The sequence below is a fragment of the Coptis chinensis genome, chromosome 2 (assembly GCF_015680905.1).
Source record: "Coptis chinensis isolate HL-2020 chromosome 2, ASM1568090v1, whole genome shotgun sequence".
Lineage (NCBI taxonomy): Eukaryota > Viridiplantae > Streptophyta > Magnoliopsida > Ranunculales > Ranunculaceae > Coptis > Coptis chinensis.
In genome coordinates, this window is record NC_141457.1 from 53,621,964 (window position 1) to 53,694,052 (window position 72,089).

General features: G+C 36.2%; 1 long non-coding RNA gene across 1 annotated transcript; it reads right to left on the reverse strand.

Annotated features, from left to right (window-relative positions):
• Window positions 1-14,842: 14,842 nt before the first annotated feature.
• On the reverse strand, window positions 14,843-30,337 carry LOC147516583 (uncharacterized). The gene is made up of 2 exons (XR_015211096.1): window positions 30,222-30,337; window positions 14,843-15,061 (listed from the first exon to the last, which is right to left on the reverse strand). It is a non-coding gene; the product is annotated as an uncharacterized LOC147516583 (long non-coding RNA).
• Window positions 30,338-72,089: the final 41,752 nt, after the last annotated feature.

Below are 72,089 nucleotides of genomic sequence, written 5' to 3' on the forward strand. Positions count from 1 at the left end.
TTTACCCAAGCATGCCAAGTTTTTGAAGGACATGTGCACCACCAAACGACGTACGAATGTTCCTCAACAAGCGTTCCTCACTGAGCAGTTTCCCTCAATTACCACTACCAATGGTGTGGTAAAGTATAAGGACCCAAGTTGACCAACTGTACCATGCACGTTGGGCGACAAGTATACCGCTACCGCACTTTTAGACCTAGGTGCCAGTGTTAACCTACTTCCCTACCACTTATTTAAGCAGTTAGGTCTTCATGAATTAAAACGTACCAATATGACTCTGCAACTCGCGGATCACTCCATCAAGTACCCAAAGGGCATAGTAGAAAACGTCATAGTCAAGGTCCAAGATTTTTACTACCCAGTTGATTTTGTCATTCTAGATACTAAAGTGGCCTGTGACTCCATTCCTATCATCTTGGGACGTCCTTTTCTTGCAACTGCTAACGCTCTCATAAATTGTCGGGACGGTTTAATGACATTGTCTTTTGGGAACCTTTCTGTCGAACTCAACGTATTCAAATTAAAGAAATAATTTCTCGATCCTATAATGGAGGGCGAGATTAGTTTGGTTGATAGTCTGGAACATGATTATTTCATAAACTCTTTTCCCCCAGACGAGATACACCAATTTCTTTCTTTTGATAATCCTGAGTTTGACGATGACTCGTACATAAAGGATGTCCACGCATTATTAGAGTCGGTACCACTATTTGATCCTACTGCTGCGTTGCAAACTGATTTAGAAGAACCGGATTCGCTCTTTTCCATTGAAGAGATGATCCCTCACGAATCCTTGATCCCCAATCCTCCAACTCCGGATTTAAAACCTCTACCCTCTGATTTGAAGTAAGTGCATCTCGATCTCGATGGTAGTCACCCAATAATAATTTCTGCTCACTTGACTACCGACGAAGAGGCACGTTTGATTCATGTCATTCGTGAACACCGCTCCGCTATCGGATGGTCCTTAGATGATATCAAGGGAATAGACCCTAGCATATGCACACATCCCATACATCTCCATGATGGCACAAAGACATCGCGAGACCCACAACGCCGCCTTAATCCCGCCATGAAGGAAGTGGTGAGAAAGGAAGTTTTACGTTGACTTGATGAGGGTATCATATACCCTATCTCTGATAGTGATTGGGTTAGTCCTGTCCACGTTGTTCCCAAAAAGTCCGGCATTCAAGTTGTACAAAATGAAAATGGTGAGTGCATCTCCACTCACATTCCATTAAAATGGAGAATTTGCATTGACTATCGCAAACTTAATGCCAGAACACGTAAATATCACTTCCCTCTCCCATTCATTGACCATATGTTAGAGCGTTTAGCCGGTCATGCTTACTACTATTTTCTTGATGGCTATTCCGGATACTTCCAAATTGTCATCGATCCCGCTGATCAAGAAAAGACAACTTTCATGTGTCCCTTTGGAACCTTTGCATATAGACGAATACCTTTTGGTCTTTGTAATGCCCCAGGCACCTTCCAACGCTGCATGCTTCATATTTTCAGTGATATGGTGGAACTTTATATGGAAGTCTTCATGGACGATTTTTCCATCTACGGAAATTCCTTTGACGACTGCCTATCCAACCTTTCCAAAGTATTAACGCGTTGCGAAGAGAAAAATCTGGTACTCAATTGGGAGAAGTGTTATTTCATGGTTACCAAAGGACTTGTTCTAGGTCATATTATTTCGAAAGACGGGATAGAGGTTGACAAAGCTAAAATTGTTAAAATTGCTTTGCTACCTTTCCCACGTACAGTTCGTGATATCCATGCCTTTTTAGGCCACGCTGGGTTTTACAGGAGATTCATTCATGATTTTTCTAAAGTTGCTCGACCTTTAACCAATCTCCTGCTTAAGGATGCAGTATTCGACTTCAATTTCAATTTCAAACAAGCTTTTGATACTCTAAAAACCACTCTGACTACCGGTCCTATCATTCAACCCCCTGATTGGTCTCAACCATTCGAACTAATGTGTGACGCTAGCAACTTTGCTATTGGCGCTGTACTAGGCCAACGACGTGAGGACAAACCCATTGTCATTTACTACGCTAGTAAAACTCTTAATGACGCTCAACGTAATTACACAACAACTGAGAAAGAGTTCCTAGCTGTTGTCTATGCCTTGGATAAGTTTCGCCCTTACCTAGTTGGAACATCCACCATCGTATATATTGACCATGCCACACTTCGGTACTTACTCGCGAAAAAGGACGCAAAACAACGATTGTTCCGCTGGATCCTTCTCTTGCAAGAATTCACCATGGAAATCAAAGACAAGAAAGGAACTGAAAATGTCGTGGCCAACCATTTATCAAGGCTAGTTGGTGACATTGATAGTGATTCTAAAGCCATCTCTGATTCCTTCCCAGATGAATATTTGTACTCTATTTTCTCATCTCCATGGTATGCGGATATCGTTAACTACCTAGTTACTGAGGAAGTTCCTTCCTTTTTTTTTGCAGGCAAACCTTCCTCTTGGTCACGTCCTGATCATAAAAAGTTCTTATCCACTGTAAAATATTATTTTTGGGATGACCCCTACCTCTTTAAGTATTGTTCCGACCAACTCATTCGTCGCTGCATTCGCGGCTGGGAGCACACCGACGTATTATCCTTTTGCCATGAACAATCTTGCGGAGGTAATTTCAGTGGAAAGAAAACTGCGGCCAAGGTCTTACAATGTGGTTTTTACTGGCCTACCCTTTTTTGCGATGCACATGAACATTGCATAGCTTGCATTCATTGTCAGCACCTAGGTCGAATTACCAAACGAAATATGATGCCCCTAAATCCTATCTTGATTGTGGAAATTTTTGATTTTTGGGGCATTGATTTTATGGGACCTTTCCCTATTTCTCAAGGTTTTCTATACATTTTAGTCGCTGTAGACTACGTGTCCAAATGGATTGAGGCACTCGCATGTCGCTCAAATGACCATAAGACTGTCGTGAAATTTGTTAAAGAAAACATTTTCTCTCGTTTTGGTGTCCCCAAAGCTATCATCAGGGATGGACACATTTTTGTATTAAATTTTTTGGGTTTTTAATGAAGAAATATGGAGTTACTCACAAGGTTGCTACTCCATATCACCCACAAACGAGTGGCCAAGTGGAAGTCTCCAACAGAGAGATAAAGTCTATTATGGAGAAAACTGTTAACCCATCAAGAAAGGACTGGTCTCTCCGCTTATCGGATGCCTTGTGGGCATACCGAATAGCATTTAAGACACCTATAGGGATGTCTCCTTACCGCATTGTTTTTGGAAAACCTTGTCATCTGCCAGTTGAACTTGAGCATCGTGCCCTTTGGGCCATCAAAAGCCTCAATTACAATATCATCGAGGCAGGTGAGAAGCGAAAACTGCAATTAAATGAGCTTGAGGAGATTCGGAGTGATGCTTATGATCTCTCGAAATCCTACAAAGCTAATATGAAAAGAGTGCACGACAAGCACATTTTGCGTAAGGATTTCAAAATTGGCCAAAAAGTTTTACTGTACAACTCCAGATTACACATTTTTCCTGGTAAATTGAAAACACGATGGTCTGGTCCTTTCATTGTGTCAGCTGTGAAACATTATGGGGCAATCTCTTTGCTTAATCCACAAGATAACAACGAATTTCAAGTCAATGGACAACGCCTAAAATATTACCACGAATTACGCTCACCAGATGTTGAACAGACTCTTCTTCAGGATCCGGTCTACACAGACTAGATGTTTCATTTGGCGTACTCAATCTTGTTTCTATAGAGGGTATGCCATTTTGGTAGCCGTGCCATCTTCTATCTTATGATCTCCAAAGTTCTTTGAAGTGTGTGGCTGCAAGCGCCGAAACTTTAGTCCACGAAAACTCTATTTCAGAACTGAGTATAAATGTCTTCTGCAACACGAGCAAACGTGCTTTTTGGTAAATGATGGGTACCTAAAATTTCACCTCCTTCCTTCTCTTCCCTTTTCTACTCTCTACCTCGCAAACTTCAGCTAATCATTTGGTGTAAGTCTCACTCATCACGAATAGGGAATGGTCGTAGTACTTTTGCTCGTAAACGACGTGCGCGAAGGATGGGCTGGTGTATGCATTGTCAAACGCCCTTCTGTCTAGGTCTTGACTTCCTATCCGATACTAGCCAGGTTTAAGGTATACTTTTGTCCGACACTAGCTGCTAGGGATAATCTTCGCCGCCCGTTTCTCCCACAGGGTTGGGATTCGCCTTGAGAATCGGCGTTAAAAGACTCACCTTGTAGATATGTTTATATTGTTGCCTTTTCCCTTTGCATTAAGTTTTGCACATGAGATTCGTGTCCAACCTCAGATGTCACATACTTGGAACACAAACGGGCAATGGATTCCACCAGACCAACCCTAGAATTGGTTACTTTGAGTTCTCCTTGGGGCGGTCTGAGGATAGCCGTATGTAATAAGGGCAATTTTATTAGACCGAAGGCGCCGACGGGTCCAGATGGTACCGTCCTGCCCCTAACCCCATAATACATAGAGGTAAAGCCACAGTCTGGCTGGATTGGGTTCGCTCCAGAGCTGACATGACAATTGTCTATGAATTTTGATGGTGACTCTTCTGGACATCCATTTTTCTTCACGTATATCTCCTTTGTATATAAATAAAATCTTTGTTTATAAATAAAACACCCTCCTTCTTTTCAAAAATTCTTGTGACCTTCGAGAATGACTCATATAATTGGATAGCATTTTTCGTTCCGATCATTTCGATATCTCATTCATCCAATTCGGAGTCCAAATGAGTCGTGGGTAAGCGTTTAGATTTTTTTAGGCTTAAATCGGGCTTTAGGCTTGATTTGGGCTTGGGAAATTTTTTGGCCCAACCAAAATATCGAAATCTCGGGCCCTTTAAACCTGACAAACCCGACCACATGTGTCACCATCACTCATTTCTTCTTCCCTAAATTCCGGATCTTGCCCCCTCTCGTTTAAGTCTCGCACGAGACAGGCCCACGCTAAATCCAAGTCTCGCGCGAGACTCTTACAACTCCGACCACAATTCCCTTCCATCAGCAAGTCCCATTTCTCCCCCTCATCATTAATCAATAGCCAGCCTCTCCCTAAGACCAGTGATGGCCGGTAACAGGCGTATTTGTGTGGAGAATTTTTTTGGAAATTTATTTGAAAACGGGATGTTTGCTCCATTCTTTGATAATGAAATTCACTCTAGAGGATGGGAGTACTTGTTATATGCTAATGGAGGGCTTTATTCCAAGGATTTGGTGATAAAATTCTACGACAATGGGAGCTTTAATGGCGACCATTTTTGGGTTACCGTCGAGGGTGTGCGCCACGAAGTCACACCTATTTTGCTCTCCGGGATCACGGGCATTCCTTTGGTCGACCACGTGCTGACTCAGCAGTAGTCCGTGTACCCACGGACTTACTACCTAATGCTCGACACGCTAATCGAGAGAGAGTACAACATAGACGGAAAATGTGTATCGGTATTTCGGTGCAACGGAATCGGTTAGGTCTGTGACTCAATGGTCGACTGAACGCGTCATTGGCACCTCAAAGCCCTCAGACATCAACAAGACCTTCCTCCACCTTCTCTGGATCCTCCAGGAGCGAAAGGGTAACTTCTGCATCGTTACCTTTCTTTTTGATATTATTACACATGCCACTCTTAGATCAGCCCCTCTTGCTGTTCTGGTAACGCAAGTTATGATTACCTTGGGTTTCTATCCGCCACCCCGGTACTCCCTATACCACAATATGAGAATATGCTTGTCTTCAAGAAATGCATACTGGACCTTTGGGAACCCACAGCACCTAGGGCTGCCGAGCACTCTAGCGTAGGCTCATCTCACCCACCCTACTTTGATGAGACTGCCATGAGTAAGATGACCCAACCCATAGATGCCTTTACGTCTTTGTGAAACGGTGGTTTGAGAGACATGTACACTTTCGCCGGTATCGATGAAACGTACCTTTGAGCGAGTTAAGGACGATATGACCACTTTCGCCACGAAGTCGATGATAGACAAAGATGGGCTTATTCCAAAGAAATGAGAGCTTCCATGACTACATTTCAGGACCATATGCTTACTTGCCAGAACTAGTTCCAGCGAATGTTCATGGCGAGCCAAAGATCGATTCAGCTCGGTGATGGATACTGGGTGATATCCAGGAGCAGCTTAGCCTCCACGGAGCTCAGATTGCCGCGACGTCGCAGGTTTCATGGTTCTTCTTCTGCAACCCCCGAGGATTCTTCTGCAGCTCCTGAGGATCATCAGTATCTAGTTTATTTTTCCAGTCTTGTATAATATTTATGTTAGATATTTGATTTACATGTTTGCATTTCCAGCTTAATAGTAGGTTATTTCCTAAAAATTTCTGCCTGGATATATTAGTTATATCTAATATTATATTATATAGGTAGGAACATATATAATAATATTAGTAATAATAATTTATATAGATATATATAAATATATATACATATATATTTTAAATGTCACACTTAATAGCAAACTTTACCGTAAACTAACGTTTTATTAAACGGTCAGAAAACGGTCATGAAAACGCACAAAAAACGGTCATGAAATCGCATCTAAAAACGGTCAGAAAACGGCAATTTTCTTTCTATAAATAAGTTCAACACTTCCTCCACATTTACTCATTTCATATTCTTCCCTCTACACTTCTTATTCTAAAAAATAGTTTTTAGTCCGCTCCAAATTTCAAGCTTCATGGATGCACTAGAAAAATTTGAGCAGCGGCAAATTGAATATGCTACTCAAGTCTTCATGCTTGTTTGTTTCATTATAGTAATGTTGTTAATGTGGCATATAGTTCTATCTAATATTTAGGTTTGTATTTCATTCCCCGTATCATTATGTTGTGTTTCCATACTGTTGTACGTTCTTACATCTTATTGTGATAGTATATCTACATTTTCCTTGTCCTTCTACTTACGCTATTTACGTGAAAAAAATAAAAAAAAAAAGAAGAAAAAAAAGAAGAGGGGGCACTCCTTGTCACATGCCTCATTCTTCTCATCTACACTACATCCACTTTTGCGTATATCTTAGAAGATACACGTGGTCTAACAACCCTGTGACACCTCGATCCGTATCTTTTACATTTTCGGATTGATGCCTATTTATAACAAGGATAGACACCTCAAAAATCTAACTTCCCTTTTTCCAATTTTTTTTTTCTTCACCACTCCATCTTTAATGGCCCTCACTCGAAGTTTCGTGCTCGAACAAAATTTTATGGAAAATTTCCAAAATGGTCTTTTTCATCCCTTTTTTGACACAGAAATATTACGTCGAAGATGGTACCCTCTTTTACATCATAAGCAGGCATTTTATTCTAGAGAATTGGTCTTGTTGTTCTATAAAAGCGGTTATTTCCAAAACGGGCAATTCTTTGTCCGTGCTAACGGATGCGAGCGTGAATTGACTATGGAAATCATCTCTTAGGTACTTCAAATTCCTATTACAAACCAAGGAGTACACTTTCAGGATTCACCTTTCGAAAATATCAGACATCTGATGTTTGCAACTATCCTTCATGGCGAATACAACCGGAAAAACCGTATTGTTTATCAGCGATCTTTGCAAAAGAACCAATTATCTGTGATCCAATGGGTAGCTCATAATGTGCTCGGCACGTCTAAGACTTCTGAAATAACCAAACCCCTCCTCCATCTACTCTGGGTCTTACAGAGTCACTGCAATGATTTTTGCATTATTAAATTTCTCTGGAATGCGATCGCACGTGCCAGGAAAAAGGCAGCTCCTTTACTAACTATTGTGACACTTATCATGATACGTTGGGGTTTTTCTAGTACTTCTCCTCATACACCTCTTCGAACATCTAACATTCTTACCATTCACTCAGTATGTAGGAACGGATTCTAGAACCCCAACATTGCAAAGAACCATGTCGGTGCAGAAACCGACGAAGATTGTTCCGCTGACAACATCTTCACTGAAAATGCATTATGCAACGTATTTAATCCCATGGAAGGCCTTCGTTTAATTCAACAAGGACTGATGACATTATTCAAACGTCAGAACATTATCATCACCAGTCTTCTTGAATTTCAGGACCTGCGGACAATTAACGAAGAGGAACAGGCACAATTCTTGCACAGCCACAACCAGTTCTTGGCAAATCACACTCTCATAATGGAGAACCACGCCGAGATTTACTAGACAGAAAACAAAATGTTGCAACTGGCTGTTGCACGGATTGACGACATAGAAAATCTTATAAATGGATCCCTCCCATAAAAGGATCCTCGCCGTTACTTGGGCCCATGACACCATTTAAATTTTGCAATTTTATGTTCTTTGTCATTTTATTTTTAGTTTTTAATTATAGTGAAATTTCCCTATGGTAATTTGTTTTTACTTAATTATTCTCATCATACTCTAATATTTGTTTATCCTTGTCTAAATAGGTCACATTTTTTATTTTCACACATCTTCTACAATGGAAGCTCCAAAGATGATTCCAGAACAATCTTTCCATTCGTTGCTGAATTCTCCTGCATATGGACATATTTTCAGAGACTACATCACTCAAGTTGGTTGGAACTCTCTTATTCTACACCCGGAGCAGACATACTCCCCAGGTTTGGCAACTTATTTTTATGATCACATGGAAGATCTACCAGCTGTACAGGGTTTCCCTTTGAACGGATTTACAATCCGTATTGGTAACAACCGACACCCTTTTTATGAGCCAACAGTTGCTATGGCTCTAGACCTTCCTCCTTTTCAGCCAGACATCCCCGTCCAATACATGATAGAAAATAACTTTAACGACTATTCTTGGGAAAAATTTGCCGCCCATTATGGCGATGGCCTTGCCCAGGTCGGTGAACGTGCCGAAGCTGGCCGATGGCCAGACTTCACTATTCCACTAGCCAGTATGACCATGAATATTGGAACTACCATGTTATTTATTCTTCTGAACATCATGGGGGATTGACATTTTTCCACTGCTTCAAAGTCAGCTTGTTAAAGTTTTGTTTTTTAAATATCATTTCAGCTCCTGCCTCGATTCCACATCAGCTGGACAAATTGGAGAGTTGTCTGACACCATAGAGTCGCGCACGAGACTGTTCAGGAGCATCAGCACTCCAAAATTGTACAGTCTCAGTCATTTTGGGACCGGATGTCTAATCTATGCCTAATTCCTAAACAGTGATTCTAGAATATTAAAGAGTCAATCCAGATTCTCACACGAAGCAAAGATAACCCTCCCCACGGGGATTAGCTCATGGTAGTACCTGTTTTAAATTTTAACATCAGGGGGAGGGTTATGCTGCTCGTGTGAGAATCTGGATTGACTCTTTAATATTCTAGAATCACTGTTTAGGAATTAGGCATAGATTAGACATCCGGTCCCAAAATGACTGAGACTGTACAATTTTGGAGTGCTGATGCTCCTGAACAGTCTCGTGCGCGACTCTATGGTGTCAGACAACTCTCCAATTTGTCCAGCTGATGTGGAATCGAGCCAGGAGCTGAAATGATATTCCAGAGATGAAATATTAGTTCAATTCCTTATGCTAGTGCGATGCGGCTCAGAGATGTGGGCATGCGCTAGGGATCAATACTCGACGTCGTCTCCGAACATGAGACGAATTAGCGATGTAGTGATATGTTAATATAAACTGTTGAAAAATGATTCTTGCATGAGTATGATTAACCCTCTTCCTGTTTCTCTATCTTTGTTTACCTACATATAAATCACCGTAGTAATTTACATTATTTGCATTACCGTTAATTTAATTAAAACCAACTAAAAAAAACCTAAAATCTTACCCACCAAAAGTTGTAATTCCAGTTGTGAACCTTTTTCGAGCCCTAAGGTTTGGACGATCCCTTACTCGATCTATCCTACCAAACCCACGTGAGTAAGGTAACTTGACTAAAACGTACGACTATACGGACTTTGGTCTTTGGACTTCGGACTTCGGACTATGGACCTCGGACTTAATTAATCAAGAAAACCAATAAACGTACAATTAAGTGTTTTTAATCATGTCATCACTAAGATATTTCACTCTTATGAGGCTTTTAGGCTAAATGCTCACACGATATGTATTAAGTACTCTAACTTAGGTCTCAGAAAAATACTGCCAAGTACAATCATAAATGCTCATGCAAGATGTTCATGAAAAGATGCAATGACTATTACCTACATATTAATCTAAGTTTCAAAAATTAAATTATAATTCAAGTACTACGTGAGATTTCTAGACTAATATCATTATGGAGAAGGGAACAATACCATTATCACTAAGTGCATAATATAAACTATATTTATAATTTGTATACTTTTCTAATTTTTATACGACAAATAATACATAATATATAACCTAATATGTGCTTAAACATTTACAGCGTGTTTCTATCCCACCCCCAAACAGAATCATGCTTTGTTCCCAAAGTATGGAATGGAAATAAATGATAGAGAGTGCCATAGAAACGTGCTTGTAAATGAGAGCACCTGAAAAAAAAGGTTAATCTATACTAATATAAAGAAATAAAAACATACGTAACTCCTATATGAAATAATAAAAAGCTTTTGGGACATAAGCGGACTCTAACATAAATAAAATAATAATACCATACGTTCACAATTCAAGCATGCGCATATCGTGGCTCCTATAAGATTAGCTTCCGAAATTTTGTGAAATAGGGAAATTTTACGAAATTAAGGTACCGAATTACATTATGCTTCCCAATTAAATCAACAAGGGTCATGGGTTATATATTTCGATATTTATACATGCAATTTTAATACGTAAAAGTACAATGTGCTAAAATTAAATATACCACCCCCAAACAATTTGGGAGAAGGGGGTTCATGAAATAATTCAATAGCATAATTAAATTATATAACTAGCTAACCTAGACTCTATTGGAGTAAACATGACAGGAAAAAGGGTGGCAAAAGGTTTTGAGTTGAAAGACCAAAATACGTCACCCCCAAACAAAATTTGAAAACTCTTTTTTAAGTTTGAATTTTTTTGAGGCCTATACTCTATTAAGGTGATATGTTACAAAAAATTATATGGATATTTTAAAGTCAGATTCCCTTGACTTAATGTAGGGTCGTTTTAAGTCATATTCCCCAAAACTTTGCACACTCCCAAACAAGTAAGAAACTGGGGTGACACAAGATAGATGATGCGTGGTCAACTATAAACTAATAGTCGAAAGAGTTGGTGGTCTAGCCATAAAAACATGATACTAAATGCACCCCCAAACAGAATGAAGTGGTATAATTGGAAGTAATCATGTAGAAGAATGAATGAAAACTTATGCAACCTATCAAAGAACATATGCAAACCATCATGTTGTAGCTGTTTTAAAGAGTTAGAATGACCCAAGAGATGAACTAGTGATACTTTAGGTGAGAAAGGAATGAAGTATGGATCCTGATGTCTTTCATGAGGTTCAGATGATGAAAAATAAGACAAACTATGTTTCTCACTACACTCAGTCAAAGGTTGGCTCTCAACTACAGGAATGATGTACTCATGAGATTGTATGCTAGGCAAAAACTCTTCACCGTGAGGGTTGAAAAAATGATAGAGGATCTCCAAGGCAAAAGGTTCAAGTGCAAATTTGAGGTTCCTTTGAAATGGTAGAGGAATGGATGACATAGTTATGGTAGATGGTTGGATTTCAAGAGGTTGTAACTCAGGTGGATGGTGGTTGGTTGGTTGGTGGATCCTCACACGTTCTTGAGTACTCTACATTTAGCTTGGTTGAATCCACAAGGTTGTGGTCATTGGCTTCATCCTTAAGAAATTCATTTATTATTTCCTCATCTGCCAAACTAAATTGAGATTCACACTACGCTAAAGAAGTTACTTCCTTTAATTCTTGCACATTAATTTGTTCATGCCTTAGATTAGAATTGTTGATTTCTACTACCTCACCCTCGTCCTCTAAAACAATATAAGGTTCTTCAATGGCATCGTTCGAATTTATTAAGTGGTCATCCAAAACAAGTCCTAAAAAGTCATCTTCAAGAATTTCCTCTTCCACGTAGGGTGTGAAGTTAATACAACGGTTAATGGGAGGGTCATGGGAAGGTAATGGCTTATGAAATTCAGAGTAAGGCTCAACTAGGTCAAATGGTTTGGTTATGGGAATAAGTTGTTCTACTTGTGTGTCGATCTCTGGAAAAGTTGAAAATTCTGTGTTAGGTGAGGGGATCATGGAAATCATCTGGGCTAGATTCTGAAGCATAGTTTGGGTGATGGCATTTTGTTTCATAATTGAGTCAGCTATTTGTTCATGAAATGTTTGTTCTGAGTTAGTCTTTTGTTCCCTAAATATTTTTGTTGAGTCGGCTACTAGTTAGGAAATTAGGTCTGGGAAGGGTGGTGAACTAGATAGGTGGTTGATTTCTGGCATGGTGGAAAGGTCTGGCGTTGATGAGGTTAGCATCAATCTTGTCCGTTCTAGGTTCTGAAGTATTGTTTCGTTTAGGGCCATTATTTCCTCAAATATTTTTTGTGGAGGGGGAGCTTGGTTGTGTTGTTCTGGTTGGTATGATGTTTGATAGTCATAGTTATTGGTGAATGGATACGATATGAGTCCCTCTTGGGATATGGAGTTTGAGTGACTTTGGGTGATTTCGTACTGTGATGGGTTAGGTTGAGGTTGAATGGCTGGTTGATTGTTATTGGTGGAACTCCATGAATAGTTTGGATGGCTAGAAAACTCTTGATTGTATGGGTTACTATGAAAGTTTGACAATTAAGGCTCATAATTATAATTACACTCAATGGTCATAATGTACAATGTACTTTACATCTTTTTGCAATTTAGATACTTTACTTTTTTTTTTGCACTGCAGTACTTTGTACAATGGTTTTTCTTTCAGGTAACGACCATGGGCCAAATTCTGGTAAAAAAATGCTGACATGTTTTTTTTTTTGCTACTGTGGCGTCATATCACTATTTGGTACGCCACAACAGCTGAAAACAGCACATGAAAAGCACGTGACCCATTTTACTCTCCTTCCCTATTTTTTTCGCTCCCATTTAACCTTGTTTGAAAATTAAAAATGGGTATGGTTGAAAAGACATCAACTAACAAGTGTCAACACCTAATAAACCATGTATAAATATTGTCTTGTAAATTGAAATTATTTGAAATTTGAGTATGTGTGAGGATTGAGAAATGGATTAATCAGTTGGATGTATTTATTGGCTTAAATTGCTATAAAAACTCAAACATATATTTTTTTTGTTGGGTAAGAACTTAAACAGACTATAGTTAGATTTATTTAGTGAAAACAAATAATGGTGAAGGGAAATGCATTTGAAATTCAGGGAGATAGTAAACAATTTGAGAAATCAGTTGAAGCAGTTCGAAAAATGATACAAACAAAGAATGGTAGGAGGATATTTATAGAGATTGCGATGGAAAATGATGAGATATGTTTGAAAGTTTGTACTGACTGTGGCAGAATTTGTTGTATTGAAATGATGGAGGAGAATGGAGAAGGAAGTGAAGCTCGACGAGAATGAGAATCAAGTCTAGAAGTTCCACCAGGATTTGAGAGTCGCCTTAGAAGATCACCCAGGCTAGCAGTATCACCATCAACACAATCATCAACACCAACACCAATAGTAGCAGAGCCATCTAGACACCAAATTAAAGAGGTTGTGTTGGCTCTACATGCTACTGGTGTATGCATGACGAGCACGACGAAGAAGAGTTTGTGTTGATTGAAGTGTTGTTGTGGTGTTTGCTGGTGTTCTAGGTTTAGTTTTTGTGTGTTAAGTTTGTTTTAATTTCATAGTCAAGTGTGCAAGTGTCATGTTTAGTTTTTGTGTTTTCATTTGTGCAAGTGTCATGTTTGTTTCGTTTATGCAATAGGGTTTATGTGAACTATTTTCGTGGAGAAGAAGAAGTTGTGAATTTGGTAGTTAATTTCTTTTTTCAGTTTTAAAAAAAAAAAAAAAAACATGTTTCTTACGTGCTTTATTAATGCCACCTAATGAAATGAACGGACATGTTGTGTATTTTGGAGGCCACATCAGCATTGACCTATTAGAATTGAGTCATAGTCTAAAAGTGCAAAAAAACTAATTGTACAGAGTACTGCATTGCAAAAAAAAAAAAAAAAAAAAAAGTAAATTATCTAAATTTCAAAAACATGTATAGTACATTGTACATTATACCCGTTAAGTGTTATAATTATATTCTATAGTAGGCCCAAACTCTTGATATGATGGGCACTGAAAAGCCCAATGGTAAGGACTACCACAACATGAACATGACGAAGGGTTTTCATAATAACCACATGATTGTTGGTCTACATATTGATAAGCCATATTGGTTTTAAAGATATATTCTATGTTAATTAATATACTAAAACTCTAACTATAAATTTCTAGATAGGTGATAAACATAAAAACACAATTAGATCTCTCTAACTTATTCTTACGTTATCACTACAAGAAAAAAGGCTTTTATATCACTGTTAATAGCAGTGACAAAAAGTCTTTTGTCAATGTTTTTTTTTTCCCAAAACTGTGACGGAGTGAGTCATTTATTTTTTTTCCTAAAACCGCCACAAATATTTGTTTCGGACTAGCCTCTCTTAACCATAAAAAACGGTAACAACTGCTCAAAAACTGTCACAAAAAAATATATCTTTTGTGACAGTTCTGACAAAACCGTGATAAATATTATAATTTTTTTCAAAAAAAAAAAACTTGTATATATTTGAAAACAAACATTTCACATTGAATTGGACCTACAACAAATATACACCTAAAATATAATCCATTAAAATTCAAATAGCAAAAATAAACATAAGACTTAGGTAATCAATAGGTACTTAATAATATACAAATGAATGGATTAAGAAAGAATTGTGACCAAATCACATTCACGTCAAACACTCGTGATTAGTCTTCATCATAGTTCGAAAAACATTCTTAGAAACACCGAACAAACTACGAACTTTGACATCTATTTGAGGTGGAAGTCTTCTTGCTGGCCAAAAAATTTCTTGATCTGCAAAAGTTAAAAATATAATAAATAAAAAATAAAAACTAAGGAACTAAAAGATCAAATAAGGTTTGGGCAGCTACCACACTACAGTACTAGGCCATCTTCATCGAATACCTAGTGACCATTGTTGATCCTACCAAATCTTATAAATTCTAAAGATAAAGTGAATCACAAAAAAATCATTTACCTGGTTTTAATGATTATTCTAGTAAAGAGAACTGCAAAACAAATAAAATCCATATAACAAGTGCTTCCAAGCTTTAGTGAATAAGAAAATAGGGTTGTACAAAGTCAGATAGCAACATTTGTAAAAGTTGGACATGGGGGGATGTAACGCCCTAAAACTCAAACCTATGACACGTGGCTTATCTGGAAAATTTTCGGCAGAGTCTTCTCTGTATTTTTGACATTTCATAAATATAAAACATGTCCTAACCTGAAAATTTAATAAGAATACATCCAAACTAAATATAAAACCTCATACCTTAGTCGTAAACCCAACTACTAAAAGATATATTGGTTCGTAGAACCAGCTACTTAACCATCTCGACCAATGCCAGGTAAGTCAAGTAACTAATCCTCGAATAATAAGAAAACTATAAATATACAAACAACATCCAAAAAACCCTAATATTGAAGGTACCGTTCGTGCTCCTCACCCGGGAGCACTCACTCTCTTTCAATTGTTTCTTCAAGCAATGATGCTTTAAGCAAGCCGAAAAGCCGCTGCTTGTTAGGTCGATGTCTTGATGGAAAAGGGAATGGCTAGCGAGAGCACCTGAGGCTTTGAAGCCTACGTTTTCAAGGCCGGAGAAGTAGAGACCGGGCGACCGAGATTGCTTCTTTTTTGAGCCTCCCGTTAGTGTAGTTCCGTTACTGAATGGGACTATGCCTAGGTTTCTTCCACCCTTTGCATGGGCTAGTACGACAAAGATCTTCCAATTTTCTTTCTTCATATAGATTGGCTTGGTCTTCCTCCGCAGTGGAGGTGGGCCAGTGTTGAATGGAGTGTTCCTTCACCGCTCCCTGGAAAGCTCGAAGAAAGCAAAGAGGAAGGCTCTCCGGGGTGACTTAATAAGGGCAGGCTAAGGCTCGCACCCATGTCTCTTCCGTCATGTTCTGTTTTGCAAGTTCTGTTCCTAAATGCTTGTTCGAGTAGAGGCAGAGGGCAGCTATAAGGAAAGGATGCTACTTCAAATGGGGAGTGAATCCCTGGCTAGCTACTAGCCCTTTCGTTTGGAAGCCGCGTAGATGCCATTTTTCTTTAGGCCGAATGCCTGTTGATAAGGTGCCATAAGGTAACGTGACGAGAGGCTCCCCCACGGGCCTTAAATTGCCCCATTTTCCTGACCAGATCTCCGATATGCCCACAAGCCTTAGTAGACTTCTTCATGATAGCAGCTCGACTGCTAATCCCTAACTTCAGTGGAATTTCTATCCTTAAACTACCCCACTACGTGCCCCGTCTCTCATAAGGCTGTTGTTCCCACCGGTGACCATTAACGTAGTTCACTTTTCGTGTCCCCCTATGCCGGCACTTGGCTTGAGTGATTGATGTCACAAGGGCGAGGGCAGGTCTGCCAGCTTCACCACCCCTATACTACAAGAGTGAAGGTCTTTTTCCCATGGTAGTTCCCTTGATGCGATACTAGAATAAGGCCTACGCTTGGTTAGCTCCTATTTGAAGTGATATGATCTCTTCTATGGCCTATTTGATCTCAAAATAATCCCTTGAAATCCTTCTCTAATAGAGATCTCAACAGGCGCAAAACAATTCACTTCAGTCTCTGGCCCAAGGGAAGGGTCGCTATCGCTACGGCAAACACGAGGGAGATGCGCATTAAAAAAAGAAAATGATATCAATAATCTCACGAACAGACAACCTTTTTGCATCGGTTTCTAGATATCTACTTGCTAACCTGAAAGGTGCTTTTACGAAAGGCTGGTCCCCGATAGCCTAATATCCTTTCTGACTTGGACAGGAGATGCAACATCGATTTCCAAGCAAGGGATGGGAGTTAGCAGTGAAAGAGAGCCAAGTGAAGCAAAGAGGCATCCTGATTGTCGAAATGGCTAGTTTGGCCCTTCTATTTTCTTCCGTGTCGTTTGATGGTCAGCCGTTCTTGGTTTAAAAAGAGTGAAATCTTATATTATCTCAGAAGAGGAAGTTTTATGTTTTCACTAGGAAGCTTTATTATGTTTGTTTGAACAATATGGAAGGGAAATTACTTATAAAAATTTCCCCGCCGTGGTTGAATTAGCTTTTTTCGGGTCTTAAGCATCTCTTTGATTGGGTCATTCAGTCACTACCTATATGGGAGAATTATGTATTGATTAAGGCTCCCTTTTGAGCATCCGTTCTTTATTTATCATGACCATATTCGGTGCCTCGCCTTTGAGACTTCCTCTTTGGCTTTGATGGTAACTCGTTACCTTACCATCTATCCTTTTACAGAGGCTTTGCTAAAGTAACATTATTGTTCTTGCATCTCTTCATTGGCATCTTCTTTCCTTCACTAGCTTTCAGTCCTTGGCCTGACCTGATAGTAGCTAGAGAAGATAGCTTGTGAAGTGCGTGTTCCGCCTTAAGTTTGTTTAATGGGTCACTCGAAATGATGACACACTTGGGAGACAGGGACAAGGCAACTGGTTTCACTAACGATGTAGATGAAACAGATTTGCATCTACTATGCTCTTTTCCTTTTATGTGTTATTTTCCGTTGTCTGTGTTCAAGAGCGAAAAGAAATCCGATACAAAAGTGATTAACCGGCGGCTCAATCCTCTGCGAGAATCTTCATTTCTCGCACCCCATGGTCGACTTATTTGGCTCTCAAGTATCTTATGAGAATGGGTGAAGCGCTCTTTTTCCTTCTTCTAAGAATCTCCATTTAGTAGCAGTCAAACCCCATTTTAATCACCCATTGAATTAGCCATTGGCATCCACTTTGAGATGGAGTCCGGACTTATTTATGTGCTCTAGTGGTGAATCAGTTCAGGCAAGGAGTGATAACCCAAAGAAAAGACAAGAATCCCTACATTCTCGCTTAACTAATCCTCTAATAAAAGAGTAGAGGCAACTACATCAAAAACTCCTTGTCAAGAGGTAGATCTTTCTTTGCCATCCCTACGCATAAAGAATAGTTAGTGTGTCTAGTGGCACCGGCCCGGTTGATATCTTGTAGGGTTGTCGAGTCAGCTTTGGGTCATGCCCTTATTCTATAATATAATTAGAATAGTTAGGCAAAGGAATGTACCAAAAGAACTGCTTTTAGGTCACGCAGACCTACCCGTGAATAGTACCAAGTGTCACATCCTAGTCACTTCGACTTAACATGTCCAAGTCTACCCCCACATAGCACCAAAATCTTAGTGAGCTCTGTCTCCGGTAAGGCTATAGGCAAAGGTACCCCCTCATTCCTCAAATCCCTGAACTTGGGAAGTTCAGCCTAAACATTCCTGAACTTAAGAAGTACATGTCTTGGGAAAGAGACTAAAACTTCATGTACATACCTACTTCTATGCCGGTCCTTTATTCTTTTATGCAATAATGATCAAACATCAGAAATAAAGAACTCTACGGGGTGGGTATCTACCTATGAAAGCGGTTGTGTCAGGTGGCTGCCTACGTACCCTTTCGGGGATCAAGCCATACGTAGTTCTTCCTTTAGAGCTCGATAGTTCAATAGTATGTAGAACTCGACAGTTCATCACTTCATCACTAGAACTCGAAAGTTCAATACTAGAACACGACAGTTCAACACTAGAACTCAACAATTCAATAGTACTAGTCACATATAGTGGGTTGTACGTGTGTGTGATAAGTGCTCAAAAGTAATGATTTATAACCCCAATTATGTGTATGTTAGTCTCCATTTTATATTTAAATATTCTAATATGATGCAATTTGAGTTTTTGCAGGTCAAAGAACCTAAATGTGAAATATGGAGGGAAAAGAAGTCAAACAAGTCAAAAAAGGAGTCACTGAATTACAAACTAAAAGGCCTAGGGCAAAATGTCATATTTGTCTCCATAAGTGCTAAGCCTAATGGGACTCTAAAAGAGGATAATAATTGAGTTAGAAGAGTCTTCAATCTGATCTCAAAGCCTTAATTTCGACTTCATAGGAAGATGAGATTAACATGGAAAAGAAGTCGAGTTTCACAAGAATTAGGAAACCGAAAAGCTATCGAGAAAGTTGCAGCTTACGAATAGCCTCAATCAGAACAAAGTGGGCCACGTCCAACTTTGGCCCAACCGAATCCAACTTTATAAGGATTGCTTCTAGAAAGATTACAGAGAGTTTGACACCAAATAAACATGGGATTCGGATCTTTATCCAGACGAGCATGTAAGCCAATATATAAGGCACAAAAACCTCAGTTTACAAGGATCTAGGAAATTTAGTGTTTGCATCTTAGATCTAGAATTAAGAGAGAAGAAAGTTCAGACCTTTTCACCATTAATAGCTATAAAGATTATTCCTTTTCATATTGTGTTCATAGCATAGTATGAGGGGCTAATCTCCCTTCTCTTGGGAGGGGAGATGAAGCCTTTTTTGTATGTTTTAGTTTAGTTCTTCTTCTATCATGTTTTAGTTTAAATCCCTCATTGAGTTTCTTCTTATTCGTCCATTGATCTAACGCTCCTGTGGAGGTTAGGAGGTCTTAGGGTAATCCAAGATTGTGTAGAGCCAAATACTACAAACCCTAGATTCTTTTCTTCTAGTTTTTAGTGTTCTAGTGTGATGATTGGATTCTTTATGGCACCTCAATTAGTTGTATGGTTAATGCCACATGTGGATTTTCCATGGCACTTAGAGTTGTATATTGAATGCCACTTAAAGCACAATTTGGTTAGATAGAAGATATCATTGGAGATTGAAGAAGTATTTAATGGAAAGATAGAAAGCACGTTGAAATCCACATATTATCATCATGGTTATGAGCATCGGGCTCTGTAGGTATGGTGAGTTTCTATTGGTGATTTATATTAAGCATGATAGGTAGATCTATTAGACTAATTCTATGATTTTGGTGGATTCATCTCTCCCAAGATATTCTCTCTCTTGATTCATATTCATATATTTAATTTAGTTTATTTTATGCATAGTTTAAATCTCAAATCAAATCAACCATATATTACTTATTACTTAGCCACATCTTTTACTTGCATTCATTAGAGTAATTTAGATTAGGAATTTCTATTACTATCAACTAGTTATTTAGAGTAGGATTGATACCTTGCTAGCCACTATACTAATCAATATATATCAGGCTAAGTAAGATTTGCAAAAGATACGTAACACAAATAACGACACAAATAATTACGTGATGCGTGCTTTTTTCAATGCCATGTCTCATCTCTAAATTGATTAGGTGATAGAATATTTAGTTTAGATTACTTTAATTTAGGAATTCATATAGTATAAATTGTATATTTAGCATAATTAGATTAATTTAGTTTAATTCAATTAGATTTGCATAGTAGAAAGTATTTGCATAAAGTTTAGTGTTTGTTTAACAGAAAAGAATAGTGCAGAAAACATATTTATAAATTTTAAAAAATTCTGAAATTTTACAGAGTTGATCTGTACAGTATCGGTAATTTATTGAAATTTTATGGAATTTTTAGTACTTGTCTTACCTGAGTAACTAACATCGTCTTTGCAGTACTCCGTTTTCAGTTTTCAGGACGCAAGCATCTGTAAAAACAGTCGAGCAGAGTTATTTACACATTATCAAAAATTCTAATTTTTTTACAGGAGGAACCTTGATTCGTCAGGAGCTTTCAGTAAAAATTTGAATATTTTTTGACCTGTTTTGACCACTTAACTAGTTTCTTGTTTTCAGTGTGTTTCTGCAGCTTTTCAGGACCAAGGTCTCTGGAAGAACAGTCGAGAAGAAGGATCTGTAAAATTCCAAATAATTCAAACTTTTTACAGGATCATCCCTGACACGTCAGGAGACTCCAGTAAAAATTTCGTGATTTTTAGTGCTCTTTTACTTATTTATTTAATCGATTGTTTATAGTGTGTGCAGAAAACTTCTCACTTGACTCTGCAGGATTGAACAGTAAAGAAGAGGGACTTAGCAAGCTCCGATTGCTCTGATATTTTACAGACTACTTCCTGGACGTATCAGGTAGCTGCTATAAAAAATTCAAAATTTTTGGACTTGTTTTGCTTGCTGTAACAGTAAGTGCTTCTCTTCCACCGTGAATCCCCTGTTAGCGGTTTCATAATTAGCATTAATAGTTAGCATCATATAGTTTGATAATATAATTTAGTTAATTAAGTGCATATTAGATTATTTTATATAGCTTTATTATCTAGTGCATGAAAACTTGGTTTCGTGATTCACCTCGTAAGCGTTTAATCAGAAGAGCTAATTCTTGTAACAATCTTCCAATTCTGGTTTTAGAGGAGAACACACCATCAAACTCAGGATCTAATTCTGATTCTGAAACACACACACCACTAGTAGATTTAGAGGATACACCAGAGAGAGTACCATTAGACACCATGGCTGATCAAAGAACTCTTAGCACCTTGTTTCAACCTATCGCAGTTCAACCACCGAACTGCATAGTGATGCCCGACAATAACAATAACTATGAGATTAAGCCCACCATTCTTAATATGTTGCCAAGATATTATGGCAAAACAAATGAAGAACCATATAATCATCTGAGTAAATTCTTGAGCATATTAAGTACTTTTAAAGCACCTCATCTTTCACCTGAAGAAACTAGATTAAGGTTGTTCCCATTGACTTTTGAGGATGCCGCACTACGTTGGTATAGATCCCTACCCTCTAATTCTATAACTACTTGGGAGCAACTATCACAAAAGTTTATGAAACAATATTACCCTTTACGTAAAACTGAAGCCATGCAATTGGCTATTTCAACCTTCAAAGGAAAACCTAATGAAGAGTTTCATACAACATGGGATAGATTTAATGATTTACTTGTCCGTTGTCCACATCATGGTTTTGACATACTTAATATCGTACATTACTTTATAAAAGGTCTTTCACCTATGAACCGTCAGTTAATTGAATCAATGAATGGAGGAAGATTTACTAGTCTTACTCCTGATGAAGCCTACACTTTTTTGCAAAACTTTTCTGAGAGTTCTAAGGATTGGGCCAATAGTAGTGACCATGAGGACATGGCACGGGTAGATGGGGGGATAAGTTTTAGTAAACCAGGTATGTATGAGGTTAAAAATGAACTTAATGAGAAACTTGAAGGTGCCATTGCTAGTTTAACCACAGGAATCGAAAACTTAAATAAGAAATTTGATTCATTTACTTCAAACCCTCCAATGAATAATCAACCTCAACAAGCAATGAGTGCCAATCAATTTTGTGAAAGTTGTTTTGCCACAGACCATGATACACTAGTTTGTCCAGTATTTGTTGCCCATAACTTTAGTAATAACTATAACCAAGATCCACGAAATAATTATCAATGGAGACAGAACATGTCTCCACAGCAAAACCAATATGGTTTTCAAGGTAATCAAGGGAACAATAGGCAACAATACATGAATAATAGAGGCGCAGTAATACCTTCTCCACAGTATTACCCACAACAACAACAACCAAACGTAAATAGAGAATCAGCTATTGATCCTATGGCTAATTACCAAACCCAACCCAACACCACAGAGGAAACCATGAAAGCTTTAGCCACCAAAACTGAGAATGAATTCAAAAGAATTGACCAAAAATTTGATATTATGGCTCAACAAGTAACACAACAAATTTCTCAGGTAACTCAACAAATAACTCAACAGATGAGCCAACAATTCAATCAGATACTAGCTAGTCTAGCAGACAGACCCAAGGGAACTCTACCAAGTCAACCTGAACAAAACCCTAAAGGTAGAAATGTTTATCAAGTTGAAACCACCCCTTCATCCGTACCCACAGAGGTAGTTAACTCAATATCTACCTTTAGGTTAGGAAAGAAAGTAGATAACAAAGTTGACATACCTGATTCTGAAGAAGTTGTTATAACAAAAGATAAGGAAAAGCCAGTTGAAACTGAGAAAACCAAAGAGCAGGTAACCGAAAAAATTCCACCCGCACCATTCCCCTCTAGGTTAAAAGATAACAAAAAGGAAGCACAATATAATGAGATCATGAATATTTTTAAAAATCTACATATCAATATTCCTTTTCTAAGTGCAATTAAACAAATACCTTCATATGCTAAATTTATAAAAGACCTAGTAAAGAAGAAAACAAATATTCCTAAGGACGCTTTTATTGCACAAAGTTGTTCATCTTTTCTATAGAACAAAGCCGTAGTAAAACATAAGGACCCCGGTAGTCCTACAGTTATGTGTAGAATAGGAGAGGACTACACTGATCAAGCATTATTGGATTTAGGTGCTAGTGTGAATTTATTACCATACTCAGTTTATAAACAGCTAGGGTTAAAGGACTTGAAACCAACAACTGTTAGACTACAGTTAGCTGATAGATCTATTAAGATTCCACGAGGGATAATAGAGGATGTGATTATCAAGGTCTCTGATTTTTATTACCCCGTTGATTTTATAGTTCTTGACACTTTACCTACAAATGGAAACCAAATTCCTATCATCTTAGGTAGACCATTCTTAGCTACAGCAGAAGCTTTAATTAATTGTAGGAATGGGAACATGTCTATCACTTTCGGGAATATGAGAGTAGATGTAAACATCTTTACATTATTTAGAAACCCTGACGATGATACGGAAAAGATGGATGATCTATGTGCAATACACACAATTGCTAATAAAAGTTTTAGGAACACTCACTACAAAGATCCATTTTTATCATGTGTATCACAATTAGGCATGAATTATAACAATGATAGTGTTATACATCATATTAATACATTGCTAGACACTTTGGTCAACCTCATACAAAAATAGAAGACATTCGAAAGCATCTTTATGTCAAGCTACTTTTAATCGTAGATTTATCAAAGATTTAATTAAGATGACTTCGCCCTCTACTAAAATGTATAGGCCACGATGGAAAAGAAGAAAGATAAAAAGAGCAAAAATTGGATTACAAACAAGTTTTAAGTCTAGGGAATCTAACTATAAAAAGACCCACAAAAAAAAAAAAAAAAAAAAAAAAATTACCTAAGCTAGTTAGGGGGTAACCTTAAGTTTTCCCCTCTATGTCGGCTGGCTTACATTAAACTTAGCTTTATGGGAGGCAACCCAAGTAGTTTAAATAGATAGAAAAATTATTCCTTAAAAAAAAAAAAAAAAAAAAAAAAAAAAAAAATTCATAGCAAAATCCTCACTAAACTCACATTGCTTCATCTATATATATAAGAGAAGATTTTTTCCTACTTCTACTTCAACTCTCGTTAGCTTTATACTAATTCCATTTTAATTAGGATTAGAGGACTTAGGATAGTCCAACATAACCCAAAAGACTAAATATTTTCGTGCAAAGAAAGAAGAGAGAGTCAGGAGTCTGTAGAATTCAAGTTAAAAAAGGAATAGAAATCTACCCAAATAAAGAAGAAGTCAGTAGCTTTATGCTTTCGACTAGGAGAGAAGTGGAGACGCCCTAAACTTCCCCTATAAAGCTATATTTTGTAGCGCAGATCCCTAATTCACTACTTCAACACTTTTTACATCTCTGTATCCTCTATCCCATCACAACAAAAAGTTCGAGAAGGAGCTTGAAGTATCGAGAGTACGGAGAATTAATCTATTTTTACTAAGTTAGGGTATAGTATTTGGAAGAGTTTACGTAGAAGTTAATTTTATTTTCTACTGTCATGGGATTAGTTGTTTTTAATTTCTTAAAATATCAATAGTTTATGGAGTGAGTGATTAGTTTTATGAATAAGAATGAAATTGATATGAGCTTTGAAGTGTATCTTGACACACATATATATATGCTAAGTTGTGCTTTTAGTAAGGTGGAATTCTTCTCCATTACGGACTAGATCTCTATTCCCCGATGAAGTTAGTTAGAATCCCACTTTGTTTTAAATCCCAATCCTAATAAAACTCTCTAAAATCGATTTTGGGCCTTAAAACTCAAAAAAAAAAAAAAAAAAAGACAACAACCAAAAAAAAAAAAAAAAAAAACTTCTTCTTCTACTTCCAGCCGCACCCACACTCCTTCTTCTTCTTCCGGACACACAAACAGCCGCACCTACCACGAAGTTGCACACTTCCAAATTTGCCCCCACCACAAGTTGGACACCTCCGCACACACTTCCAGCCACCCCCACCACAACCCGCAACTTCCAGCCGATCAGACGCACTTCTAGTCGTGTTCAACACTTGCTCACCGGCAAGATCGACCGCCGGTCAAGCATAATGGGACGTCCTGATTCCCCACGATGAATGTATCACCGCGGCTTCGATTACGGGTGGCTGAAATTCAAATTTGAATTAATTTTCAGTTTGTTTTCTTTTTTTTTGTTGGTTGTTGATTGAGGAGAATGGGAAAAAACGTGAAGGTATTAATGGGTGTTGAATTGTGAAGAAGGAAGGGTGCTGTAGTTAGGCTTGAAAAAAAAAAATTTAGAGAAACAAGTTTTTTTGTACAGATCTAATTTTTGGTTTCTTGAAAGCAACCGCTTTGCGTATTGTTCCAAAGAGTGTTGTTATGTTAGTTTACCTTCTGTTTGGCCATCTCCATTACGACAACTCTAGGATAAGTTCGCAAAAACAAATAATATGACGACCGAACGAAAAGATTCACGCACTTAACTCGTTATGGAGAGTTGTTTGACAACAATGCCATGAACGGATTTTTTAAAGAAGAATGCGAAACTCGGGGTTGGGACTGTCTCTTTTATTCTAATGGAGACAAATGTCCCGAAGATATATTGTTTGATGCTTTTACGACTACAGAATCGATTATGAGTAGGCGAGTAGGAAAATGGAGTTGTATTGGGATAATGAATCCGAGCTTATTATTATAACTGATTTTCTGGAAGAAAAATTTGGACTCAGCTCACAGTTCCACATTTTCTTAATAACTATTTATGATCACTTATATACTTGATTGTCTATTATGGTTTATCACTCTTATTTATAGGCAGAGACAAATCTTGTATTCCGTGCAACAATGAAACTATTATTTTAAGTTATTATTATTATTATTATTATTATTATTATTATTACTGTTATTCATTGTTTAAAATTTTCAGTCGTGTAGTTTGTACATGTGACTCTTACATTCTACCTCCACTTTTTTGGAGACGTATAACTCTATAGACATTCACATGACAAATATTTAGTCGTTGTAGTAATTTTAATCCTCACGAATCATTACTCCTATTTCTTTTGTTAAGGATATAAATTCTACAGATTTTAGCTGATGTAATTTTGCACGCATTTAAGGTAATATCTCTCCTTCTCTGATTATTTCAATTATGGTAAGCTTTCAGTTATTTTATTTAGTCATTGAGGACATTGCCTAATTTAGTTAGGGGGGTGAGAATTAAAATTTTGCAATATTTTAATTACAATATTTAGAAAGTTTATATGTGAATTATGGTGATTCTAGGTGAAAAGTATATTTTTTTCATTTAAACTGGCTAATGAAAATTGGAAATTATAAGTCATAACCAGGATTAGTAAGACTTTTAGACTAAGTTTCTATTACTAGAAATAGATCTCACTGATAAAAGTCTTAGTCTAGAGTAAGTTCATATAATACACCACTAGAGGAATTTCAAATGAAAGAGCAACTTAAACTTCTACCAAACTAGATGATTAGTACAGAGACTTGACCTCAAGAGACTTGAGCCTTTCAATTTTAATTCCTTGGAGAGTCTTTACGTAAATCTGAGTCCAAGTTGACTCAACCATTTTTCGCTTGCTTAAATTCGTTGTATAGTCTCATTTATTCTTGATTTGGTCAATCACGAGGTGGCATCAACTGGGGAGATAGCCATTAGGTCTTGTAGTCTATTCAAAGCGGAATATCATACTGATAAGTCAAGTAGTAACCCAATCAGCCTTTATCCCACCTAGTAGGATTATCATATTAACCACTTTTGAGCCTTATATATTAAACCTTTTATTCTTAAACCAACCATCTTAAACCCAACTCCAGATAAGGAGTATATCCCATATTATCAGCCTTATCCATATTTCTGAGGATTTCTAAAGACTAAAGAGAAAGCTAGAATGAAGAAGATTTTTGAAGGAAATTTTACTAAAGTCAAATGAAGAAAATCATTCCTTTTGCTCAATAAAATTAAAAAAAAAAAAAAAAAAAAAAAAAAAAAAAAAAAGAAAAGAAAAGAAATATAAATAATTGAGCAAAAGTAGTGATAGAGGTCAAGTGTTGCAGTCTACAAGTGAAGAAAATTTCCAAGAAGGTCAAAAGCAAAAAGTCTTTAGTATATTCTCAGAAATTTTTGAATCCTTTTTACCCTTTTCTTGTTAACCTGTCCTAAGCCCCATTTTAATACCCAGACTTATCACTAAAGTATGATATGAAGTGTAGAATAGGTGAGAGGATGCTAAAGTGAAGGACCCGACACTTCAAATGTGATTGACATTCTTTCCATGAGACTTTATTTATATATTTGAAAATTTCCGTCTTTCTGACTAAATGTGTGGGATGTTCTATTTTTTTACTCATTTCCCTACATATGGAGGTAAAATAGAAAACTTATCTGAGAGAGATTTTCTTGTGAGTGTATGAAATGGTGAGATTTGAAGTCAAAATACTAATCCAAAGGTAAGGTAGAAATTCCGTTGCTTGGAAAAGAAAAGAAATCAAAATGGTTAAAATGAATAAATAAGCTCTAGTTAGGATGATTAATCAGTCTTTTCTATCTTTATGAATAGAACCTTAACCTAATGTTTTATGATCATGGGTGTGATAAGTAGTAACCTTTTGATTTAGACATTTTAACTGAAAAAGTTGTTTTTTCTAGATTTCACCATAGTTCATATGTAAAATTGATTTTGTGGGTATATCAACTCCAAAACCCTCACGAGGTTATAACTCGGCCCTTTAAGGGTAACTTAAAGGTTTAAGGCCTTGTTGCATATGGTAAATGCAACCGCGATGCCTGAGAAAGTGAGTTAGTTTATTATTTAATTAGTATTGTTAGCTTTGAACACTTCTCTAGTATAACATATATTTGCTAAGAGACTAGCAAAATGCTAGTTGGGGGTTGTGATAAGTGCTCAAAAGTAATGATTTATAACCCCAATTATGTGTATGTTAGTCTCCATTTTATATTTAAATATTCTAATATGATGCAATTTGAGTTTTGCAGGTCAAAGAACCTAAATGTGAAATATGGAGGGAAAAGAAGTCAAACAAGTCAAAAAGGAGTCACTGGGAATTACAGCTAAAGGCCTAGGGCAAAAATGTCATATTTGTCTCCATAAGTGCTAAGCCTAATGGGACTCTAAAAGAGGATAATAATTGAGTTAGAAGAGTCTTCAATCTGATCTCAAAGCCTTAATTTCGACTTCATAGGAAGATGAGATTAACATGGAAAAGAAGTCGAGTTTCACAAGAATTAGGAAACCGAAAGCTATCGGCCGCAGCCTTACTAATAGCCTCTGAGAACAAAGTGGGCCACGTCCAACTTTGGCCCAACCGAATCCAACTTTATAAGGATTGCTTCTAGAAAGATTACAGAGAGTTTGACACCAAATAAACATGGGATTCGGATCTTTATCCGCATTTTTACATGTAAGCCAATATATAAGGCACAAAAACCTCAGCCATACAAGGATCTAGGAAATTTAGTGTTTGCATCTTAGATCTAGAATTAAGAGAGAAGAAAGTTCAGACCTTTTCACCATTAATAGCTATAAAGATTATTCCTTTTCATATTGTGTTCATAGCATAGTATGAGGGGCTAATCTCCTTCTCTTGGGAGGGGAGATGAAGCCTTTTTGTATGTTTTAGTTTAGTTCTTCTTCTATCATGTTTTAGTTTAAATCCCTCATTGAGTTTCTTCTTATTATTCGGTCCATTGATCTAACGCCCCTGTGGAGGTTAGGAGGTCTTAGGGTAATCCAAGATTGTGTAGAGCCAAATACTACAAACCCTAGATTCTTTTCTTCTAGTTTTTAGTGTTCTAGTGTGATGATTGATTCTTTATGGCACCTCAATTAGTTGTATGGTTAATGCCACATGTGGATTTTCCATGGCACCTAGAGTTGTATATTGAATGCCACTTAAAGCACAATTTGGTTAGATAGAAGATATCATTGGAGATTGAAGAAGTATTTAATGGAAAGATAGAAAGCACGTTGAAATCCACATATTATCATCATGGTTATGAGCATCGGGTTTGTAGGTATGGTGAGTTTCTATTGGTGATTTATATTAAGCATGATAGGTAGATCTATTAGACTAATTCTATGATTTTGGTGGATTCATCTCCCCAAGATATTCTCTCTTTGATTCATATTCATATATTTAATTTAGTTTATTTTATGCATAGTTTAAATCTCAAATCAAATCAACCATATATTACTTATTACTTAGCCACATCTTTTACTTGCATTCATTAGAGTAATTTAGATTAGGAATTTCTATTACTATCAACTAGTTATTTAGAGTAGGATTGATACCTTGCTAGCCACTATACTAATCAATATATATCAGGCTAAGTAAGATTTGCAAAAGATACGTAACACAAACAACGACACAAATAATTACGTGATGCGTGCTTTTTCAGTGTGGCCTAAAATGAGTTGGCATTTGAATGCCAGATGCACATCTACACAAATTGGAGGTGGAAAGAAATAACAGTAAACTATCAGAACCACAATATAACCTATTTTTAGAAGTGACGTAGACTGAACTCAAGCAACTAAGAATCCTACAGGCTAGAGTCCAATCCTGATCAAAACGTAAATAATTAAAATGTGTATTATAAAACTTCAATTCTATCAAGTGCAATGGATCAATAACATCAGCAAATAGGCGAAATGTAATTCCATTTTCTACTATACATCAAGAGAACACTTTGACTATTTGGTAAACTTATAAGAGCAAAAAGACAAATATTCTATAACAAATCATACGAAACCAGTCTTGTTATTGTAAAAGATAATCTGTTTAACGAAATGGTTAACGTTGCAATTAAATAATTTAGAGCATGTCAAATAAACATAAGAAGCAATGTTAAAAATCAGACCAGATGCATGTTTTGTCGTTTATTATGGGCATGTTACTTCTGAGTAGCATGAGCTTGGTATTCTTGTGCAAAGAAAGACGTGCCATAGGAACTTGACTTAAAGCCCTCATAGTACCGAGAAGTTCCAAACTTTAGCATAGAAGACCAAAAATGTTCTCACAGCTAACACAAAAATAATTTTAGACTAACCATTTACCTACAGACAATGATTATAATTATAGATAACATCAACACTGTAAGACTGATTGTGAATATCTACATATGATTCTTGAGAGTGGACACTTTACACACCAAGATCAGCAACTACTAAGGAATACTGATGTTTATAACCAACTTTTTTCTTGGAAATTAAATTAACATGCTAGAAAAATTGTCAACAAGTGGAGTGACTAATATACATTATCAGTGTAAGTTTCACCCCTTAGTTTCTTTAACTCTTTTTCAGCCTCTATTATTCAATCACAACATATAAGAACACAATTATTTAACTGTACAACTAACGGATAACAACAATCTGACTACACAACAAAGGAAAACTTATTCTCTTGCGTTACAAAAGCCCCAAAGAATTCCTCCGGGTCTTTCAATTCATACCTTCTCCACCCAAATATAAAATTCTAGAGAGAAATATGTTTATGACGATAAGATTCTAGAGAGAAAGTGAAGAAATATTAATTGAGAGGGGAATTGAAGTTCCGAGAAGAGAATGAGGAACCTGAAATGGCGACAAATCGGCTGTCTCAGGGGTTAAACCGTGAGAGTCACGAGTGAAAATGAATGAGAAGATGAAGTTGTTTAAGAAGAAACTGATTATCTTCGTGGGATTATGTGCATAGTGTTGTGTTCCGAATTAGTTTTTTTAGATAGTTCAAACGGTCACTTAAGTGTCGGATAATATGTAACTATTTTAGTGAAATAGTGACAAATAGTTCTCCACACATATACGCCTTCTTTAGAAAAAAACTATTTGTGACCGTTTCGAAAATGGATGTCACCAAAAACTTTTTAAAACAGTCACAAAAACCATTTTATGCCATTTGTGACCGTTTCGAACAGAATAGTCACAAATAACATTTTAAAACAGTCACAAAAAGCCTTTTTTCTACTAGTGTATCAATTATTTATTTCCTACTCTCACATATATAAATTCATGCAATATATAGAGTACGGAATCGTTCAACTCTTAACTCTCTAGACTTAACGAATTCAATTAATCAAACACAAGGAAACAATGGTGAGAGCAATATTTATGGATGTGAATTTATACTACAAAACTAAATATATAAATTTAACTTATACTAATTTAATTAAAGCAATTGAATATGACTTGAATAAAATATGGAGAAAAATAGAGAGAAATTGAAATTCACTTTTTAATTTCTTAACATACTAGTATAGATTTATATAGAAAACCCTAGTCTAGATATTCTCACACAAGGCTAAAATATAAAGACTAGACCTTTAATGATCCCTAATTACTTTATACTGTCTCTAGTCATAAACTAATTAGCATGAGAGAAAGCTTGTTCCCATTCTCATGGCAAACTCACTATTATCTAGTTTAAGTTAAACTCTTCTTATCTCTAAGTTAAGAAAAACCTAAACTTGAAATCCTAAACAACAAATCTATACTAACAAATCAAGTCATCTCAAAGCTTCATTCAAACTCCCTCTAATGGGAGTTTAGCTTTGATTCATGGGACTATCATGAACAAAAGAATGAAAAGAAGACATAATAAAAAGAGAAGTAATTGAATTCAATAATAATAATAACTTGAAGGTATTTTAATGGAGGTTTTATGGAGGCTATAATTATAAACCCTAATTACTTAAACTATACTAAACTAAAGAAAAGGGAAAGAGAGTTAAATTATTCTAACTAATGGGAGGGAGAGATAATAGAGTTTTTCCTTAATCTTCTTTATATAGGAGATGATTAGGTTTACAATTTCATGCATGGGCTTTGGAGCTGTGTTTTGGGCCACTAAATCAAGCTGAAAACCTAATTACTTAAGTCCAAAAAGAGTTTTTATGTTAGAATTTACTGCAATAGCTTTCTTTATCCACTCTTACTACTTTGATTGGGCCAAGTCTTGAACCATTGGAAAGATCTTTCTGAGCCGGTCGTTTTGACATATAATAAGCCCAATTTCGAGGTCTGAGTCCAAATATATAGCCTGTGGAAGTTTTGTTGAGTTTTCTGCTCTTTTTCTACTCGTGTTGACTTTGACTTTTTAGCTTTGACTAGGCTTTAAAAAGGTTTGTTCTCCTTTAAATTTGGGCTTTAATCATATAATCTCTATTGCAAGCAATTTGACTCTTTTCTCTTGCAAAAGTGACGTATTTCTTCACATAATTGATTCCAAGACCTGAAATACACAAAAACACGCAAACATTATTAACTCTTATTTATTATAAATATAATTGGCATAAATATAATACTATTAAAGTGTTGAAACTACAGTTTTGGGCTCTTATCAAACCACCCCCAAATAGCATTTTGCTTGTCCTCAAGCAAATATGTGAAATTAAAATAAGTAGCCAAAAATATATTCCTAACTACTCTCGTTTCGCTGAGTGCAACTTCATTGACCATATGCAATAAAGCCTTAAACCACTAAGAATTCCCTAGTGGATGAGTTATAGCCTTGTGAGAGTTTTCTAGAGAAGGTACTCACAAACTTCATTTATACTACAATGACTAAGAAATAAAAGTAATTGTCCCCTAATTTATCTCAGATATCTATACATCTCACTAGCATTTAAACAAAGATCATCAATCTAACTCCTAAATTAATACATACATAATAATCAAATCATCTTAAGATAAACAACTATATATACAATGAACTATGCTATGGCATGTCTTTTTCTAAAACTTTTGGGCAGCGTGCCTAAGTAGGTTCTCATAAGGAATGTGTTAAGACACATAACACTCTGATTTTTCCACTCAAGTTTGCTAACTCCAGTGTGCAGTGGGCACACATTTTCTCACAATCTCAATGACCATCTAAGGAAGCCGAGGTCGATCAAACACATCTACCACTTACTATCACACCAACCTATTCCTAACTGATCTAGATGTCTTTATTAGGTGATACGGGGAGTAGGTGTTGGTTAAAGAAGGAAGGAAATAGATATTCAAAAAGACAAATATGAGAAAATAGGGTTTTCATATTATGTAAATAGAGAAAACCTTGTTCTTACTTTGCTTCTACACTTTATTTCCATCCTTAACCCTTTTGTTTTGGCTTTTGACTCCTTTCGATTCTATTTTTGGAGTTTTAATTTTTCTATTTTAATATATATATATATATTATTTTCTTTGGATGGAAACTTTATTTTCTTTTTCTTTTGAAGAAACTAACTAATTTTTGTTTACACATATTTTTATCTTCTCTTTTCTTCACTCATCTTATTTCTCAGACTTATCCAGATGGGTAGGATGATTTTATTTTTTATTTTGTTTTATTGGGTAAAAAATTTGTGGTTTGTGAAAAAGCTAATGAAAGGCTCAATGGAGCGACTAGCGGATAATAAATTTCATATAGGTGTAAATTTTTGGCTATATCGATCCAGAGAGGGCCTAAATTCTCGCTTAGGATATGTTATGGAGATCAAACAAGTTGATGTGTGATTTCTCTACTCAGAATTGACTTCTCCCTTGTGGCATTACTCAGATATTAATTCATATGGGCTTTTTGGCTAGATGCTCACATGATATGTATTAAGTACTCTAACCTAGGTCTCAAAAAAATACTGCTAAGTACAATCATAGATGTTCATGCAAGATGTTCATGAAAAGATGCAGTTACTATTACCTACATATTAATCTAAGTTTCGAAAATTAAATCCTAATTCAAGTACTACGTGATATTTCTAGACTAATATCATCATGGAGAAGGGAACAATACCATGCCATGTATCTTGATGGTTCAGCCAAGTTCTGGTGACGGACCAAAAGACGTAAAGAACGCTGAGCGTGAAGTGCAATTAGATAAATTTTGGGGACGAGTTTTAGGTAGAATGGAGGGTTCCTGCCCGGTTGTGGTCCGCCGTGTTGATGAGCCTGAAGCAAACAGGCCAACTCAATGGTGCGTTCCTGTTATTTATATTGATAGCCCGAACGCTTTCAAAAAGGCTGGAATTTCTCTATCGATTGCACTAGTCACTAGTAAGTGGAATTTATCGATTGCACAAGGACTACTTATATATGCCAATACAGCCCAAAACTCAGTGTTTAAAGGCTCGCTCGTCGCGCTTGCTTATGCTTCTGACTTATCTCAAAGTGCATAGCATAAACTATATTTTTAATTTTTTTAAGACAAATAATACGTAATATACAACCTAATATGTGCTTAAACATTTACAACGTGTTTCTATACCACCCCCAAAAAGAATCATGCTTTGTCCCCAAAGTATGGAATGAAAATAAAAGATAGAGAGTACCATAGAAATGTGCTTGTAAATAGGAGCACTTGAAAAAGAAGGTTAATATATACTAATATAAAGAAATAAAATCATACACAACTCCTATATGAGTTCCTCCCGTTATGGGGATAACATGAAATAATAAATAGCGCTTGGGACATAAGTAGACTCTAACAGAAATAAAATAATACCATACGTTCACAAATCAAGCTTGTGCCTATCGTGGCTCCTATCGGATTAGCTTTCGAAATTCCGTGAAATAGTGAATTTCACGAAATTAAGGTACCTAATTACATTATGCATCCCAATAAAATCAACAAGGCCTATAGATTATATATTTCGATATTTATACATGCAATTTTAATACGTGAACGTACAATGTGCTAAAATTAAATATACCACCCCCAAATAATTTGGGAGAAGGGGGTTTATGAAATAATTCAATAGCACAATTAAATTATGTAACTAACTAATTTTTATGATTTTTAACATTTTATAAAGAAAAGTACTTAATTTACATCCTAAAAGTGTCTAATTTTTGCAAATGTTTCTATCCTACCCCTAAACAATCGAACGCTTAGTCCTCAAAGTGTAAAGAGATAAGGAAAGAATTTACTATAGAAACGTGACAAAAATTGGCAGTACTTGTAACATAAATATTATAAAGATGATATGATAACATGAATCACAATTAAACTGTTACGTACTAACTAACACAAACTCTACTAGAGTAAACATGACAGGCAAAAGGTGGCAAAATTTTTTGAAATGAAATACCAAAATACGCCATCCCCAAACAAAATTTGAAAACTCTTTTTAAGTTTGAAATTTTTGTGGCCTATACTCTAGAAAGGTAGTATTGTACAAAAACTTGGGTCTTTTAAAGTCATATACTTGAGACTTTATCTAATATATATGTACAATGCTCTTATCATATATCAACAACCGAAAAAGTTGTAGGTCTTTCCATAAATAATTAACACGAAATGCACTCCTAAACAGAATCAAGCACCAAGTCTTCCTACGACACAACTTAGTGGAATGAGAGCGAGATCTGATGGACCGAGAACCTAATCGAGCTTGTACTCTCTTCTTTTTTGAATGAAAGGGTGTCTAAGTGAATGATCGTGAGAAAATGAATGGTTGTGGAAAATACTTGGAATGTGGATAAGTGTTAGAAGGAAAGGGTGGGAAGAATGATTGAATTCTATGAGGGATTAGCTCAGGTGGATGGTGGTTGGGTGGTGCTCTAGGTAGTGCTTGAGAGGGTGATCATTATAGGCTCTTAGAAACTCATAGAATTCCTCATCTAGCTTGGTCACATCCACATAATTATAGTATTCATCTGCATCTTTGAGAAAGTCATCAATCTCGTCTAAGGAGTCGAAATTGTGATATTTGTCTTCTTCCATAAGAGGGGTATCTACTAGTGTGGGAACAAAAGCATCGGCCGCACTAATGTGAGATACAAAACTCTCTATGGACTTCACTTCTCCTTCTACAGGTGATAAGAGCAAAAAACTGTAGTTTTAACCCCTAACAATAATACTTTTAGACCAATTATGCAAGTAATAAATAAGAGTTAATGCTGATTACGTGCTTTTATGTATTTCAGGCATTGAAGTCAATTATGTGCAGAAATGTGCCAATTTGGCAAGATAAAGGAGCAAGGGTTGGTTGTTAAGGAGTTTTGTGATTAAATGCCAAAATTCAAGGAGAAAAAGCCTTTGTAAAGCTCAGTCAAAAGCTGAAAAGTCAAAGTCAACGCGGGGAGAAACAACACACAAAAGTTAGCAGAACTTTTGAAGACCGTATCTTTGTACTCAAGCCTCGGAATTGGGCGTACCTTATATCAAAATGACCGGCTCGGAAGGAGCTTTCCAATGGTCCAAACTTTGACCCAATCGGAGGAGCAGAAGTAGACGAAAAGCCTACTGAAGTCAGATCCAATTGAAAAGGACCATGTAGACTGAAGAGATTGGGTTTTGGGCTCGATTTTCCGGCCCAAAACATGGCTCCTCAGCCCATTCATGAAAATGTGGATCTTGTCTCCTCCATTTACACACACAAGACTTAATTCTTAAAGAAGGAGAAAATTAGGTAGAAAGTAGCCATTAGAGCATTTTTCTAGATCTAGTTTTTACATTCAATTAATTAGTTTTTATTATCTTGTTTTAATTTAGTTAATTGAATAATTGTTTTATTATTCATTAGATCAATAAAATAGTTAGTTATTCATAATTTTGATTTTGATTTATTTAAGTACTTAGATCTAATTTTGATTCTTAGTTGTTAACGATTTCTTAGTTGTTAATTTAGATTTGAATTATTGTTTAGTTAAATTTAGTAAAGTTAGAACCTTTATATGATGTCTTGTTTGAATTCCATGAGAAATGATAGCATAATGATTCTAGGCTAAACTTTCATTAGAGGGGGTTGAAGAAGCCTTAATGAAGCTTGATCTTTGTTAACTTAGAAATCGTCATGATAATCTATTCAATTCTAGAAAGTAATTAGTTCACCATGAGAATGGGTTTGATTGTTTCACATGCTAGTTATTATTTGGTAGAGATTGCCATGAATAATTAGGGATTAGAATTACCGATTTGTATACGAAAGCATTGAAATTTGGATCACGACGAATCTTTGTTAGTTGATTAAGTCGATTTAAGGTGGAATCAATCCCCCCTAATTCCTTATCATATAGTCAATTTAGAAATTCCGTAGTTTGAATTAGCGTATCTTGTTATTTGAATTCACATCGTAGTATAATTCCCTTCGTAAAACTCTCATTAACTTTGGCTAGGACTGATAATATTAGAAAACATTGAATGCTAAAGAAGTAGGAGTGGAACAAATCTTTTACTCCACTCTATTTCAATAGTATCGAGAGTAGAAATCTTTGATAAACACAAACAGTCTTCGTAAAGTTTTAGTTTTACTTCCGTTTGAATTTTATCATTTATTCATAGGTTGAACTATTCTTTTTACGTTTATCAACAGGCAAACCTTGTTGTCCATGCTTTAGTCGAAACATGTTAACCTCCACAGAAAGATTTCCAAAGGAAAGAGTCATAGAGCCATCCCGACAATTGATTTGGGCATTGGGGGTTGCCAAGAAAGAACGCCCTAAGATGATGGAAATAGAATCATGAGCAACTTCTGTGTCAAGAATAACAAAGTCGGCTGGGTAGTAAAAATCTTCAACTTTAACGAGAATGTTTTCAACTACGCCTTTGGGATACTTAATAGAACGATTGGCTAACTACAAAATCATTTTGGTTGGTTTAAGTTCATGGAGACCTAGCTATTTATATAAATAAAATAGGAGTAAGTTAACACTTGCCCCCAGGTCTAATAGCACAGTTGTTATGAAGTAATCTTCCAAGGTGCATTGTATAGTAGGATGACCAGGGTCTTTGTACTTAACAATTCTGTTATGTTCAGATAAAGAGGGATATTGTTCAGTTAAGAAGGCTTCGTTGGGTATGTTGGTTTTCTTTTTCTTGGTGCACAACTCTCTTAGAAACTTAGCGTGTCCAGGTAAAATTTTTATAGCTTCTAAAAAAAGGTAGGTTTATAGTCAGATTTTTAAACACTTCCCTAATCTCATCAAAATTCTCTTCCTTTTTAGACACAACTAGTTTATGGGGATACGATGGTTTATCTTTATATTTAGCATAAGGGTTAACAATATTATTAGTATTTGCTTTATCTTTAGCCATTTTCCATCTAGGTGTCCATATTGGAACCTCTACAGGTGTAGGATCATCAATTTCTATAGTGGTATTTAGTAAGGTTGTACCTTTTGGTTGTGGTTGGATTGGAACTTCTACAGTTGTAGGGTCTTCAGTTTCTATGACAATATTCGGTATGGTTTCATTTTCAGCTTCCATTTGTTGGCGATCTGCAAGCATAGTCACTTTGTTATCAATTACTTTACCTAAACGAAGGGTAGTGACTGCCTGTATTTCCCCTGGGGTTATATTACCATTATATTGAATATTGTTTACTTTGAAGGCGATGTTTGTTGATGTAGGATTAGGCACTACTTGACCTGGAAGCACGTCTGTTTGGTTATTATTTTGGTTAGGAGACATGCCAATAACCTTTTGGCACAAAGACTGCATCATTTGCATCGTTTGTTGTAGCATGTTAGAGTTTTAATCATGCTGATCTTTCATCAAGTTAGAGTTTTGTTGCATAATTTGATTTTGTTTTTCCAACAAGGTCACTACTACTTCATTTGTAGATGGTTTGATTGGAATTAAGGCTTGTTGAGCATTCATGTCTGGATGTTGATAGTTCTGGGTCATGGGCACTAAATCTCTGTTCTGGTCACCTAAGTTTCCTTGTCCTAGATGTTGGCTAAACTAGTTGAAGTTTGTAGTGGGCCTAACATTTTGATTATTAAAACCTGGAGGTGTAGCTTGTTGTTGTGGATCATAATTAGTGTTTTTCTTCCATTGTGTGTTAGGGTTGTTATTAAAAGCGCAGACATTTTCTGGCTGTGGTGGTGGTTGTTCATAGACAAGAGGACAATAGAAGTTAGAATGTTCGAGACTAAAACAGATATTATTACAATGAGTAGAGTTTATGTTCATAACAAGAGTGGGTTGTTGTTGAACAGAGATGGCATCTACCTTTTTAGTGAGGGCATCGATAAGAGTTCTAAGCTCGAGATCAGGTTTAACCTCAAACATATTGGCACTCTTAACTATTGAAGAAGGAGTGGAGCGGGAATAGTCGTTACCTCCCCAATTGTTGTTTCTCTTAGAATGATATTCTAAGAATTTATAAGCCTCCAAGGCTCCTTTACTAAGAAAACTATCCCCATTCATGATATCTAGAACCTCCTTATGATGATGTGAAATCCCCTTGAAGAAGGTACAAACAAGCATGTCTTTCGCAAGATTATGATGTGGGTATTCAATGAGAAGATCGGTGAAACAATTCTAGGCTTCTAAAAAGGATTCATGAGGATTCTAGCGGAAGAAATGAATCTTTTGAAGCATTTCATCTGTCTTCAGTGGTGGGTAAAACTGTTCCATGAACAATTGAAGAAGTTTAGCCCATGAGTCCACGGAGTTTGGTGTTTGGGCAGTTAACCAAGACGCCGCCTTGTCAGCTAGGGTGAATGGAAACACCCTAAGTTTAACTTGATTCGGACTTACGCTAGGATGATGGAATGTAGTGAGAACTTGTTCTATCCTATGCATGTGTTGATAAGGTTTCTCGTGGTCTAAACCATGGAAAACTGGTAACAAGTTAAATATATTCGGGGGAATTCGAAAATCCCCCAATGGGTTTGCAAGAATGATGCACGACTTAGGTCCATCGATCAGGGCTTTGTAAAAATTAGAGAGAGGAGTCTCTGGTTCTTTAGCCATTGTTGTAGGTGTGGTGCGTGATATTCTAGATAGGCGTGTGCGTTGACATTTACGATATATAATGTTAGATGGTTTTTTCTTACCAGACCTTAATCTCATGCAAAGCTAGTCTAATATGAAAGAACAAGAACATCAGTCAAATAAGAGCCTGATTATACTAAAATTAAACTTGTCTGACAGAAGAAACGAGGAGTGAAAGAAGGAGAACCTATATGCATTCTTGCTACGTTTATGAGTAGCGTCTTTAATCCGAACTCAGTGTCCTGTAGAAGCTTGGAACATCGAACCAGCAAAAATTTTGAACTAAAATATGATATGTAACTAACCTAGAAATTGGGCTTACTTCAGAGGGCGTGAGCACGCTCAATTTGAAGGTAATTAGGGTGCGTGCGCGCTATAAAAGAAAACTGAAGAAAACACAAACTTAGGTTATTGGAGGTTAAGGCGCGGGTGCGCTCCAATATAAGTATAATAGGGAGCCTGCGCGCTTCAAAAAATTTAAAATTTTTACAGTAGTTTGCTAATACATCAATTAAATAGCCTGTAATATTTTAGAACAATTGGAGTTATGTAAGTTCTTCTACTGCCCTGCAAAGTTTGTAAAACAGGTTTCGGATACAATACAAACAACCGAATGTTAACCAACCAAAACAGATCCAAAAATCGCCAAACGTCTACAGATCATGTGTGTTCCTGTAAAACTTTTAAAGAAATTGTAGTTCTACAAACCCTCCTTATTGGTTGTTGTTCCAGAAATTAAGTGTTGCGAAAATGCAGAAACACATTGGAAACAATCTACTAGTTAGGTGGTAAAAAAATAAAATAAAAAACTCTTCAAATTTTTACTTCAAACTCCTAACTTATGATAGATACTCCTATAAATGTTTTAGAATTTTTGGAACTGCCTAAGTAACCCTACTCGTCTATTATTTCCAGAAACTTATGGTTTGAAAGCTGAAATGTAACACTGTAAAGATGGTAGTAGTTCACTAAGCAAAAGATCGAACTTGACAAAATCTGAAAATATTCCAGTAAATCAATATCAACTTAAGGATTATTCCTAAAAACTTTTAGAACTTTTGAAAATTTAAAAATACCTTTACCAAAGTATTCTTCTATGTGATTCTGCAGTTTTAAGGGGGTGAGAGCGCGCTCTGTGCAAGGCAAAAGGGAGGGCGGGCACGCTCTTAGTTTAAAACAGTGAGTATCAAGTTTGAACAGTAAAAAAAAATATGAGAAACAAAAATAAAAAATTAAAAGGGTGGGTGGGTAGAGAATGGGGGATTGCCCCTTGGATTCAACCAATTGAATTCTTGTCTTGAGTGAGTTTAAGATGGCAGCGACACCATTTGATAAACGTAAAAAAACAATACTAGATTTCTCTAACTTATTCTTATGTTATCAATTATTTATTTCCTACTCTCACATATATATTCATGCAATATATAGAGTATGGAATCGTTCTACTCTTAACTCTCTAGACTTAACGAATTCAACTAATCAAACACAAGAAAACAATGGTGAGAGCAATATTTATGGATGTAAATTTATACTAAGAAACTAAATATATGAATTTAACTTATACTAATTTAATTAAAGCAATTGAATATGACTTGAATAAAATATGGAGAAGAATAGAGAGAGATTGAAATCCACTTTTTAATTTCTTAACATGCTAGCATAGATTTGTATAGAAAACCCTAGTCTAGATATTCTCCCACAAGGTTAAAATATAAAGACTAGACCTTAATGATCCCTAATTACTTTATACTATCTCTAGTCATAAACTAATTAGCATGAGAGAAAGCTTGTTTCCATTCTCATGGAAAACTCACTACTATCTAGTTTAAGTTAAACTCTTTTTATCTCTAAGTCAATAAAAACCTAAACTTGAAACCCTAAACAACAAATCTATACTAACAAATCAAGTCCTCTCAAAACTTCATTCAAACTCCCTCTAATGGGAGTTTAACTTTGATTCATGGGACTATCATGAACAAAAGAATAAAAAGATGACATAATAGAAAGAGAAGTAATTGAATTCAATAATAATAATAACTTGAAGGTATTTTAATGGACGTTTTATGGAGGCTACAATTATAAACCATAATTACTTAAACTATACTAAACTAAAGAAAAAGGAGAGAGAGAGCTAAATTATTCTAACTAATGGGAGGGAGAGAGAATAGAGTTTTGCCTTAATCTTCTTTATATAGGAGAGGATTAGGCTTACAATTTCGTACATAGGCTTTGGAGTTGTGTTTTGGGCCACTAAATCAAGCCGAAAACCTAATTACTTAAGTCCAAAAAGGGTTTTTTATAGGAATTTACTGCAATAGCCTTTTCGTCTACTTTTCCTACTCTGATTGGGTCAAGACTTGGACCATTAGAAAGCTCTTTCCGTGCCGGCCATTTTTACATATAATAGGCCCAATTGCGAGGTCTGAGTCTAAAGATGTGGCCTATGGAAATTCTATGGACTTTTCTGCTCTTTTTCTACCCGCGTTGACGTTGACTTTAACTAGGTTTTATAAAGGCTTTTTCTTCTTTAAACTTGGGCTTTAATCATATAATTTCTCTCGTAAGAAATTGACTCCTTTCTCTTGTAAAAGTGACATATTTCTTCACATAATTGATTCCAAGACTTGAAATACACAAAAACACGCAAACATTACTAACTATTATTTATTATAAACATAATTGGCATAAATATAATACTATTAAGGGGTTGAAACTACAGTTTTGGGCTCTTATCAATAGGTGATTATTTTTGCATTTGCGAGAAACTAATATGGCAGGTTAAATTATTCTAACTAATGGGAGGGAGAGAGAATAGAGTTTTGCCTTAATATTCTTTATATAGGAGATGATTAGGCTTACAATTTCGTACATAGGCTTTGGAGTTATGTTTTGGGCCACTAAATCAAGCCGAAAACTTAATTACTTAAGTCCAAAAAGGGTTTTTTTATAGGAATTTACTGCAACAGCCTTTTCGTCTACTTTTCCTACTCTGATTGGGTCAAGGCTTGGACCATTAGAAAGCTCTTTCCGTGCCGGCCATTTTTACATATAATAGGCCCAATTGCGAGGTCTGAGTCTAAAGATGTGGCCTATGGAAATTCTATGGACTTTTCTGCTCTTTTTCTACCCGCGTTGACGTTGACTTTAACTAGGTTTTATAAAGGCTTTTTCTTCTTTAAACTTGGGCTTTAATCATATAATTTCTCTCGTAAGAAATTGACTCCTTTCTCTTGTAAAAGTGACATATTTCTTCACATAATTGATTCCAAGACTTGAAATACACAAAAACACGCAAACATTACTAACTATTATTTATTATAAACATAATTGGCATAAATATAATGCTATTAAGGGGTTGAAACTACAGTTTTGGGCTCTTATCAATAGGTGATTATTTTTGCATCTGCGAGAAACTAATATGGCAGGTTTATGCGTACAAGATCTTAATCTTATGCAAGTTTTAAGTATAATAGGCAATTCCTAATGAGCATGCAAAAATTAGCCTGATTATTACTAGAAATAGAATCCTTTGACAGTAGATTCAAGGATGTATAGAGGTGTTACCTAGAGCGTCCTTGCTACGAGTATAAATAGCGCCTTCAACAGCCTTGAAGCACGTCTACTAAAAACTTTTCAAACTAATGGCCATGCCACTTAAGAATTGAGGGAGGTTGTCCATGCGTGCAAGTTCGTTAATTAGATAACCCCAATTCTTTGAGTTTTCTAGACACCGTAAAGTATGAATTTTTTTTATGCAATTACTGGAGCAGTTGAGCATACGAGTACTGTACTGTACTCGTGGGATAATAATGCAGTTAATATTAAAAAAATAATTTAATTTAATTAGGCTAGGGCGCGTGTGAGCTTGAAAATAAGGTATATTGGGCGCGATGCGCTACTATGGTGTTAGGTGCGGGGCGCGTTGTGTAAAGGCAATTCTAGGGCGCGCGCGCACTTGCAAGTTAAAACTAGGGTTTGATTTTTTTAGGGTCAAGTCACGGGAGGGTAGGGAGTTGGTTGCACAACTCGTATGCACTCAGACAGTAGCAGAAAAATTTGAAGAAATTACGAACAGTGTTTTCAGTGTTTTGGTTATTAGTGAATAATGAAAACAATTTTTATAATCTAAACACGCAATACGTAACAAAGTAATATGGCAGCGGCGCCATTTAATTGATAAGATAATAAAAGTATACTACCAAAACAGAAATAAGAAGATGAAGAAACAGTAGAATTAATGATGAGAAAAGATATAGAGAAAGTAATAAATCCACCTAATGATTAGTTTCATACAAGAATCAAATTATTCATTAAAAAGAGATCGTTTTTAGGTTTCCACGCAATGATCCAATCTAAAGCCTCAAACTTTATCATCTCTAGCAACAACCGACATCTCTATAGTCATTATTACTAGCATATAAGATTATTACAACCAAATCTCTCGACTTAATCATAACAATCCCTAGTTTAATTTACTATATATATGCTTATTTTGGAAGTCATACAATATACTAAACCCATTGAAACACATACACAATTAAATAATTCTACTTAACAATCTATTCTTCATTATGTTTCATAATCACTCCCTCTAATGGGGGTTTTAGTTTTGTGCCATTGGATGTATTAAACTAAAACAATAAGAATAAGACATTAAAGTAAAAGAACTAAGCTTTTATTGATGGTTTTAATGGAGGCTACATTAATAAACTAATTCTAACCATAAACTAAACTAAAACTAAACTAAACTAATTAGAGACTAAGGGGAGGAAGGAGACCTAATTAAAACTAAACTATACTAATGAGGGAGTAGCCAAGTTTTGTTTAACCTTAACCCTCTTTATATAGGAGAATGTTAGGGTTACATTTTCGTGCATGGGCCTGGAGGCTAGACTTTGGGCCTCTAATATGAGCCCAAAGTCCATTAGGTCAAGTCTAAAGAGGCCACAACTGTTGGAAATTACTTCAGTACCTTTTTCTTATACTTTTATGGTTTTGATTGGTGCAAGACTAGGTCCATTAGAAGGCTTATTTTGAGTTGGTCATTTTGACATAATGTAGGCCCAATTCAAGGCCCGAGTCCAAAGATACGCCCATTTGAAGTTCTATTAACTTTTCTGTTCTTTTTCTACCCGAATTGACTTTGACTTTCCAACTTTAACTGAGCTTGAAAAAACTTTTTCTTCTTGATTCTTAGGCTTTAAACACAGAACTCTTCTAGCAATCATTTTAACTCATTTTCCATGCAAAATTACATCTTTAAGCACATAAACTGCTTCAAGACCTGAAATACACAAAAACACTTAAACTATACTAACTCTTATTTATTATAAATATAATTGGCTTAAATGAATACTATTAAGGGGTTTAAACTACACTTTTGGGTGCTTATCAACGTTTGTGGCCTCGACCCCTAGTGCTGCATTATCCTGGTGACCAACACTGGTAAAGGAATGGTAGACTTCTTGGGTTTACAGAGTTGCTCCCAAACGAAGGTGACGATGTAGAAGTTGTTCTTCTGTTCTTGAAGAATCCATAGAATATGGAGCATTGCCTTACCGATATCAGATGGCTTGGCTAAGCCTAGCAGGTTGTAAGCTATCTACTGAGATACTGCCAATTGATTCCTTCGCAGCGAATTCTGAAACACGCAGTGAGACTTGGGGTTTTTCACCCATCGAGAAGTGTCTCTACCATCATCACATCGATGGTCTTGTTATCCGGGGACTGTTCCATCTGAACATAAGCCTTCAGAGGAATCCCTAGAACTCCACTCACCACATCCTTGGTGAGCTCAAGCGAGCGAGCGACCGTCCTTGACAATCGTGATGCGGTCATCCTCCCCTCTACACTTATAAAATGAAAGAGTAAGAGATGGAGAATAAGCTGCACCTTCCAACAAAACCAAGGGTTCCCATCCTCTTCTTCTAATCTCAGCCTTGAAGTGTACTTTGAATAAATCGGAATTGAAGAGATTTTGAAAATTTTGCTCTGGAATGATTTTAAGAACTCGAGCCATTTAGAGTAGGGATTGATAAAATTGGGGTTTTGAGTTGGAATGAGAGTTGAAATTGGAGCAGGCTGTGAAAAAATTGGGTGGTGGTGTGTATGGGCGAACGGGCAGTCGCGAGCTTGTGTGGACGGCTAGGGTTGGGGATTTTTGTGAGGGAGAAAGGAAATGTGGGCTGTCGCATGGGCTAAGTAGATTGATGGCATGTGTCTTTTTAATGAATTTGAAATTTTGGCCCAAGCCCAAATGAAATCAGGAAATTCCGATCTTGTCTTCAGTGCCTTGCCAACTTCAAAAGCCGATCCGTGCTTCGAAAAGGAACTGTTGGGAAATATGTACAGATAACAGAAGGAAAATTTTAATTAATTATTTTGGATTTTGAATAAATTTGACTAAAATTTAAAAAGGTGGGTCGTTTTAAGTCAGATCCCTAAGACTTGGAAGTTTTTGAATACTTGAGTCAATCCCAACCATATGGTTGGATTACTCTCTTAGACCGAGCATAATACACTGGAGGATAACAGGTGTAGACTTTATAAACAGAATTATTATGAGGTTGAAGACCGGGGCAAGTTGGTGTTTGACAGTTCAAGCACCAGCCTTCTCTTATAGCTCGTCTCTTATGTGTGTATGAACTTTTACCTAAATCAGGAATGATTTTCAATATATGTGTCCATATCTTCAACTGTAGTTCTCTAGGAAGTGCTTGCACATGATCATTAAAACTTATCCATCTAGTCTTGCTAGGTGGAGGGTTTTTGTTCGTTACAGAAGACATTTTTGAATTTTTTTTTTCAGAAAGAGAGAGATTGAGAAGGGAAAAGATTTAAACGAAAAGGGAAATATTTTTAAGAAAGGAAAATTTTGAAAATTTATACAAGTTTGAATCTTTTAACGTCAGATGCTTGAAACAAAATAGAGAGATGGAGGGAAAAGATAGAATTAAACAGAGAATAATATAACTTTGGGTTACTCAATTTATTTAATTCTCATTTGGAGACGCCTCATCTCTCTCTCTCTCTCTCTATCTCTCTCTTTTGGTTTTCTCAATCAAAATAATCTCTATCCATATAGTGGTTTTGACAAGAAGATAAAATTATACGTGAATTCAGTATCATTTTGGTTACTCTGGGGTGTATAATTTTTATTTTTATATTCTCTAGTTTTGAAAACTACAGAGAGATGTTTTAAGAAACTCGTACTCAAAAGCTATGATTCTAGACGTTACTACTTGAAAACAAACCATAACAGATAATCTTAGGCAACTTTTGTCTCGGTTTTGTGGTGAACCCAATCTAGATAGATAGAGCTTCAGCTACACGAGTTGGGGGATTTACTGCGCAAGACATGGAATATCCTGACCCTTAGTAAGCAAAGCTGATCTCAAACCACCTTTAGATTGCGTTGTTATAGGAGTTGGTATGTGTAAAATACATTGCCCGTTTTGTTTTTGAAAAATCACTTAACTATTGATGTATTGAGAATCTATCATTAACAGAACAAAGAAAACAACTATTTTTCAAAAAGAAATCTAAAATAAAGAAAAGAAAAATTGTATACTCGCTCCACAGGTTCACACTTGCTCAGACGACGAGTAAAAAATGTTTTACAAAGAATATGCGAGATATACTGTGGAGTAAGGCTCCAACACTTACAACCACACCCTCCAAGTGGAGAGGTCCGGTTACCTTATTGATGTATTCCCTTAAAGCAAAAGATGAAATAGAATGGAAAGGAATACATCGGAAAAGAGGAATTCATCCTCGTAGATGGGATCTTAAGAAAGAGTTTTTAACGCTCTAGCTTCGTTCACGTCACTTGTTGCTTCAAAGGCTGTGTTTGTTGGTTTAGGGTATGGAATGACTTGTCCTGGGAACACACCTTTCTGGATTTTCTCTTGGGCTAACAAGTTCAGATATTGTTGCATGGATGCTAGGATTTGGGTTTGTTGTTGAATGACAGATATCATTATTTTGGTAGGCTTATCTGTTTCGACACTAGTTGATGGTGTAATGGGAACTAGGTCTCTTTGGTTGTTGATAGGTGGGTTTTGGTTATTCTGGTTGAAATGGGATGGAACCAATGCTCTGTTATGATTGTTATAGGTACCTTGTCCTTGTTATTGTCTGAATGTATTTGTTGGTTTGTTGAAACCTAGAGGTGGTTGGTTTTGTGGAATGTTGGTCCATGCGAAGTTTGGATATTGTCTCTATGGTGCATTTGGTACATTGAAAGCACATACTTCTTCTGGCTGAAGTGATGATAGGTTTGTGATCAAGGGACAGGTGGCATCTATATGATTTAGGCTTAGACAGAAATTGCATGGTGAGGTATTTATGTTCGTGATAGGATGATGGGTTTGGTCTTTTTGTTTGGTTGTGAGGGCATCTATCTTTCTTGTGAGGGTTTCGATTAAGGTTTTGATTTCTCGATCTGATTTCACCTAAAAAAATACCACTAGCCTTAGATGTACTGGGTTGGGCTATTATGGAATTGTTTATATCGCCCCAATGGATACTCTTTTCAGCTTGATTTTCACAAAAAGGTTAAGGCTTCGGTTGCACCTCTACTAAAAAAATTACCATTACTCATGATGTCGAGGGTTACTTTGTGTTATGGGAGAAGACCTTTGAAGAAACATTGGACAAGGGTGGATTTTTCTAGTTTATGGTGAGGACATGAATGGAGTAGGTTAGTGAATCTATCCCATACTTCGGAAAATATCTCACTCGGACTCTATCTGAAGAACTGTATCTTGCTTCTTATCTCTTCTGTTTTCTTTGGCGGAAAGCACTTCTTCATGAAGAAGAACACAACCTTTTCCCATGTAACGAAAGAATCGACCTTCTGCAAAAGAAGCCAAGCATGACTCTTACCAGCTAGAGTGGAAGGAAACACTTGTAGCTTAACCTGATCGTCTATGACGGATGGTCTAGGGCTAGGGCTTCAAGAATCAAGCAACGTCTGTTTTACCTACATTGGGGAATAACTTCCTAATGGTTGTTATGTGGGTCGGGTTCATCCTTATGCGTGAATGTAAATTATGGTGTGTGAAGTTGTGTATTGTGGTGTAGTCTTCAAAACATTAGAAGTGAGGTTCATCCTAAATTTTTTGGAGTTTGAATGTGGGAGTTGAAGAAGAAGGAAGGTAGACTTTTAGTGTAGAACTTGTGTAGTTTTAAGCTAATGAAGAACATGAAAACATAAGTTATTTAAGATGGAAATGACATGAAAACATTGAAAGAAAGCATTGAAATGAAGATTGAAACAAAGAATAACAAGATAAAATTGATTGATTGATTGAAATAAGCAAAAATAACAAGATTAAAAAGAAAGAAATAAAGAACAATAAAGTAAAATACTTGAATTGAAAAACAAGAACTAAATCCTACAAACCTAATGGTTTGGACCCTAAAAATAATGGATGCCTTATCTCTCCCTGACTTTTAGATTATATACCCTTACTTTTGCCTTTTACTGATTTGACCTCCATTATTTTTTAGACACCTCACACTTCACTTTTGCTTTTGCTTTTTGATTTCTTCTTGACTAGGGTAGGTTTTTGAGAATGCCATATTTTGAGATAAGGGCCGCCATCTCTGGTTTTCTAAGTTGAAGGCTTTGACCTTTGACTTTTTAAACACTTTTTCATAGCAGCTTCTGGTCTTCATAATAAGCGTGATTAAGGCTACTTTTAGGTGCTAAGACGCAGCTTTTTATGATAAGTGGCCTAAAATTCTCCGTAACCTGAAAAATGCAATAAAATCTATGAGTTGTCTTTTTATTAAACGTAAGAAAGGCTGTAATACATTAATATAAGGGTAATAAAATGCACATTTGGGAGCTGGTCACCATGCCTAAATAGCATCTTGCTTGTCCTCAAGCAAGGATGAGAGAAAAAAACTAAGATCACAAATGAGTTATTTATTATAAGTTATACTAATCTTGTTTTGCAGAGTGCAATTGCATTGACCATATGCAACAAGGCCTTAAACCACTAGGAATTCCCTAGTGGACGAGCTTTAAGCCTCGTGAGAGTTTTCAAGTGAAGGTAGTCACAAACTTCTTCTATTTAGTACAAAGGGGGTCTTGTTTCCTTATTTATTTTCAGAAGTTCGTACATCTCATTAGTGGAGAATACGGACAAGCTCCTTTGAACTTAGAATAACATATGTATAGTAATTTAATTATCTAAAGATAAATGTGCAAAACATGAGCAATGAAATGCAAAAGCAGAGTTGTTTCTGAGACTTTTGGAGAGCATCCTTAAGGTAGGTTCTCACAGGGGTGTGTTGCAATCACAACTCTCTCATATATTTACTCAAGGTTTGTTCTCTCAAGTGCAGTGGGCACTTATATTCCTTGCATACTCAAATGACGTCCAAAGAAATCGGGATGAATTGATCACGCTTGCCATTTACTATCACTCCATCCTATTCCTAATTGAGCTATATGTCTTTAATTAGGAGTTACGGGGATAGGGTGACAGTTTAGAAATAAAAAGGAAGGGAAAAACAAAATCTGATAAGTTGAGAAACTGGGTCTTCAAGATACGTGTAACCAGAGAAGAACCTCGTTTTGTTTTTTTGCTTCCAAATTGTGATACATTCTTTAGCCCTTTGGCTTTGTGACTCCATATGATTTTGAATTTTTGGGAGTTCTAACTTTGCTTTTGTTTCTTTTTGTTTATGATATTGTCTCCCTTTGATTTGGAACTTTTGGGAGATTCGATTTTTTTGACTCATTTGATTTTTTTTTGGAGTTTTGGTTTTTGATGGGTTTTTTTTTTCTTCTCTTTTTGAAGCAACTAACTATTCTATTTTTGTACAAGGTCTTCTCTTCTCTTTTTCTGATATCTATCCAGCACTTAACTTGTCAGCTGGGTAAGCTTTTTATTCGATGTTGTAATGGGTTAGGAATTTTTGGTGAAGAATAAAAAGGCTTTTAGAAAGGGGTGAAGGCTCAAGAGGGGTAACTAGAGGAAAACTATATTTTTGGGGTTTTAACGTTTATTTGGCTATATCGATCCAAAAAGGGCCTAAATTCTCTCCTAGGATATGGCGTGGTGATCAAGCAAGTGGACGTGTGGTCTTTCTATCCGGACATCTTTTGTATCATCACTCAATAATCATTCAAATGAGGCTTTTGGCTAGATTCTCATAGGATATCGAACTTAATTGTTCTAACCTTAACCATTGGCTTCAAAAACTCATTGCTATATACAAACAAATACTAATGGATGTCATTCATGAAAAAATATAGAAACTATTGTATGTATATTCGTCTAAGTTCGAAGAACGAATCCTTAATCTATTGCTATAATGAGACTTCTAAACTTTTTATTCATCCTAAAAAAGGAAACAAGACTTTTTAGTACTAAACAGAAAAATATTTTTGGTCTTTTTCGATATTTTTTTAGAAACGAAGAAATATACTATTATATCTACTATAGAAAATGCATAGTTTTTGCAAAATGTTACTATACCACCTCCAAATAGAAATATGCTTTGTACTCAAAGTATGAAGAGATAAGGTTAGAGATTACCATAAAAACATTAGTAAAAATGACGATACACCTGTATTCTGTTCTTCATGATGAAAATACGCCACCCCTAAATAAGTTTGGGGCGTGGGTTATTTGATATAGAACAAGAAATACATGGTTTATTATACTAGGGATAACTATTCTACTATGAAATCTTTTTGGGTTTTTGTATTTTTGAAAACATATATGAAATGCAGAAAATCTAACAGGCATGCATGATTACTATTACACTAACGATTGAAGAAATAAAAAGTGTGAAATGTAAAGTATATAAACAACTATCTATACAGGCACATATGAAATGTGTGTATGTATAGGGATCAGTGATAAGCACCTAAAGCTGTATTATAAAACCCCGTAGAGACGTAACATTTCGGTTAATTATGTGCTTAATAATCATGAAATAATTATATTTTCGTACTTTTGCAGGTTTTTGCAGTATACATGAAAATATGGGTTAAACCTGCATTAAAACATGGGAACGATGTATATCTGAAGTCTTCCAAATCAGTTGTGTGAAGCTCAATAAAGACGGGGAAGAAAAGCGTCAACTTTCGGAGCTCATATCTCTTGAACCTGGACTACGGTTTCAGCAAGTAAGCTGTCTAGATGATCAATACGACTAGCTCTACCTCAGGCCAGAAATTATAGAAATCAACGTCTGGGCCCACCAATGGACATAGAAAATAGACCCACCTTCTAGGCCCACAAGAAGAGATGAGTCATCAATCATGGAGCATGTCAAGACAAAAGTGCCAAATTTTTGGCACAAATGGACACCTTGTATGTTGTTAAATGCATTGTTATCCAAAATAGTGTTTAATTTGGCATGTTTTGGTTTGAGAAGATAGGATTGTAATTAATGTAATAAATGTGGGACGTGATTTCATGTGGAAAAGGAGAGAATGCTCGGATATGTATTGCTTTTGGATTTGGGAGCATTCACTCTCTCATTCATGCATGTGTTTTCATTTTAAGAGAAAAAACGTTAAGTTATTTTTAATAGTGTTAATGGAGTCACTTGTTGTTTTCTTCTAATAAAAATCAGCTCATTTCCTTTAGGTAAAATCAGTTCTTTTTTCTTTCTTCTTCTCCTACTCTTATATTAGCATAACATAACTTGCATGATCATTTTAATCCCATGATCATGAGCTAAAACCCTCCCAAGGGAAGGGTTAATGATGCTTATGTGAGGATTAGGCTATGATTCTGGATTCCCGAATCACTACTTAGAGACTTAGGTTCTATTTCTCATTCTGTCCCAAAATGACAGAGATTGACTAATTCCAGAGTCTGGAAAAATTAGGTTTTGATATTGGAACAACTGTTGTAAAATAGAACTAGGAGTTGAAATGATATTTCAGAGATGAAATGTCATTTCAATTCCACATGCTAGCATGATATATTTAGAGATAGGTATATTGTGCTAGGGATAGAGACTCAAACCTGTTTTTTGGTTTTTCTGTGAACCCGAAACGGATTATAGACGTAGTGATTTTGTTTTCTAAAGAAAGTTATGAAACTAATCTTTGCATGAGTAAGATTAATTCTCTCCTATCTTTCTCTCTTTTATTTAAGAAGTAAACTTGTAATTTCTAATAACTTGTTTAGTAAGTCGTCTTAGGAAGTAGAAATATATCATTCCAAAAACCTTCTCACATGGTTCTCTAAGGGTAAAATTCAGTTGTGATAGCACAAATTCTTGTCTTAGGAGTTGGAACGAATCCCTACTTTAACTAGAAAATCAAAAAAATAAAACAGTGAGTAAGGATGTTGAGTAGTACAAAAATGGATAAAGAAAATACAATTTTTTACACCGCAAAGTATTAGCATCAAATGGCGCTGCTGCTGGGGATTCGTTTCTAGTTAGAGTAGGGATTCGTTCCTTTAGGTTATATAGATCTAGATATTCTGGAGGATGTTATGCATGATTAGCAGTATCACAACGATAAATACTGTTATCAGGATGACTATGAATGCACGATCATGTTGCTCCTTTTCGAATTTCTCGATCGGATCCATTATGTTGAAGAAGATGAGAATTTGTGAAGATTATGTTGTGGAGAGTGAGAGAATGGGATGAGTGAAGTTTGATGAGGAGTGTCGGATTTTATAGGCGAAAATCTGACCGTTTGTGGATATCTGACCGTTGGGGTATCTGACCGTTGGTGGTATTTGGCCTTTAGGGGTATCTAACCGTTCAGCTTCAGCTCAGCCAAGAAATTGATGAATTAAACAGTCTTGTGCACGATTTGCGTCCCCATAACGATCATAATCGTCATCTTGGTCCATGATCTTCTTCTAAAAAAAAATATAAAAAAAAGAAAAAAAAAAAGAAAAAATTATTAAGTAAGTTTTTCTTCGTATGCTCTAATAATAAAAAATTTGTTGTTATCTTTGTGTCTTCTTTTGAAGCAATGTTTAACGAGTATGCCTACTAGGATTGTCATAATTCAAGTTGTTATTAATAGCTAATAATCAAATATTAACATGTTATTTTAAATTTGATTACAGGAAGGGTCTATCTTCTTTCATACTTTTTCATCTATCCAGTCAGACTTTATTAGACATTTCCTCACACTGATTGATAGTCTGCTAGGAATCTCTGTCTTCCCTCTCTCTGCTCCTACTAAATTTCATTCATCTATCATGGATACACTTAAAATTATTCCTGAGCAATCCTTCCAGGCTATGATGGATTCCAATGCTTATGGCCTTCATTTCCGTGATTACATCACTAACATCTGGTGGTCTTCCCTTGTTCTTCGACCTGACCAAACTTATTCTCCAAGTTTGGCTGAATACTTTTATGCCAATATGGGAGACACACCAGCATTCAACCATGCTCACGACTTCTTCTTAGACGGGTTCACAATCTAAGTTGGTGGCACACACCATATCTTTTATGAGCCAACGCTTGCCCTAACTTTGGATCTTCCCTATCACGAGCCGGCAGCGACATGGCCATACATCATCTAGAACTCTACCCATTCCTTTTCATGGCCTGCTTTTCGCGCAATATATGGTGATGGTCTTGCAATTAAAGAAGAAGGAGCTACACCTGGCAGATGGCCAGACATCACCATTCTCTTAGCAAGCATGACCATGAACGTGGGGAATGCGATGTGGTTTATCCTTCTAAACGTTATGGGAGATTGACATTTTTCTACTGCCAACGATGCTGCATGTGTAGTATTCAATGCGCTCGATCAATGTTATACGTTCTTTGATATCTTAAATTGTGTTATCCCCAATCTGAAAAGAGCTCGCACTGTTCAGCATCAGTATCTACTTTTACCTGTAACCTCTTGCCGAATTATGAGGACACATTTCCCACAGTTTTTGGCTATTTTTCACGACTAGGTTAAACTAGATTCTATGTGCCCGGCGAATAGAATAATTCGGTCATTAAGGTTTCGGCAATAGCGACGTCCTTCTTGGTACCTGGAATGGAACATGTTCGTTGTTACCCGAACGATGAAAAAATGTTGGCAAATTTGAACGAATATGAAGAACAAAAATGGAGCACCATTTGGCAAACCATTATCTTTTGGTGCGATGCTAAGGAAATGTATTTCACGTGGGATGACGCCAGAACATCAGGACCTATTGGTTGGTAAATTTGAGTAGGCCATTTTGTATATATATCTCACTGTATATAACTATGTTTAGTGTGCTATTGTTTTTCTTTGTTTATCTCTGTATAATATATTATGTTATAATAACTTTCTGTTCCAGCAATCCAACTCTATTTTTGCTTACGGTTCTCAGGTAATTTCTTTCTTTATCTATTGATATTTCAAGGACTAAGCATTATTCTGTTTGGGGGTGCTTTAAACCTATAGCAAAAATTAGGCAACTTGTAGGTTATATATAATTTCTACTTTCTTGTTAGTGAATGTACTTAGTGACAAAGTCTTGTTTCCTTTTCTATGATGAAAATCGTCTAGAAATCTCACATTAGCATTCGAATTAGGATTTGTTTTTAAGAAACTTAAGATAATACGTACACAATAGTTTTTACATCTTTTCAGGAGTATTCATGCACTGAATATCATCGATTGTACATAGCATAAAGTTTAGGGAACCCATAGTTAGTCTACTTAAATTATCAATCCTATGATAATCTAACCAAAAAGCTTCGATTTGTGTGATATGTGAGTAATGACACAAAGGAGTAGTTCTTCCGAATAGAGAAAATCACGCGTCTACTTACTCGATCACCATCCGAAACCTAAGCGAGAATTTAGGTCGTCTTTGGATCGACATAGCCAAAAATTCATACCTGTTACAAATTTTACCGCTAGTCACTCCACTGAACTTTTCATCAGAAAAGATATGGTGTGATAAGCACCCAAATTGTATTATAAAACCCAGTAGAGACGTAACATTTCGGTTAATTACATGCTTAATAATCATGAAATAATTATATTTTCGTAGTTTTGCAGGTTTTCGCAGTAGACATGAAAATATGGGTTAAACTTGCATTAAAGCACAGGAACGATGTATATCTGAAGTCTTCCAAATCAGTCGTTTGAAGCTCAATAAAGACGGGGAAGAAAAGCATCAACCTTCAGAGCTCATATATCTTGAACTTGGAATCCGGTTTCAGAAAGCAAGCTGTCCAGATGATTAGTACGATTAGCTCTAGCTCAGGCCAGAAATTGCAGAAATCAACGTCCGGGCCCACCAATGGACATAGCACATGGGCTCACGTTCCGGGCCCACAAGAAGAGATGAGTCATCAATCATGGATCATGGAAAGACAAAAGTGCCAAATTATTGGCACAAATGGACACTTTGCATGTGGTTAAATGCATTGTTATCCAAAATAGTGTTTAATTTGGCATGTTTTGGTTTGAGAAGATAGGATTGTAATTAATGTAATAAATGTGGGAGGTGATTTCACGTGGGAAAGAAGAGAATGCTCGAATATGTATTGATTTTGGATTTGGGAGCATTCAGTCTCTCATACATGCATGTGTTTTCATTTTTAGAGAAAAAAGCTTAAGTTATTTTGAATAGTGTTAATGGAGTCACTTGTTGTTTTATTCTAATAAAAATCAGCTCATTTCCTTTAGGTAAAATCAGTTCTTTTTCCTTTCTTTTTCTCCCACTCTTATATTAGCATAACATAATTTGCATGATCATTTTAATCCCATGATCATGAGCTAAAACCCTCCCAAGGGAAGGGTTAATGATGCTTATGTGAGGATTAGGCTATAATTATGGATTCCAGGATCACTACTTAAAGACTTAGGTACTATTTCTCATCCTGTCCCAAAATGACAGAGATTGACCAACTCCAGAGTCTGGAAAAATCAGGTTTTGATATTGGAACAACTGTTGTAAAATAGAACTAGGAGTTGGAATGATATTTCAGAGATGAAATATTATTTCAATTCCACATGCTAGCATGATATGTTTAGAGATAGGTATATTGTGATAGGGATAGAGACTCAAGTCTGTTTTCGGATTTTTCTGTGAACCCGAAATGGATTAGAGACGTAGTGATTTTGTTTTCTAAAAAAAGTTATGAAACTAATCTTTGCATGAGTAAGATTAATTCTCTCCTATCTTTTTCTCTTTTATTTAAGAAACAAATTTGTAATTTCTAATAACTTGTTTAGTAAGTCATCTTAGGAAGTAGATATATATCATTTCAAAAACCTTCTCACATGGTTCTCTAAGGGTAAAATTTCAGTTGTGATAGCATAGATTCTTGTCTTAGGAGTTGGAATGAATCCCTACTCTAACTAGAAAATAAAAAAAAAGAAAACAGTGAGTAAGGAAGTTGAGTAGTACCAAAACGGATAAAGAAAATACAATTCTTTACACTGCAAAGTATTATCATCAAATAACGCTGCTGCCGGGGATTCGTTTATAGTTAGAGTAGGGATTCGTTCTTTTAGGTTACATAGATCTAGATATTCTGGAGGATGTTATGCATGATTAACAGTATCACAACGATAAATATTGTTATAAGGACGACTACGAATGCTCCATCATGTTGCTCCTTTTCGAATTTTCCGATCGGATCCATTATGTTGAAGAAGATGATAATTTGTGAAGATTATGTTATGGAGAGTGAGAGAATGGGATGAGTGAAGTTTGATGAGGAGTGTCGGATTTTATTGGCGAAAATCTGACCGTTTGTGGATATCTGACCATTGGGAGTATCTAACCGTTGGGGGTATCTGGCTGTTAGGGGTATCTGACCGTTTAGTGATAAGAGCCCAAAACTGTAGTTTTAACTCCTTAATAATATTACATTTAGACCAATTATGTGTATAATAAATAAGAGTTAGTATTGTTTACGTGCTTTTGTGTATTTCAGGTATTGGTGTCTAATATGTGAATAAATATGTCACTTTTGCAAGAGAAAGGAGCAAAGGTTGGTTGCTAAGAAGTTCTATGAATAAAGCCCAAGTTTCAAGGAGAAAAAGCCTTTTTAAAGCCCAGTCAAAGCTGAAAAGTCAAAGTTAACGCAGGAAGAAATAGAACATAAAAGTCAACAGAACTTCCGTAGGTCGTATCTTTGGACTCAGAGCTTGGAATTGAGCCTATTATATGTCAAAACGACCGGTTCAGAAAGATATTTCTAATGGTTTAGGCCTTGACCCAATCAGAGGAGTAAAAGTAGATAAAAAAAGCTGTTATAATAATTTTCAGCAGAGAAACCCCTTTTAAACTTAAGTAATTAGGTTTTGGGCTTGATTTAATGGCTTAAAACATAGCTCCAAATACCATGCACGAAATTGTAAACTTAGCCCTCTCCTATATAAAGAGGACTAAGGCAAAACACTAACACTCTAATCCTTTAGTTAATTAACCCTTCCATTATATAATAAATTAGTTTTCTTCTTTAGTTAAACCCTAGTTATTATTTTATTAGCCTAATCACCATTAATTTAATTCAAGTTATCTTTAATAAATTAGTTCTTCATTATGTCTTATTCTTATTCTTTTAATCATGATAGTCTAATGAATCATAGCTAAACCTCCATTAGAGGGGTTTGATTGAAGCTTTGATGAAGACTTGATGTGTTAGTATATAATAAGTTGTAGTAAAATATTCCACTCTAGAAGGTAGTTAATTCACTATGAGAATGGGTTTAAATTGCCTTACATGCTAATTATTAGTTGGTAGAGATTGCTATGAATAATTAGGGATTAAAAAGACCCAACTTTTATGTGAAAACATAAAGATTAGGATTACAACAAATCTATACTAACATATTAAGAATTAATCAAGGTGGAATCAAATCCCCCTAATACCTTTCTTCTTATTCACATTTTCTCATTTAAATTTCCATAGTATAATTAAATTATTGCTCTCATGGATATTATATGATCGTTAATTTAGAGAAATTATTACGTCTAAGAAACTAGGAGTGGAACGAATTCTGACTAATGTTATTATAAGATAATTGAGAGTAGAACTCTGATAACAAACTAGTGTTAATTCAAGTTTTTTACTTCTACCTATTCTCTTTAGCATAAGCGTAGTAAAATTATAGTTTTTATAATTATCAAATGGCACCGCTGTCATCTTCATTTTGTTAGATTAGTTTCCCATTGTGTTTTCAATTCTACCAATTTCCCATTTCACCCACCCACCCAATTGTTTGGTTATAACTGTAGTTGATATTTTTTTTAGAATTTTTTTCTCGAAATAGTACCTTTAGCGCGCCCGCGCCCTCTTAACTCTATCATCAGAGCGCGTCCGCCCTCTTGTTACTGGATTTTTTTCGAACAGTACCTTGAGCGCGCCCGCACCCTTTGTTTACCCTATACTTGAGCGTGCCCGTGCCCCTTCTGAAGAAACTCAATTTTCACAAGTTAGTCACCGGCTCTCGTTTTGTTCAAGTTATTTTTACTATTCAGTGTTCCGACCTTTTTCAATACACTGAGATCGCGTATCAAAGACGCTATTTATACGCGTAGCAAGGAGGCATTCAGGTACTCCTTCTTTCACTCCTCGTCTCTACTGTTAGAGGAGTTTAATTATAGTATTCATATTGGCCTTAGCCTTGCATGAGATTAAGGTCCAGTAAGAATAAATCATCTAACATTATTTATCATAAACGTCAATGCACACACCTATGTAGAATATCACACACTACACCTGCATTAATGGATGAAGAAACAGAGACCCCTCTCTCTGATTTTTACAAAGCCCTAAATGATAGCCCTAAGTCATCCATCGTTCTTGAAGACCCAATGGGGGATTTTCAAATTCCCCCGAATATATTTAATTTGTTACCGGTTTTTCATGGGTTAGACCACGAGAAGTATTATTAGCATATGTGTAGGATAAAACAAGTTCTTACCACATTTCATCATCCTACCATAGGTTCAGAACAAATTAAACTAAGGGTGTTTCCTTTCACCCTAGCCGATAAGGTGATATCTTGGTTAACTGCCTGTAACGCCCGTATTTAAAATACGTATTTATTTATTTATTTATTAGTTAATTAATTAATTTAAAATTTGTTGGATTAGATTTGGGATACGTGAACCTGATTTCTAGGCCCGAGTCTATGTTGGGCTTAGGTTTCAAACCCAGGTATATATACATATTTTTCCAGAGAATAGGGTTTTTTAGAGAAAAAATAAAATAAAAATGGAGGCGGAGATAAAAGTTTGATTTCTAGAGCGCTGGAGTACGACGATCCAGACTAGGAGGGATTCGTGGAGCTTTTGATTAATGTGAGTAGTTATGTTTTTTTTTTCTTTTTATCGAAACTAGAGTTTTATGTCTACGAATAAAAATATTTACTGTCGAGTGTTTCCGACCAGTTTTTATAATTATTTATTTCTGTCGATATCTTTTAGTTTTTATTGAAACTGTGGAAATTCTTAATGGAACTGTTGAAGCTTTATGTTTTGTAATGGCAGCGCGAGCCCCAAACAATCATCCTCTCTTTTATACTGTCGAACTGTGATACTGTGGTGGTGTGACTATTTTTATTTGAACTGTGGTATTGTGTTATTTGGTGGTTGAACTGTCGGGGTGTAGGGGAAGTCGGGTTTAGAATCGGTGGTTGGGTGCTGTCGATTTGGGTTGTATTGGGAGGTTTGAATGCCGATTTTGGGTGGGGCTGTTGAAGCTAGGAACAGGCGTTAATGGAGGCGCGAGCTTGAATTTGTACTGCTCATTTTTGTTGTTGTTTGTGTGGTGGGTTATGCGGCTATTGTTCTAGTTGGGTTAGGAGGATTGATTGAGGGGATGAGGGCTGTTGGGAGCTTGAAGACTCATCAATGGAGGTCGGGGGTTGAGTTTCGATGTAAGGGGAATCGGGTTATGATGGTATCGATAGATGGGGGTTTTCATGGGGGTTAAAATTGCTGGGTTTTGAGGGGCCAAATGTGGGTGGTTGATGGTGGTTGATCGGTGGAAGTGGTGGAGGAGAGAGCTGCTGGAGGGAGAAGACGATACTGTTTCTGTGTTTGGGCTTGGGGCTTGGGCCTAAACCTTTGTTTGGTTGGCTAAAACTCTATTTTTAGTTTTGGGCCGGTTTCTATATTAGTGGTTGGGCCAGATTTTATTATTTAGTTTTGGGCCGGTTTCTATATTAGTTGTTGGGCCAGATTTTATTATTTAGTTTTGGGCCAGTTCAGATTAAGTTTTTGGGCCAGTTTCATTTCTTTTGTTTGGGCCAGTTCTATTTTTGTTTGGACCGATCCATATGACTTAATATAGATCCAAATGGGGTCTTTAAATATTTAGACTTTTGAGTTTTGGTTTTGGGCTTTGATTGTGGACTTTTGACTGTGGAATTGTACTACGTTTTATATTGTAAATTGTATGGACAAGTCCAAGGATAGAATATTGCGAAAGCCTGCATAATTGGTTAGTCATTATCTAAGAAAGCTTTGACGTTGATGTTGTGTATTTTTGACACGTGACGAGATTGAAATGTTAGGAGACATAATATTCCTAAACCGCTATAAAAATGTTATGCGGTACATTGGAGCTATTGTGACGTTATGTGGTAGAATGGACATATATTTTGATTATTTATATACTATTTATATTGTACAGAAATGGAAATAATGCGTGCCTTTGATGGTGAATTGAGTTCACATAACTATATTGAACGAATACATTACATGATTGATTACTATTATGAGTTGCTACTTAAATGAATTGTAGTATGGTATTTATGAAGGCTTGAGATATTCCATAGGGTGTAGTGCAATATATGATTGGCACGTGAAATAATAAGTTTTGAGATTTGATATAGAGATACTTGGATATCGTGCAATGAATAGTATTGGCATGTGATAATGTAGATTTTATTATAACGAGAAACGTTGAGCTTCAGTACAATTAAGTATACTAGCATGAGATAGAACAAGAATTATTATGAGACATGAATGTATGGCACCTGAATAAATTACAGAACGAAAATCCTAGAACCTAGCTACCACAACTCATGTGATTTGCCTTTGTGATGGGCGTATGTGATATGATTGGCCATTCTGGCGTTTCAGTGAATCTGGATGGCCCTTCGGGCGTAAGTAATTTGATTGGCCCTTCTGGCGTAGCCGAATAGTGGCTTGATTATTCCGTTTGCAAAATTTAGAACGAGACGCGCGATATTTTATGCCGAATAGTAGCAGTACTTATGATAAGCACCCAAAACTGTATTATAAAAACCTGTAGAGACATAACATTTCGGTCAATTTTGTGCTTAATAATCATGAAATAATCGCATCTTCGTGCTTTTTGCAGGTTGGAGCAACTAATGTAAAAATTATGATAAAGCCAGCATTTAAGCACAGAATAGGGAGTATACACATGCCTTCCGATCAAGCCCATGTGAAGCCCAACAAATTTGGACTAAAGCCCAAAGACTCAAATAGTACAGAATCCAGTCAGAAACGGGATTACGTGCACAGAATCATCAAACTTCCGAAGCTCATATCTCTTGAACCAGGACTCCGAATGCGACGAGTGAGCTACTCTGACGATCAGTGCGATGAACTCTACAAATAGGCGGGAAGTTGTAAAAATGCCAAAAGACTCACTGGACACTGTACGTGGACCCACTAGGCGGGCCCATAAGATTTGATGAGTCATCATGCAAGTCAAGACAAAGGTGCAAATAATTGGTGCAAATTTGACACCTTGCATGAAGTTAATGAGTTAGTTGGATTTAGGTGATGATTATCTAAAAAAATGAAAGGTGTCAAATGAGGGTTAGTTGTGGATAAGTGAAAAATAAATGAGAGGAGAGTGTTTCACGTGGGAGAAGAGAAAAATGCTCTCTTATGTAAAGGGGGGCTGATTTTGGGAGTTGAAAAGCTTTTACTTCCTTGACTTTTACTTTTCATTTACATCCATGTCTTTAATTTTGTTTTTTTAGTTCTTAGTTTTTAGAGAAAAGCTTGTAACTTGTTAATGGGGGAACTCTCTCTAGTTTTTAATAAACTCTTCTTCATTTAGGTAAACAGGTTGTAGTTTTCTTGTTTCATTCTCTTTCTTTTTCATTTCACATATCTTCTTGTAGTTTAATTCAATCCTAGGATCATGAGCTAAAACTCTCCCAATGGGAGGGTTAATGATGCTCATGTGAGGATCATGCTACAAATTTAGGATTCCAAAATCACTACTTAAAAGACTTAGGTTCTATTTTTCATCCCTGTCCCCAAAAATGACGAGATTGACAATTTATCCGATCAATTGTTGTAAAGTAGAACTAGGAGTTGGAATGATATTTCAGAGATGAAATATCATTTCAATTCTACATGCTAGCATGATATGTTTAGAGATAGGTATATTATGTTAGGGATTTGAGATGGTAGTGACTGTTTCTAAAAAAGACTTGTAGCTAGGCCTTGCATGAGTAGGATTAATCCTTCCCTATCTCTCTCTCTTTTCATTTAACTATAAACAAACTTACAAATTTTAGATAACTTGTGTAAAAAAAAATCTATCTATAAAATCCTTCTCACTTAGTTCTCCAAAGTGTAGATTCCAGTTGTGATCATTTAAATTCTTGTCTTAGAAGTTGGAACGAAATCCCTACTCGAACTAGATTGACATTCTTAAAGGAAAAAAAAAAACAGTGAGTAAGGAATTATTGAGTTTTAGCATGTAGTAAGTCAACTTCTAAAAACACTGAAAAGTGCTAAGACCAAATGGCGCCGCTGCCATTCTAAAGACCCAAGGACACATGGCTTGCAAACCTGAATTGCTCCAAGGGAAACCCCCACTCATCCTTTCATATATTTCTTTTCTTATGTTTTCTCCGTTTTTTAAATTTCCGCATTTTTGCTCTTGATAAACATTTCGGTTTTTGTTGAACCGACAGTTCCAAATGCTAGGACTGAAACTAGGCTACAACAATCACTAAACTTCTTCTCTTTCATTTGGTCCATTGTGCACGTTTCTTTTATTTGGTGGACTTATGGAAGCTTGCGGGTTCCAAATTTTAAATATTTTTGCATGCTTCACATGTATGTAGTTATTATGTTGTAGTTAATGGACTATATTTTTCGATTTAGGTTAGTAATATGCATGAATCATGAATGAATACTGAATATATATATATGCGGTTAACTGGTCATGAATTACATATTAATGTATATATACATAAAAATAGAACTGTTCTGCATGGTTATCTATATATATATATATATATATATATATATATATATATCTAAGTCACATGTTTAGCATATATATTACTGAGTGAGTGATTATTTGCATGTTAGCATCTATAACTTAGGAGTTATACATAGTAATTAGGATGTGTTTTGGTATTTTGGCCATAACTTTGGCTACGGTTCTCTGAATCACGCGTGTGAGCTCAATTCGGAAAGATCTCGACGGCGCGCACGCTGTTTTTGTTCGGTGGAGGTCATTTTCGAGGTCAAAATCAACTGTTTTCCCCTCCAAAATCATCATTTTAGAAAATGGTGTTGTTTAATAAGTCGATTTTGTCATGAAAGAGGAGAACATTCCAACGAGGGTTAAAATCTGAGGGGTGAAGCTGCTCTCTATATGACATTTGCAATCTCAATGAGTATTGACGAAATCGAATTATTATGCAATACAAAAGTCGTATTTTAGTCTAGGTAAAATACGTTGCCTGTTTAGTTTACGTTTTCACATTTTAGTATATATATGCGCGACGATAATATTTTCACATGCTACCATATCTAAATACGTATGAGTAATTCAAATTTGCCCATGAATCAGATATCGACTACGCAATATCGATTTACAAATTAAGCGCATATATATGATTATTACTGATGTATATTTGCCTGTACGTATGGAAATATTTATCGATGATACAACCTTGCCTATTCGTATAGCTATACATATGAGTAGAGTATCTTTACATGCTACTGATAAGTGCTCAAAAGTAATGATTTATAACCCCAATTATGTGTATATTAGTCTCCATTTTATATTTAAATATTCTAATATGATGCAATTTGAGTTTTTGCAGGTCAAAGAACCTAAATATGAAATATGGAGGGAAAAGAAGTCAAACAAGTCAAAAAGGAGTCACTGGGAATTACAGCTAAAGGCCTAGGGCAAAAATGTCATATTTGTCTCCATAAGTGCCAAGCCTAATGGGACTCTAAAAGAGGATAATAATTGAGTTAGAAGAGTTTTCAATCTGATCTCAAAGCCTTAATTTCGACTTCATAGGAAGATGAGATCAACATGGAAAAGAAGTCAGAGTTTCACAAGAATTAGGAAACTGAAAAGAAGCTGCAGCTTAGGAAATAGCCTGCAGGACAAAGTGGGCCATGTCCAACTTTGGTCCAACCGAATTTAACTTTTCCAGGATTTCTTCTAGAAATATTACAGAGAGTTTGACACCAAATAAACATAGGATTCAGATCTCTATCCAGACGAGCATGTAAGCCAATATATAAGGCACAAAAACCTCAGTTTACATGATCGAGGAAATTTAGTTTTTGTATCTTAGATCTAGAATAAGAGAGAAGAAAGTTCAGACCTTTTCACCATTAATAGCTATAAAGATTATTCCTTTTCATATTGTGTTCATAGCATAGTATGAGGGGCTAATCTCCCTTCTCTTGGGAGGGAGATGAAGCCTTTTCAGATGTTTGTTTTAGTTTAGTTCTTCTTCTATCATGTTTTAGTTTAAATCCCTCATTGAGTTTCTTCTTATTAGTCCATTGATCTAACGCCCTGTGGAGGTTAGGAGGTCTTAGGGTAATTCAAGATTGTGTAGAGCCAAATACCACAAACCCTAGATTCTTTTCTTCTAGTTTTTAGTGTTCTAGTGTGATGATTGGATTCTTTATGGCACCTCAATTAGTTGTATGGTTAATGCCACATGTGGATTTTCCATGGCACCTAGAGTTGTATATTGAATGCCACTTAAAGCACAATTTGGTTAGATAGAAGATATCATTGGAGATTGAAGAAGTATTTAATGGAAAGATAGAAAGCACGTTGAAATCCACATATTATCATCATGGTTATGAGCATCAGGTTTGTAGGTATGGTGAGTTTCTATTGGTGATTTATATTAAGCATGATAGGTAGATCTATTAGACTAATTCTATGATTTTGGTGGATTCATCTCTCCCAAGATATTCTCTCTCTTGATTCATATTCATATATTTAATTTAGTTTATTTTATGCATAGTTTAAATCTCAAATCAAATCAATCATATATTAATTATTACTTAGCCACATCACATCTTTTACTTGCATCCATTAGAGTAATTTAGATTAGGAATTTCTATCATCATCACTTAGTTATTTAGAGTAGGATTGATACCTTGCTAGCCACTATACTAATCAATATATATTAGGCTAAGTAAGATTTGAAAAGATACGTAACACAAACAACGACATACAAATAATTACGTGTTGCGTGCTTTTTCAGCTACTGCATCTAGTATAGTATGAGTAGATCGTATTTGTATGTTTGTATTTTCACCCTTGCATAAATCGTAAAAAAAAAAAAAAAAAAAAAAAAAAAAAAAAAAACGACCTTGCATAAATTTTAAATTTTAATTCCATAACTCTTAATCATATTCCAACGGTGTCTAGGAAACTTGACAGATTGAGGTTACTTAATTAGAACCGTGCTTGCACGGAAAAACCTCCCTCATATCTCTCTTGTGACTTGGCTGTTGGTTTATGTACACGTATTCCTAGTTTCACTGCTACGTTAGCAGCAACTTAGGCCTACGTTGTTCAACTCTAATGATTGAACATAATTATAAAATTCAAGTAATAATAAGTTCCTTCTGTCAATTAGATCTAAGTTTATGCTTGCATGAGATTAAGGTCTGGTTCTACTAAAGAATTTGAACATACTTATTGTACGAGAAAATACGATAAGCAGTTGCGTAAGTTCTCACCTCCACAAAGTTCTTCATCTATTAATCAACAAGATTCCTTGTCACATTTTCCGTCATTCATTATGGCTGACGAAAATCCAGCAGCTAAGAAGCCCTTTTCGGACTTCTATACAGCCTTACAGGAAGGACCTTCTTTCTGCATCAAACTTGAGGACATTGTCGGTGATTTTCGAATTCCGCCAAACGTTTTTAGTTTGTTACCTATGTATCATGGTTTGGATCATGAAAAACCGTACAATCATCTTCGTAGGCTACAACAAGTAGCCACAACATTTCACCATCCAGCCGTCTCTAAGGAACAACTCTTGCTTCGGCTGTTTCCATTCACTTTAGCGGATAAAGCGTCAATTTGGCTAGCAGGACAACAGCCACAATCCATAGACACATGGAATAAACTTGTTCAAGCTTTCATGCTTCAATTTTACACTCAGAAGAAAACTACTGAAATGCTTCAGAAAATTCAATTCTTTCGTCAAAATCCTCATGAATCCTTTACGGAAGCACGGAGTCGCTTTACTAATCTTCTTTTAGAATGTCCTCATTACCAACTAGACAAAGCTGTCCTTGTTCGTTCATTCTTTAATGGACTTTCTGATCATCAAAAAGAAACTCTTGATATAATGAACGGCGGTTGCTTCATGGACAAAGGAGCTACTGAAGCATATACTTTTCTTGACAAACAAGCGAAAAAAGGTACACATTGGGATAACACTGATTCTTCTAGGTCATCTAAGGATAATGTTACAAAAGCTACGTTTATTTTTGAGGTAAAACCCGATCCCGAGTTGAAAAAACTGATAGAAACCCTCACTAAAAAAGTAGATGCTCTTGTAGTTCAAGTAAACGATCAACTTCCACAACAGGCCATGAACGTTAACACTTCCCCATGTGTTCTATGTCTTAGTCCAGACCATCTTGATGCTTATTGTCCCTTGTTACATGCTACCCCTACCCAAACACTGGAGGAGGCATGTGCATTCAATATTCCTAATGCACCATGGAGACAACATCCTAATTTAAACGGCTCGAATAACCAACAAATGGCTCCTCCGGGTTTCGCAAAATTCACTGTTCGACCAATCAACAATTTTATTCCATACCGCCAAGGAAATAATCAGCAATACCAACAAAGTCAAAATCAATTTCAAAGTAATTCAAATGCTAACTATCAAAACAACCGCAGCCTTGTTCCAGCTAATCCAAATTCTGGCTATAATCAACAACTTCTCAGCAATAATCGTGAACTAGTAACTGTTGCACAACCTATGCCTCCTGCTACTGATAGGACAAGTGAGATGTTCTTCGCTTACATGAACCAACAATCACAAATCCTAACGTCTATCCAACAATCAATTCAACAATTAGCACAAGACAAGAGCCGAAAGTGTTTCACCGCCAAGCGGTTCGAACCCTAAGCCAGCAAACACTGCCTTTGAACTCACCAATATACCTGGTACAAGTACTCCAACCCAAGGTGAGGTGAATGCAATCACTACTCTTCGATCTGGGAAAACCGTTGATAATCAAATCCGTATGCCAGATGATAAAACAAACGATACCGGAGGTTCCAAGGAATCTGTTTTATAATGACCCTCAAATGGACACACCAAGTTCAACAACGCCACAATCTAAACAATTGGGAAACAAACAGGTGGACCCTTATGCCAAATTCAGCCCTAAGGCACCATTTCCTGCCGTTTGGCAAAGAATAAACCGGATGAAAACTTTGATGAAATTAGGGGAAACCTTTAAAAATTTGACAATAAACTTACCTTTTCTCGATGCCCTAAAGCAATTACCAAAACATGCAAAATTTTTGAAAGACATGTGCACCACAAAAGAAGAACAAATGTGCCTCAACAAAGGCTTTCCTTCTTGAACAATTTCCTTCCATCAATCGAATACAATGGTATAGTAAAATACAAGGACCCGGTAGACCAACAGCTTCCATGCACATTAGGTGATAAGTATACGGCTACGGCATTACTAGACCTAGGAGCTAGTGTGAACTTACTTCCTTATTACTTATTCAAACAACTAGGTCTACATGAGCTTAAACCTACCACGATGACTTTACAATTAGCCGATTGATCCATTAAGCATCCGAAAGGCATTGTGGAAAATGTCCTTGTAAAAGTCCAAGATTTTTTTTATCCTGTAGATTTTGTCATTTTGGATACAGAAGTTGCCTGTGACTCCATTCCTATCATATTAGGGCGTCCATTCCTCGCAACTGCTAATGCGCTCAGAAACTGTGATTTTGTCATTTTATCCAGAGAATGATATTGATGGTGAGATTAACATGATTGACACCCTCGTATAAGAATATTTCACAAACTCTTTTCCTGAAGATGAAGTACACCAATTCCATTCTTTTGGCAGTTCGGAATTTGATGTTGATGATTATTCAAAGGAGGTACATGAGTTTTTAGAATCAATACCACCAATTAACTCTACTACCATCCTATCAAGTTTACTTGGGACGAACATAAATCTGTTTTCTCTGTGGAAGACGACTTTCCTCAAGAATCTTTAATACCCACTCCTCCCACCCTTTGACTTAAAGCCTATTCCTTCGGACTTAAAATACGCATAATTAGATCCGGATGGTAGTCACCCAATTATCATATCATCACAATTGACTGCTGATCAGGAATCACGTTTAATTAAGGTCATTCAAGAACACCGTTCTACTATTGGAAGGTCTCTCGATGACATTAAAGGCATTGACCCTACTGTGTGCACTCATCGCATACATCTTGAAAACAATGCCAAGACATCACGTGAACCGCAACGTCGTCTAAATCCAACCATGAAGGATGTGGTATGGGAAGAAATTTTAAGGTTACTTGATGCAGGTATTATTTACCCCATCTCAGATAGTGTTTGGGTAAGTCCAGTCCATGTTGTTCCCAAGAAGTTTGGAATTACAGTTGTGCGAAATGATAAAGATGAATGCATATCCGCTCGCATTCCAGTGAAGTGGCGAATATGCATTGACTATCAGAAACTTAATGCAGTCACTCGTAAGGATCATTTTCCACTTCCATTCATTGATCAGATGCTTAAACGGTTAGCGGGTCATGCATTTTACTGTTTTCTTGATGGCTTTTCAGGATATTTTCAAATCGCCATAGATCCTGCTGACCAAGAAAAAACAACGTTCACCTGCCCTTTTGGTACTTTTGCATATAAACGAATGCCATTTGGCCTTTGCAATGCACCCGGTACATTCCAACGCTGTATGCTTCATATCTTCAGTGATATGGTTGAACGTTTTATGGAAGTCTTCATGGACGATTTCTCATTATATGGTAATTCTTTTGATAACTGTTTATCAAATCTTGAAAAGGTTTTAGTATGTTGTGAAGAGAAAAATCTCGTTCTTAATTGGGAAAAATGCCATTTTATGGTTACAAAAGGAATAGTACTAGGTCACATTGTTTCGAAGGACGGAATCGAAGTCGATAAAGCAAAGATTGAAAAAATTGCTTCCAAATACGTGCATTTTTAGGACACGCAGGGTTCTATAGGAGATTTATTCAAGATTTCTCAAAGGTTGCCCGACCTTTAACAAATCTCTTACTTAAAGATGCCGTATTTGAATTCACTTTCGATTGCAAACAAGCTTTTGAGACCTTAAAGTACGCCCTGACTACAGCTCCGATAATTCAACCACCTGATTGGTCTAAACCTTTTGAATTAATGTGTGACGCGAGTGACTACGCTATTGGAGCTGTCTTAGGGCAACGCCGAGAGAACAAGCCAATTGTCATTTACTATGCTAGTAAAACTCTTAATGACGCTCAACGTAACTATACCACCACTGAAAAAGAATTTCTAGCAGTTGTATATGCCCTGGATAAGTTTCGTCCTTACCTAGTTGGTTCTTCTACAATAGTCTACACTGACCATGCGGCGCTGCGTTATCTATTAGCAAAGAAAGATGCCAAACAGAGGTTGATCCGATGGATCCTCCTTTTGCAAGAGTTTACTCTAGAAATTAGAGATAAAAAAGGTTGCGAGAACGTGGTAGCAGACCATTTATCACGACTCGTTAATGATGTCAATAATGAGTCCGAACCAATCTGCGATTCATTTCCAGATGAACATTTGTATTCCATTTTTTCATCTCCTTGGTATCTTTGATATAGTAAACTACCTAGTTACCGAGGAGGTCCCTTCATCTTGGACTCGAACGGACCGAAAGAAGTTCTTATCCACTGTGAAATTTTATTTTTGGAATGATCCCTACCTCTTTAAGTATTGTTCCGACCAACTGATACGCCGTTGCATTCCCGACTGGGAACATAATGACGTGTTATCCTTTTGCCATGAACAATCTTGTGGTGGTCATTTCAGTGGTAAGAAAACTGCAGCCAAGGTCCTACAATGTGGATTTTATTGGCCAACGCTGTTTAAAGATGCACACGAGCATTGCAAAGCATGCAACCGCTGTCAGCAGCTAGGACGCATTACTCAACGCAATATGATGCCCTTAAATCCAATTTTAATTGTAGAAATTTTTGATGTATGGGGGATCGACTTTATGGGTCCTTTTCCAAATAGTCATGGCTTCTTATACATACTAGTAGCTGTTGACTATGTGTCAAAATGGATTGAAGCGTTGGCATGTCGTGTGAATGATCATAAAACGGTCGTTATTTTTTCGTAAAAAGGAACATATTTTCTCTCGATTTGGCGTTCCCAAAGCTATAATTAGTGATGGGGAAAACATTTTTGTAATAAATTTTTGAATCATTAGTAAAGAAATATGGAGTTACTCACAAAGTGGCAACTCCAGTATCATCCTCGCACCGATGGCCAAGTAGAAGTCTCTAATAGAGAGATTAAATCAATTTTAGAAAAGACGGTTAATCCATCTAGAAAAGACCGGTCTCTTCGATTATCGATGCTTTGTGGGCATATAGAACAGCCTTTTAAGACACCTATAGGCATGTCCCCTTACACTTCGTTTTTGGTAAACCTTGTCATCTTCCAAATGAACTCGAGCATCGTGGCTCTATGGGCTATCAAAAGCCTAAATTATAATACCGATCTTGGCAGGCGAAGCGAAAATTGCGCTTAAATGAGCTTGA